The sequence below is a fragment of the Simochromis diagramma genome, unplaced genomic scaffold, assembly GCF_900408965.1.
Source record: "Simochromis diagramma unplaced genomic scaffold, fSimDia1.1 OVJJ01000165.1, whole genome shotgun sequence".
NCBI lineage: Eukaryota > Metazoa > Chordata > Actinopteri > Cichliformes > Cichlidae > Simochromis > Simochromis diagramma.
Genome location: NW_024387467.1, coordinates 1,369,867 through 1,441,955, shown reverse-complemented (window position 1 = coordinate 1,441,955; position 72,089 = coordinate 1,369,867). Strand labels below are relative to the sequence as shown.

The following is a 72,089-nucleotide window of genomic DNA, read 5'->3' as shown; positions in this document are numbered from 1 at the left end:
TATGTATCCGAGCAGTAATCGCTGCATAATTGTAGTATTTCTTCAAGATTTGAAGGTACAATATCAGGATGCAGCCCTTGTGAGCCAAAGTAGATCTTTGGATCTTTACTTTGGAATTCTAAGAATATAACATTTCAGTTTCTGGAGAAGTTCCTGAAGAACATCACAGAAAGCTGGTTTCGTTGGACAGACCTGGCCTCGGGAGGCTGGATTAAAATAGGAGGCTTGAGGCAGAGATGAGGAGCAGTCCAACACTGATGAACACAAAACAAAACAGTGTAGCCCAGTGGTGAGACACGGTTCAAGCAGGAGCCTGATGATTATTTGGCAGCCTTTTGTCTGGGATTATAGATTAATGAACTAAAAACACAGCTTATCTGATCATCTGTATTAACATTAAATCAATGCTGTAAAAATGACAACTATGTAATAAAATATTTCCACACTTGCCTCACAGCTTATACTCTGAAACTGATGCTTACTTGGTGTTTGCTGCCTGGAACCTTTAAAAAGTACCCAGGATGCTTGGGGACTCTTTCGGTCCGAACACGCTTTAGAGGAAACACAGGTGGGTCACCACAGGCCTCCTGCTCGAACATTTCTGATTATCCAAAATGAAACTTTGTCAAAGCTTCAAAATATAGAACTATTGCTCTGAAATGTTAGCTTTATAAATCAAATATTTAAAACTGGTCCCCTGACCCAGTTCTAGGCCTTTGCTTCACACACTGAAGTCTGATGTTTGGCCATGAATATCTCAAAAACTCTTTAAAGATGAAAGCCTGAAATTTTCACTTGCCTTTCTTACCATCAGAATTGATCCAGATCTGTAATTTGGGACCTACATGTCAAAAATATCTGAGTATTAGCTATTAAAAAGGGGCAATTTCTGAATGGTACATACTTGTATTTCACAATAAGGCAAAAATAAAGCAGTTCGGGAAGAGACAACCAGGAACTGGTTCTAACTGCCTGCTTTAATAGCCCAGACTTTGAACCATGAAGGCTTCTTAGTTTCAGTTTTGTAGAACATTTGTTTGATTGTTGTTCAGAAGTGAGTTAGTCGCACGTCTTCACTGACACTGCTGTTTGTACTGAGCATATCGGACGGCCCACCACTCTTCACCATTTAACTCTCAGATTTGGTGAAACTATAACAGAATTTAGTTTTCTTGAATATTTCAGACATTTATTGGATGTGAAGTAAATCTTAAACTTCTGTGGAGCTTTGTGAATTTGTTTGAAGTTAATTGAAGACAGGGAAATGTGAGGCCTTTTGATATTTGTTCATTTGCCCACCACATCTGGTTGGCTTGGTGAGCTTAGCACAAACTTAGTTTAGCACAGATTTAGCTGTCAGAGCATTTTGACGTGTATCTCAGAGCAGAGAGAACTAAAATAGACACTTTGTGTTTTTTCCTGAAGCGTGAGGAGAGGAGGAGAACAGATTAACTGCTGGAGCAGAAACAATGTGACCAAAGTGTTTTTCAGCTGTTGCACCACTGCCTACATTTGCAGTGTAAACTGCAGAAGCTTCACGTTGCACCTAACCATGGTTATGATGCCACTGATCCCTTCTCCCAGCACTTTCTTTCATTTCTTGGTCTGGATGCCGTGAACACCTTAGATGTCTCGGTGGTTCTGCTTCCAAACCCTGACAGGAGACTGAATTTATCATACGTCTGTGATAATTTAATTAAAAATCTGATGACATGAGACATCTGCAAAACAATACCAAATACTGTCAAACTAATCAAAATAATACTGTTCCTGGGCTCCAGGGAAGTCCAGGGGAAAAGCACGCGTTCCAGACAACGATCCAGCGACGAACAGCAGTCACCTCCTGGCTTAAATGCTGATCTTCTTAATGAGACCCAGGTGTCTCATCTCCCGAGGGCGTGGGCCGAGTGCGTGGGCCGAGGGCGTGGGCCCACAGTGAGCTCCGCCCCGGCGAGAGAGAAGAGGAGAGGGAGAGGAAGATAGAGAGAGAAACAGATAGAGCGTGCCGTGACACTTTGGATGCCAAGGACTGCTGTGTGGCACATTTTGTACATTTGTCAAAAGTATTTGACACTGTAGATCATAACCTGTTATATCACAGACCTTTCCCTACAGACCAAGCTATTCACTGGTTTTCAAATAATCTTTCTGATCGTAAGCAGTTGTTACACTCATGATTGTTCTTCTTAGTCAAACACTTGTTGTAATGACTAACTACTCCTGACATGTTGGAGATGTTTGCTCTTTATACAGTAAAGTTACAGCGGGATACAAATAACATCAGGCTGATCCTGCCGCGATTTGTTCCCCCGGTTCAAATCACGGACAAACAGGATCCCACAGCTGTTTATGTTTTTGAACCCATTTTGCATTTTTTGAAAAATGTATTGACAGCAATGTTGAATATTATTACACAGGAAAAAACAACTACACGTAAAATAATGACACGGTGACGCCTCTGCCTTTGTAAATGGAGGGACAGTAACTGCGTGTAAACCTGCAGACAGTCAGATTAACAGCATTTCGTCTCTATCTGCCATTCTGCAGTTCATCTCCTGTAAACAATAACGTGGCCACAGCGTGACGTGAATAAAGGCACATACCTTTGACGTTGCGTGATGAACTCTGTATTCCTCGTCCACACGTAAACACAAAAAAGTAGTTTTAAAAATCTCAGTTTTCGGTGATTCGAAACGCCGTTTACGTGGACGAAACAGCTGCGTGTTCAAAAATACCCGTGTAGGTGCGGACGCAGCGTAAAAGAGTTAGTGGTTTATTTTATTACTGCCTGTCATTTATTGCAGATTACTTGTATTTACTTAATTGTTTACTAGATGTTTGAGGTGTGAAATAAACCACAATGGAGTTTGAAAACATGAAAACATATCGGTGGTTGGAGGATGGGGGTTTTTTTTGTTTGTTTTTTTTGTTTTGTTGTTTTGTTTTGTTTTTAGTTTTTTGTGGGGAGGGGGGGTTTAGGTGGTGGGGGGCGTGAATATTTTTCTTGTGAAACAAAGGGGGGCCTAGCAAAAAAAGTTTGGGAACCAGTTATTTATATGAACACTCCTGTTAGTCTCCAAAAGTTGATTCTGTAGCGTTTTGTGGGAGAAACGTTTCGTCATCATCAGGTGACGTCTTCAGTCTCAGCTGACTGCAGGTTTCAATCTTATAAACAGGACATTTGCATAATGACTGAAACCAGCCCACTGAAGGAACAATGGGCTGGGAGGTCAGTTCCTTCATCATAATTATGCAAATTCTCATGACCATTGATCAACAACCACTGATCAATGTCCATGAGTCCCATTGACAGAGAGTTGGGGATTGGCTGCAATCACAGCATTGTAAGATGGAGACAGATGTACCCTTAGGCCCCTCCTCCATTCAGAGATGGTCTTTCCCTTTTCACGTAAATGGCCTCTTTGACTCCGCCCTCAAACCTGGGTTCCTCCCTGTCCAGGATGTTACATCCTCATCATTGAAAGAGTGTCCACTGGCCTGTAGGTGTGAACAGACTGCAGAGTCCTGGCCTGACGAGGTAGCTCTTCTGTGTTGGTCCATCCTCTCAGCCAGAGGTTGTTTGGTTTCCCCGATGTATAAATCCTGCCAATCTTAACAGCGCACACTATGTAACTCTGTTTGTGTCGGGGACCCGATCCTTGGGCTGAACCAGTTTTTGGCGCAGCGTGTTTTGGGGTTTAAAAGCCACAGAGACCCGGTGTTTAGAAAAAATGTGTCTCAACTGTTCTGATACTCCTGACATGTACGGGATCACTACAGGTTTTCACTTAGGCAGCGGTTGTCCTTCTCTCCTGGATCGGCTGGAGCTTTCTTTGGGCACCTTTCCAGCTTTGACAAAAGTCCAGCTGGGATAACCACATTTACTCAGGGCCTTCTTGTCAGTGGTTGTTGATCAATGGTCATGAGAATTTGCATAATTAAGATTAAGGACCTGACCTCCCAGCCCATTGTTCCTTCAGTGGGCTGGTTTCAGTCATTATGCAAATGTCCTGTTTATAAGATTGAAACCTGCAGTCAGCTGAGACTGAAGACGTCACCTGATGATGACGAAACGTTTCTCCCACAAAACGCTACGTCCAGATGAACAGAATCAACTTTTTGGAGATTTACTTTCCTGGATGATTGAGAATGCATCAAGACTCCTGTTAGTCCTTTACAGATGCTGGACGCTGTTTATCACGAAGCACTGAGATTCATTCATATAAAGCGCCTTGAGGTGACTTTTGTTGTGATTTTATAAATAAAATTGAATTGAATTGAATTGAATTGAATTCATCACAGGACTTAAAACTCTTTTCCACCATTATACTTTACACTCTGTGTCCACATGCAGACTATTGCATTGGTATATTTTCATTTATAAATCAGCCACTGGTTTACTCCCAGTGTATCTAACTTCCTATATGTCACCTAAACAGAGTAACTACAGCCTCTGCTCACAAGGTTTCATTACATCCACTGGTCCAGTGGATGTAATGCACTCCACCCTTTTCCAGCTGAGGACTGTTATGGAATAAATATATATTCTTAGTGCTTATTTTCTGTTTATATTTTATATTGTTTTATAGAGGCCAGTGTAGTAAAACGCCACTTTGAGTTATAAGGTGTGTGAAAGGTCACAGAGTACTGTCTAAGACAGGAAACTCTGCACACTTTGTGCAGGCTTGCAGAGAACAGGAAGTGAAACTAGGTAGAGTGCAGCGCAGGACATGTGTGACGTATAACAGAACTATATTATACCCATTCGGCTTGTAATGCTTTAGACCTGTTGATGCTAGCGTCTGCAGCTCTCCTTTTCTGGAAAGGATAAAGATGATTTTTGAGCTTTGACCACACTGACTCTGGTTTTTTCTCGGTCAGTAAAAGAATATAAAAGAACCGGATTTGATAGGACCATGGCCTCAGATTTGGAGGTGCTGATTCTCATTCCCACTGCTTCATACTCGGCGAGCTGGAGCCCATCAGCTGATGAAGCCAACAGGACCACATAATCTGTGAAAAGCAGAGATGAGATCCTGAGACCACCAAAGTGAAAGCCCTCCGCCACTTGGCTGTGGCTAGAAATCCTGTCCATAAAAATTATGAACAGAATCGGTGACAAAGGGCAGCCCTGGCGGAGCCCATCACCCACCAGGAAATGAGTCCGACTTATTGCCGGCTATGCGAACCAAGCTCTTGCAACGGTCGTATAAGGACTGAATGGCCCGTAGCAATGGGCCAGACATCCCATACTCCCGGAGCACCCCCCACAGGATCCCCTGAGGGACACGGTTGAATGCCTTCTCCAAGTCCACAAAGCACATGTAGACTGGTTGGGCAAACTCCCATGCACCCTCAAGTATCCTTGAGAGGATAAAGAGCTGGTCCAGTGTTCCACGACCAGGACGAAAACCACATTGTTCCTCCTGTATCCGAGGTTCGACTAACGGACGAACTCTCCTTTCCAGCACCCAGGCATAGACTTTCCCAGGGAGGCTGAAGAGTGTGATTCCCCTTTAGTTGGAACACACCCTCCGGTCCCCTTTCTTAAAGATGGGAACCACCACCCCGGTCTGCCAGTCCAGGGGTACTGCCCCTGATCTCCACGCAACGTGTAGAGACGCGTCAACCAAGACAGCCCTACAACATCCAGAGCTTTCAGGAACTCGGGGCCTTGTCCACCCCAGAGGCTCTGCCACCAAGGAGTTGTTTAACTGCCTCAGTGACCTCGCCTCCGGAGACTGGTGGGTCATCCCCTTCGTCATCAGCAGTGTTGGGGAGTAACGGAATACATGTACCGCCGCTACGTATTTAAAATACAAAATATGAGTAACTGTATTCCGTTACAGTTACCGTTTAAAAAGGTGGTATTCAGAATACAGTTACTTTGTTGAAATAAATGGATTACACTGCGGTACTTTCCTGTTTCATTTTGTCGCGGGTCAGGACTGTTTGGGTTTTGTTTGACAGCTACGTTCGTTACGGTTGCCATGGTTACAGGGCGACGCTCTCTCTCTCTCTGCGACTGTGTGTTTCCTGGGTGAGAGAGCGCCTTTTCGTTGTTGTTGTTGTTGTGCTAAGCTAACAGGCAGAATGCTACAAGCATAGCTCTAAAGAATGTAGCATCATGGGCAGTGTAGTCCGTGCTGCAGGGAGAATGGACTGCCATACATGTTATGGGTCTGTGAGCGCGAGGAGGGAGAAAAAGGGGAGTGGAAAGGTACGAGTTGTCATCGAGGAAAAACGGGAGCTGGAAGCATGTAAATATAATAATAACCACTGCAGCCAAGAAGAGAGCCTGACGAGCCCAGTTGTAAGTAAGCTATTAAGACTCGACTGTACACAGTGTTCGTGTTTTCCTCCGAAAACAATACTCTCTGCAGGAGGGGGAGATACAGGAGAGGTGGAGGAAGATCTCAGCCTGGGCGTCTATTGTCTCATGTAGTCTGGAAGATGAGTGGATGATGGGGTGGGTGCAGTTTTCTCTGTGGTGGGGTTGGGTGGACTGTCCTGGGCTCTGTGGGGCCGGGCGGCGCTGCTGTACTGGGCCCTGGTCCGGATGGGCCTGGGCCCCCTTTCCCTGGCGGGTCGCGGAGTATGGGAGTGCCTACTGGGGTCAGCGGGGGAGCTGGCCCCAGGGAGGGGTCACCTGCCCCTCCCTTCCTTCCCTCCCCATCTCCAGCTGCCTCCCTCTTCCCGCTCCACCACAACCACCCACACATGCAGGGCCTTGGAATAGGGGTATGTCACCAGGGTGCAGAGGAGGCTACCCCCCCTCTGTCCCCTTCTGGCTGCCTCTGCCTCAATTTTATCCGACAACTTAGACATTCACATTACTCACACTCTCATTACACATACATATAGGATCTTGGGGGTGGGCACGATACACGAACTCCAAAAGACCATCAGGGTGTACACCTCACCCCTGGCGTCGTTGCCCACCTCTCAATTTTAAATACACGTAGACATTGAGGGCTAGCAGGAGGGACTATGCGCTTACCTGCTGCTCTCTGGCAGGTAGCTCCATGCCCTCCTGGGTTTTAATTGCACCTTAGAACACACATGCATCAACACTACAATGAGCGGGTGGAGGGAGGTTTGGAGTCTTCTCTCACCCCCGTTCTCTGCGACCTGCTGGAGCGGGGGGGCTAGGGGGAGGAGTTGGCCGTCCGACTGCAGTCTGGAGTGTGGGGCCTCCCTGCTGCTGCGGAGTCGGGGCGGTCTGCCTCTCCCCACCGCAGGGAAAAGGGTAACACCACCTGGGTCTGGGTGCAGTTCCCCCCTCCAGGGGCAAGGGTACCTAGACCCGGTTCGTAGAGTACGCTTGGGGAGTGTGATCGTGTGTACAGCGTCTCTTTATGTCTGTCTCCACGTTGGGTGAGTGTGGAGTAAGTGCATATGAGAGCATGAGGGTGGGAATGGATGTTTGTGTCTGTGTGTGCCTGTATGTCTGTGTCCATATGTCAGGTTGGGTATCAGGCGCCACCTCTCTGGGGACATCTCAGGCCCTCCAAGGTATGGAGGCCTATCTCCCCCCACCACCACTTCCCCTGCCAGTGGCGGACTCCGTCAGACATCGGTGCGTTGGTGGTTCTTTGTGTCTGGGGGTGGGCGTCCGGGTACACACCGGCTCACTCCTTGGCGGCCGCTTATCGGGGCCTGGAGCCTGGGGCTCGCTCGGGCCACTTCGGAGGTGGGGTGCCCCCGGCCTCTCGGCCTGGGGCTCGGTCACTCAGGCACAGCTGGCTGCCGGCGGAGCTCACGGGCGCGTCACTGCAACTCCCCCTGGCTTCTGCTCCGCGGCTGCTGAGTGAGCCCTGATCTGGGACTCTCCTCAGCTCTTACTGGGACAGTGGTGCGGCTGCCCCTCTGTTGGTCTTCCTTGGTCTCTTGTGTTCTGGGGGCCTCTGGATGTCTGGAGTTTTGATCTCCTCCATACCTGCTTCATACCCTGGAGGACGGGGCTGTGGCTCCCCCCACACCCTCTAGCAGATCGTTACATGGAGAAACCTTTGGAATGCAAACATGCTGATCCACACAGGTATGCACACAGGTGTACACACGGGTATTCACAGACGCGGACTACAGCTTTCTTGGCTGCTGCCTCAAAGCACATTGTGCGCTGTCTATCTTGCGTGCTGCACAATATCGTTTATTATTTAGTATCTACTGATATCTACTGCTAGCTAGTTTATTGTGATGGTGCTGTTTTTTTTATTATGTTGCTCTTTGTTGTTTGCTTTCTCTTCTGTTTTTTTTCCCCATACAGGTGACCCAGGTGTTTTGTTTTTTTTGTTGGTTTTTTTTTTCTTTCTTCCCCCCTTCTCACCGTCTCTTCTCCCCTTTGGTTTTCTTTCTCTCCCTCTCTTTCTTTCATTCTCTCTCCCTGTCCTATCCCCCAGTCATGTCTGTCCCGTTTGTAGCAACTGAAAATAAAATAAATTCATAATTATAATAAAGGTCAATCAAATGGACCAATATGGCAAGGCCATGATGATCCACTTGGTAAAATAAATCCGCTTGGCATCTTCCTTGGCCTTAAGACAACAATTCTGATGGCTAAAGATCCAAACGGGACACACACAAAAAAAAAAAGAAGTCCAATAACAAAACACAGCTTGGGTTCAGATCCGGGAGGCCGTTCCTCCCAATCACGCCCTTCCAGGTCTCTATGTCATTGCCCACGTGAGCGTTGAAGTCTCCCAGTAGGACAACAGAGTCCCCAGGAGGAGCACCCTCCAGTGCCCCACTCAGGGACTCCAAGAAGGCCGAGTACTCTGAACTGCCACTCGGCGCATAAGCACAGACAACAGTCAGGACCCATTCCCTGACCCGAAGGCGAAGGGAACAAACCCTCCACTGGGAGAAACCCCAACATACCAGCAGCAAGCCGAGGGGATACCAAGATACCCACCCCAGCCCGCCGCCTCTCACCAGGGGCAACTCCAGATTGAGACAGAGTCCAGCTCCTCTCCAGGAGACTGGTTCCAGAGCCCAGGCCATGCGTTGAGATGAGCCCGACTATATCTAGCCGGTATCTCTCAACCTCACGCACTAGTTTAGGCTCCTTCCCCACCAGAGAGGTGACATTCCATGTCCCAATTGCCAGTCTTGGTAGCCAGGGATCGGTCCGCCAGGGCCTCTGCTTCTGGCCGCCGCCTGACTCACATTGCACCCGACCCCTACGGTGCCTCCTGTGGGTGGTGGGCATGCAGGGAGATGGGCTCCTGTCCCTTTTTTGGGCTGTGCCCAGCCGGGCCCCATGGACTAAGGCCTGGCCACCAAGAAAAAATAGATTCCACGTAAAAAAACAAAAAACAAAAATAGGACTCTAGGGTGGATGGTGGTTATTCAAACAAACAAAAAACAAAGCCAAAGTGAAAACTAGTTGACCCACTAAAGCCTATCTCTGGAGAACAGGCAGAATAGTTGTTGCTGTGGTAACAACTAATGTGGATCAACACAAAGAATAAAGAAAGAATAAAAGCCTAACTGCTCTGTTGAGCAAAAGGAAATAAATGAAATCCTGCGCTCACTCGCCTTTTTGTTCAAAACTAAAATTACAGACACTTGATCATGCATGTAGGTGTCAGTCACTAGCTCCTGGCTCTACCACTCAGTGTTAGCAGGCAAGGAGCTAGCAGCACTCTGCAGCCCAGATCCTATAAATGTGTCAGCAGCCAATCGTCTTTCCAACCTTTTGGAAGAGTGAAGACTGAAGAAATACCAGCCTTCCTTTTTGGTAAATGGTAAATGGACTGGTTCTTATATGGCTGAGCACTCAAAGCACTTTACACAACTTGCCTCGTTCATCCATTCACACAAACACTTTTTTCAAAGTGTCTGGTCTAATTCATGACCTACAGCTTTGAAATAAGATTCTGGACTCATCCGCTCACTGTGTGAAGAACAACAAAAGGCACCGGTCTTCCTCCAACCGGTCTTCCTCCAACACCACAGTGTTTGGGATTTTCACATAGCAGTCTAAATCAGCCTTAGAAGACTTAATCTGGTGTTGGGTCTACATGCAGAGGTGTCTGCTCTCTTTCTCAGTGCTGGATAATTGTGTTGATCCCACAGGACCTGATCTGTGTTGGATCAAACATGTAACACTCAGAATCAGGAAACGTGCTGAACAGCATTTCTTCAAGTCCCCGTCATATGGATCTTGACAGGATTACAGGAAGCAACTACTTTTTTTCAGTAGTGTATTATTCAAAAGCACATTTGGTTTCCCTCCTCGTCACATGTTCTCAACACTTTCTCAGCTATTTTTCACAGTCCATCTGCTCAACACTTAGTGTGGAGGAAACAGCTCATGATGGAATTTATTGTATTTAACTAAGAGCTTTGTTAGATGTTTGTATTTCTACTTTTCTACTTCAGTTTCTAATTCTGTACTTCTACTTATTCATTCAAGTGTTTGAAACTGGATTAAAGAAATGAAATACTGCAGTGGTGTCGATATCCACTACTTAAACAATGTGACTGTATATAAGGATCAGTTAATCCAGGGTTGCTGTGGTTCAAACTGATGGCCAAAGGCTGCAAAGCTAAAGCTATGCACAGTTCTCTGTCATTGTTGTTCAAGCTCTGCACAAAAGCAGATGCCCTACCCCAACACTATCACCTGGGCTACATGCAAATAATAATGAGTTTGTCCTCCGGTCACTCAGTTCAGGTTTTCCAGAGCACTGATATATTGATTGGGGTTGAATGCAGACTGACAGAGGTCAGCGTTCATTCACGGTGCATTGCTTTAATCCAACAGCGGCACTGCCAGTACATTTTGATGATCATGGCTGGGCCACGAATTGCTGCATAAGTGCAGGTCTGAGATGGCAAAAAGAACCTGCAGGAGAGGGAAAATATAGAAAAAATTAAATAGAAATTAATTTTGAAAAGATGCACTTTACTGATACAACCATGAAATCAAACCATTCTGCACCTCCCAACTGATCAACAATAACAAGCCTAATTCGGCTTTTTTATTTTCATCGATTGATAAATGATTTATTTAACTGAACTGGTTTCAGCAGATAAGTATAATGAATTTGCATTTTTCTACCAAAACAAAGCTTCCAATATTAGATGTTATATCCTAGTAATTTATCGAGCACTGCCTCACATCCTGATGAAATCACAATTCTCGCCTGTCATTTCTAAAGTCTTGGATCTCTTTGCTTCACCTCATTCACACCAAAGTATTCAAATCTGTATCTCACTGTCTCGCAAACCATTTAGAAAATATTTAGAAAACAGCTCTCTACAGTCTGGCCTTTTGTAATGACACGACCGGTGAAGAAAAATAACTTGGATTCATTAAGACTCACAGTCCTTATGATAAGTTTCAATCAGGGTTCAGAACCAATCAGAGCACAGAAAAAGCTCTTACTAACGTCATGACCTGAGGATCATCATGGGGTCAAAACTAATGATGCCATTAACTGTTGGATGTCTCAGAAATTTTAGGACGGCAAAGAAACAAGACACAAACAAACACAGTTCATCATACATTTCTCCCTTCCTTCCCTCCCCATCTCCAGCTGCCTCCCTCTTCCCGCTCCACCACAACCACCCACACATGCAGGGCCTTGGAGTAGGGGTATGTCACCAGGGTGCAGAGGAGGCTACCCCCCCCCCCCCCCCGGTCCCCTTCTGGCTGCCTCTGCCTCAATTTTATCCCACAACTTAGACATTCACATTACTCACACTCTCATTACACATACATATAGGATCTTGGGGGTGGGCACGATACACGGAGTCCAAATTACCATCAGGGTGTACAACCTCACCCCTGGCGTTGTTGCCCACCTCTCAATGTTAAATACACGTAGACATTGAGGGCTAGCAGGAGGGGCTATGCGCTTACCTGCTGCTCTCTGGCAGGTAGCTCCATGCCCTCCTGGGTTTTAAATGCACCTTAGAACACACATGCATCAACACTACAATGAGCGGGTGGAGGGAGGTTTGGAGTCTTCACACACCCCCGTTCTCTGCGACCTGCTGGAGCGGGGGGGCTAGGAGGAGGAGTTGGCCGTCCGACTGCGGTCTGGAGTGTGGGGCCTCCCTGCTGCTGCGGAGTCGGGGCGGTCTGCCTCCCCCCACCGCAGGGAAAAGGGTAACACCACCTGGGTCTGGGTGCAGTTCCCCCCTCCAGGGGCAAGGGTACCTAGACCCGGTTTGTAGAGTACGCTTGGGGAGTGTGATCGTGTGTACAGCGTCTCTTTATGTCTGTCTCCACGTTGGTTGAGTGTGGAGTAAGTGCATATGAGAGCATGAGGGTGGGGATGGATGTTTGTATCTGTGTGTGCCTGTATGTCTGTGTCTATATGTCAGGTTGGGTATCAGGCGCCACCTCTCTGGGGACATCTCAGGCCCTCCAAGGTTTGGAGGCCTATCTCCCCCTACCACCACTTCCCCTGCCAGTGGTGGACTCCCTCAGACATCGGTGCGTTGGTTGTTCTTTGTGTCTGGGGGTGGGCGTCCAGGTACACACCGGCTCACTCCTTGGCGGCCGCTTATCGGGGCCTGGAGCCTGGGGCTCGCTCGGGCCACTTCGGAGGTGGGGTGCCCCCGGCCTCTCGGCCTGGGGCTCGGTCACTCAGGCACGGCTGGCTGCCGGCGGAGCTCACGGGCGCGTCACTACAACCCCCCCTGGCTTCTGCTCCGCGGCTGCTGAGTGAGCCCTCATCTGGGACTCTCCTCAGCTCTTTCTGGGACAGTGGCGCGGCTGCCCCTCTGTTGGTCTTCCTTGGTCTCTTGTGTTCTGGGGGCCTCTGGATGTCTGGAGTTTTGATCTCCTCCATACCTGCTTCATGCCCTGGAGGACGGGGCTGTGGCCCCCCCACACCCTCTAGCAGATCATTACATGAAGGAACCTTTTAAAAACAAGCGCGTCCATGCTCACAGGTGTACACACGGGTGATCACACCCACAAACTACACCCTTTTTGGCTCCTACCTCAAAGCACACTGTGTTATGTTGATCTTACGTGCTGCACAATAATGTTTAATATTTAGTATTTACTGTCATATTCCCATATATCATTGTGATGTTGTTTATTCTGTTACTCTTGTTCTCTTCTGCTTGTTTTCTTTTTTCTTTCTCAGCAGGTGATCCAGGTGATCGATAGATGCATTTTTTTTCTTTTTTTTTCTGCTCATTCTGTTGGTTTTTGTCTTTTGCCCTTCTCCCCCGTCCCTCTTCTCAGCTCTTTCTCTTTCTTTCTCCCCTTCTTTCCCCCAGTCAAGTCTGTCCCGTATTCAGCAAGTGAAAATAAAATAAACAATAAAAGGTGAATCAAATGGACCATTACGGCAAGGCTGGGATGGTCAATTTGGTACAGTAAATCCGTTGGGCATCTTTCTTTGCTTTTAGACAACAATTCTGATGCAAAAGAGCCAAACGGGACAGGCAAAAAAAAAAAAAAATACATTTCTCTGAAAATGGCTGATCTCAGGAGCCTTGGCACGATTAGTGACCCATCTCAAATTGACTCTGAGAAATTGATCTGTACATTCGTATCAAGTAGGTGAGCTTATTGCCACGCTCCATTGCAAGGGTCTCCAAATCATTAGTAGGACACAATACCACAACCAGAATCTTTACAGGTACATTTGACCACACTGAAGCACTGAATGTAATACAGAATAACCCTGAAAATTCTTCTTTTAGTTAGCAAAGCTCTCAGTGGTTTGGCCCCCAGTACACCTCGGACATGCTCGCTGTCTACAACCCAGTCAGACCCCTCAGCTCATCAGGTTCAGATCTGTTCCCAGAACCGGATCTCAGTCAGCGGAGGCTGCTTTCACTTATTGTGCTGCTGTTCTTTAGAACAAGCTGCCTGCTGACCTGACATCAGTTACATCTGCATTCACACAGGCCTGCACTCAGTAGGTGTTATTGCCTTGTTTTGTTTTGTCACACATTGCTGTTTTCATTGGCTTCAGACAAACTTTTTTCTGTGTTAAACACATTGAGTTTTCATGTAATGAAATGTTCAATATGAACAAAATCTGCTCTGATAGCTGTCTTTAGTCTGTGGGGTTTCTGGGTCCGCTGGTTCTTGTTCTCCTCTTCACAGACTCTCTGTGGGGTCCAGGTCAGGCGAGTTGACTAGACAGTCAAGCAAAGCATTCGGTACCAGTCGTGGCGCTGTGGGGAGGCTCTACGTAGGTCCTGCTGGAAAAGGAAATCAGCGTCTTCACAAAGCTAGTGAGCAGATAGAAGCATGAAGAGGCAGACACCAGCATAGACACCAGCAGAGGGTCACTCCTCCTCCACACTCTAGATTTCTAAATGAAAAGTAAAATTTACTTTGATTTGAAAAGAGGACTTTGGACCAGCTCCTTTTCTCCATAAACTCAACCTCAATCTAGAGGATTAGTTCCTGCTTAGGTCAAACGCTCCCTTAGACAGCGAGGTTGAAGGAACCTGAAGCTGCTCTTCAGATGTCCCGTGTGTTATGGAGGGGGTGGGACTCATTGTCCATGATTACCAGCAGTCTTGTCCACGTTCTGTCACTGATCGCCTCCTCCGGGGTTTCGAGCTCTGTGCCAACAACAGACTGGGCCTTCCTGATGAGTTTGTCTGCGTCCTTTGCTTTGATGACTGCATAACAAAATCAGAGATAATGAGACAGGGGAGGAAAGCTTACACAAGGCACGAGGACTATCAAAATAAGACAGGAAACATGACAAACAAAGAGACAGAAACCCAAACTCAAGACACACAAACTTGATGCAATAAGCACATGTTCAAGTTCAAGGAGACTGGAGGGAAACGCTAAAGGGAACCTTAAGCAACCTAAAGTCATCTAACATATTACGAGGTAACAACAATACGGGAATCAGAAAAAGTCATAAGCAGAAGGAAGCAAAGCTACACCAACAGAAACTATAGATAAAAACAATAATGAGTTAACAAGATTCAAAACAGAACTCGTAGTCTTTGTGTGATCAGTACAACTAAAATCAAAACTGATACCAGTCTCTTTCCATTTATTGAAGGGAAAGTCAGAGGCTCACCCCAACAAACACAGAGTAACACAGCTTGTATAGTTGTTGCAGTGATGCACCAACTGACAAACCTGCTGCAAAAACACATCATTAATTTGTGATTAAATCTGTCCAGTGTGCTGTGAGCGCTTCTTATCCCACGAAAACTGAGTATTTTTCAGAATATTAGAAGGGAGAGGAGTTCCTGATGGATTCCTTCACATTTCCCGATGTGATGTGACACATCTGATTAGGGTTATTATTATAACATTATTATAACAGGTTATTACATTCACAGTAAATGTTTCTTTAAAACCTTTAATAAGAAGCGTTGAGAACTATCTACATGCTGGCAATGTGACTGCTGTCCTAGAAATGTACATGTGTACTTTATAAGGACTGTTGTAAGCTCAGTGAATCAAATGTAATTATTCTCTTAATAAATGACAGTTTTTATGTCATATTATGAGGTAACGCAGTGATTGTTTATCCCCTCGCCTGCCTCTGAGGTCTCTCTCTGGGATCAGTCATAAGGCTCCAGTTTTGCTTATTTCGTGTTTTGTATAACTGCATAACAGACGCTGGAACAGATAAACAGATAAACAGGATGGCAGAGGACGTCAGTAGGCAGCGCACACGCCGTCAAATTATATTTCTATTTCAAGGTCTTCCCACTCATTAAGAGCCAAGGATTCATTATCAAATCTCTTTGTGTTGCTGTGTCCTTGTGCGCAGTTCAGTAAATACAGACATGGTGTTAGCACCAAAGCAGCGCCGCCTGTCATATCATCAGTAAAAGCACGGTGTGTGGAGGGCTGAACTATTGCTTTCCCACATTACGAGCTAGAGCTAGATATTATCATTAATTATGGTTGTCTACACCATCATAAAACACTAAATGAACTGAATGAAAAGACGGAATAAATGTCTCCAACAGATGTGTGCAATCAAAAGGACGCATTTCTAACAGACATATAAGCATAAAACATTTCTGATGCTCCCCACACAGCAGGTTATCATCTCATTCCAGTTCCTTTAAAAACACGCTCCACACGGTCCATTTCAGGGCAAAAATAACGTGTTGCCTTTCATGTTTAACACATCAAAAGTTTCAATTTATTCTTCCTGAACAAGTTCTGTTAACCAAAGCCAATCTCTGTGTTTGAGAGGGAGGGGGGGCTCTTCTGAACTCTCACACTGTGCAAGAGATGTTGTGCAAATTCAAAAACGCCCACTGCCATCTCCACTCTCTCATGCACAATCACTTACGGTTGCTTCAAGTGAAATACACATTTTCTGTGTAAAGTTTCCACAAACAATATGAAACGCACAAAGTGCACTATGTGTATCACATTGTTTAATGAAGTCTAACTGCTACAACTTCATTCAGTGATACAGTGAAACATTTTAATGTCCCACAGTACAAATTTGGTGTCATGGAGATTGTCTAATCTGATCCACACAATAATCCAAAAAATAATCCACAATGACTCCTAAAATAAGGACTAAGATTATGTTTTCAAGGACAATCTCTTTGTTTGACAGGAAGGAAAGAAACCTTAAGAGGCTAAGACGGGGAGGTGGGGCGAAAAAGAGGAAATCAGTGAAAAGAACGGAGAATGTTTAAGCATCCAAACAGGATTACAAGATACATACAAATGACAACGAGACTGACAAACAGAAATGAGAATGCTGATCTCATACTTCTGCTACCTTTAAGGATAAGCAGACAGAAAGCAATGAACATCTTCCATAACGCTTTGTTGGGAACCGTAGCAGCAAACAAGAAAAACAGTGAAAAACAACCACAGAGCAGATCAGGTGTTACGACGCCCTGAAGTCACAAAGCAAACTGCAGGAAAGAGAGAACAGAGGAGACATAACGCAGCATGTAACTGACCTGCTGACGTCAAAGTCATCATAGGCGATCATTCCAGTCCTAATCTGTTTTGGAGAAACTGACATTTTTGGAAAGAAATACAAACAATATTACATATTCTGATAGAATTGATTAGAGGCGGGACTAGGGTCGTGGTCGTCACTTCATGTGACTTAATGTGTGTCACTGACCTCCTACATCAGGTGATGCCACAACTACTGGTCCCAATAGGAAGGTTTCCTGTTATTTTATGGTTTGAATGACCTTTCTACTAGTGCATTTAGGCTCAAAGGAGGTCAGGGTCATAAAAATGGTCAAATATAGTATAAAGAAAGCAATGAACTACACTTGTGTAAGTGTTAACATTAGATAATGGAAACATGAACACAAAGCCAGCTGCACAAAGAAACTGTAAAGTGATCGCCACAGTGATTCTGCTTTAAAAACATCAACAGGTGCAAACTGAGGCTGCAGCCTGACTGCTTATAATAATAATAATAATGATAACGGATTGCATTTATATAGCGCTTTATATTATCACTGCTCAAAGGTCACTTTGGGTTCCTGGCTAGCTTAGCGTTAGCATGCTATCTGTGCAGCTGCTTGCAGAGAGAAGCATATTGCAGTTGTTTCTGTCTTAGATGCCATATAATAATAATAATAATGGATTGGATTTATATAGCGCTTTTCGGGGCCCCCAAAGCGCTTTACAATTCCACTATTCATTCACTCTCACACACTGGTGGAGGCAGCTACAGGCGTAGCCACAGCTGCCCTGGGGCAGACTGACAGAAGCGAGGCTGCCATATCGCGCCATCGGCCCCTTTGGCCAACACCAGTAGGTGGTAGGTGAAGTGTCTTCCCCAAGGACACAACGACCAGGACTGTCCGATCCGGGGCTCGAACCACCAACCTTCCGATTACAAGACGAAACTCCCAACTCTGGAGCCACGATCGCCCATATTCACGCTGTAGACTGCACCTCGATTTCCTCCCTTGCCACTTGAACTGAAATCAGCTGATTGGAGCTCAAGTGGAGTCGATAAACGTGATGGCAAGCTGACAAGTCCAAGGAACTGAGCTGTTAGGAATCAGTTCGCTACAGATCATTAGTTAAGGTTAAAGGAATAATTGCCTCAACAAAACTCTGACTCTTTGTTAACCTGCCTACAGCGCTGAAGAAAGACCTGTGATTGTTCTTAGTGTCTTCAATCACTGATCAATAGTAAGCTAGCTAGCTTTTATAGAACGTTTTTATAGCCTCTGTCCTCGATTCTGTTCTATTCTGTTCTATTCTATTCTATTCTATTCTAGAGAGAAAAAAAGTCATTTTCCAGACTAAATAAAGATCTTCTAAATTAGTGAGATGGCATTTCCGTCCAAGCTTATAGGTTATGTGCTTTAAGGTGCACACGTGAGTGTTATGGGAGTCAAGTACTTCGATTTGATGCTTTCTTTTTCAGAGGAGCCTCAGTATCCAGAGTCATACAGTGTGAGGATGTTACACAATTACTAAGATAACTGACTGTACACAGTAGCTGCTCTGGGCTGTGTTGCACATGGTATTGATGAAATTAGCAGTGGAGGAATTATGTCCTTAAATGTAGTTACAGCACTTTCCAAAGACATCTGCTGTAGTGAAAAGTATTCAGCACTGTTGTGTGATCCATTGTTGTAGAGTAGGCCAGTTTATAAGTGCTCAGGCCAATAAGAATCAAATTTTATTCCCAAAAACATTTTCTGTCAACGGGAATCCAAGTCAGTTTACAACAGCTGAATGGTTGGAATTAATTAACGATGGAAGAAAATAAATCACTAATTTCCCACTGGGTGAGCCACTGTGTCACCCCTGAAACTGTAGCTGTGCACACGCCACATAAGCTGCTAGCTGAACTAAGAAACAATGTCCAGAGCTGACGATAAATGCATTTAATTTAATTCATTTATTATTTATTTATTTTACACATTAACAGGTTTCAGGTTGTATTGACAAAACATATATGCATGTGTAACCAGGCATGTTTTTAACGAGCATCATAAGACACTTCAGTGCTTTTCATGAATATGTTTAACACGTTTTTGTTTTTAAACACATTTGATTCATGTCTGTTATCTTTTACCTGGCAGTTAGTTTTATCATGTAAAATTGTAGCAAACTAGGTAAAAAAAAAATCGCATGTCAGATCATTTCTGTGTCCTTTCTGCATTATAGTTGTACACAGTGTCCACTGTTGTTTGTTGTTCTGCATGTGGCTGCTCCAATCACTCAGATTAAAGTACATGTACATAGATTAACGATAAACATGTATATGGATCGAAAGGAGCCCATTGAGGTGTTTCGGGCATCTGACCAGGATGCCTCCTGGGCGCCTCCCGGGCGAGGTGTTTCGGGCATGTCCCATTGGGAGGAGGCCCCGGGACAGACCCAGGACACACTGGAGAGATTATATCTCTCGGCTGGCCTGGGAACGCCTCAGTGTTCCCCCGGATAAGCTGGAGGAGGTGGCTGGGGAGAGCGAGGTCTGGGCTTCTCTGCTTGGGCTGCTGCCCCCGTGACCCAGCCCCGGATAAGCGGAAGAAAATGGATGGATTAACACAACAGCAAATACATACATGTGTACCAGGTTCTCCAAAGGGTGACATGATGGTGACGAGTTGCATCTTTTTTATTGTTTATGGTCTGAACTATGATAAATATTCTTCATAGCCTTAAACTTAAACCAACCTCCTGTGTTCAGGCTTTGTCTCTGCGGCTCTGTTCACTGTGGTAAACGTAAAGGAAACATGCTCCTATCCAAACAGACTCAGTGTCTGTATGCAGCCATCTGTAGCACAACTTCATCATGGAAATAAACTCTATTTGAGGTTTGTTAACATACAGCAGCTCATACTGGCAATGAGACGTTTTACACTTCAAGAACAATAGAACCACATCTGGAGTACAACCGTCATGGTTTAGTTTCTGTCCACATGAATAAGTCTTGGTTACACTTCTCATGGCTAAATACTGAATCAGGAGTACAGGAAACAAGAAACCTGTACATGGGTGCAGCACGCTGTATTTGACACGTATCTGTAGTTAAAACCATCTTTGCACAGAGAGGTGAACAAATGTGCGCACACACATGCAACACAGATGTAACAGTCCAGGCACAAATATACCACAACCAATAAATAGAGACACAAAGTATATACAGCATTTGAAGAGAGAGTGGGAGGAGCTACATGTCATTTATAAAACAACAAATCTTTTTAGAAAATAAGTTGCAAGAGCTCTTAATGGCACCACTCAGTGACACTGACATTAATTTCTATCATTACATGCAACTGTATCAAAACTGTTGATCAGACCTTAGTACACATCAGTAAACTAATCCTGAACTCAAATCCTTAAGATCCAGTTTTTAGGATCCAGTTTACTATCAGTGCTCGTTCGTGGTGTTAATATATCTTTTGCATCTCTGATGTCGTTGTAGACTAAATCCATTTCATGCTTTTATTGTATTTATTTTTTACATATAACTGTAGCAAACAGAAGTAAAAAGAACTGAAAACACAAAGAGAGCTTTTTGTTTATCTTCCTGTTGGTGAAAGTTGTGTCCGTACTTTTACTGAAATATGTTGTATACATGCTTACTTGAGGGTCAAGTTCGGTAAAGCTTCGGTCCATTATGGGATACTGCAGGGAGGGATTCATATGTCTGTCAGCTGTCACTTGTTGTCTTGTTGTAATTGACAAGCTGCCATTTGTCAGTTAGCATCGCTGCTCTGTGGCTTCTTCTTTATTGCTTTGGGAGCTTGGGTCATGAGGCCGTCTGGTCTCAGTGTCTGTCAGTGATTGGCTGCTCAGGATGCTTCCTCAGCCTTGATCCTGAATGCAAGCATATATATTTTAATGTTAACATAAAGTTTTGGTTCTGGTTTCAAAAAAGGACACGTAACTTATAATAGTACCACGCTGCCAATACAGAACAAGGTGTTTCTCCCCTGCAGCGAAGACTCCCAAAGACTAGTCTGCTCATAGAAAATACAGTTTCAGGCGTTCGTGGATACAAATATTTAACTTGTAAGGCAAATTAAAGCGAGCTTTTTCTAGTCTTGTGCAGGCTGCTGATCAACATCAAAGTGAGGGTCGAGTTTATAACAGTGGTGAGTTATTACTGTCCTGTATGAGCACAGGAAGTGTCAGACAGCTAGCTTGGCTCAGGCTAACTATTAACTGAAGCTCCACTGTTGTGCTCTGTGACTGGATGCTGCTACTGTGTGATAATCGCCCAGTAAAGCTTAAACCCCGATGGCAGCCACACTCATTATATCTCTGTTTCTGTTATATTCATTTTAAGACACCTTCCTGCAGCTTTGGGCATTTTTATTCAAACTCCAGAGCCTAACAGTAGGAGTGAGGCAAACACCTACAGCTGGTGACTACAGAGAATGAAAATACAGCATAATGAGGGTGTGTCTGGCACTTTAGCCATGACGTTATTCAATCAGGCTTTGCTACTTCCCAGTGACAACATATACACATGGATGGACTTCCAGATATATCAGGAACCTTGGCTTTGCTTTTATTTTCAACACCATTTTTTTATTTCAAGTATTTTTGCCTTTTTACATTTGTCTTCACTTACTGACCACGTAGGACACTTAAAAGGAAATATGTTGTGCATCACCAGTCAAGCTAAAAGTATGGTGTGACTTTTTTGGCCAATATCAGACATTTGCACTGTGTGATGCAGGCTCAGAATACACTGATTTTAAAATGTAATTGTGCTTTTACCAAAATGTCCAAACAAAAGATTTTTCTATAAGTGTTTTCCTTTTGATTGCTTTAACCTCTTACTGTGCAGTAAGGTGCTTTGGTATCCAGGGGTCTGGAAGGTTCTCCTGGTTGTAGGACCTTCACCCTCCGTTGTGATGGCCTGTACCTCCAGCCTGTACAAACTAGCAGGGCGTAGGCCTGACACCACTAGAACATTACCATCCTGAAAGAGAGGAGACAACAAGTCAAGGAAACGTACGAGACAAAGTGTGAAACACTCATGTTGTGTGAAAGTGCAGGACGACTGAACCAGGTTTCAGCTCAGGGCCCCTGAGATTTGCCCACAGAAGAAAATAATTTTGAACTTGCATTTAAACTAGAAAAGAGAAAGCCAAGTATTTCACTGTACTATCACAAAACTAAGACACAAAGAAATCGATATCAGCAGATGGTGATTTTTGTTGCTTTTTTACATTTAATGTGATCAATTTCTCATTTCACGTGTGAAAGCAGCTCCCAGCCTGGCAGATCCCCAAAGAAGGCATCCTCTAGAACCAGTGTAACTGGTTCGTTACAAAGGTCAGAGACCAGTAATAGAACTGGTAGACAGACAAGCGGAGATAAGTAGCCCATGGCCTCAATGCGGTGGCTGAGGATGCCAAAGAGTGGAGCAGATGAGCTCAGAAAATTAGGAATTGGAGGAGAAGAGATCAAAGGAAATTCTGGACAATGTAAGAACCTGATAGATGAATGAGGGGAAACCTCAGTCAGGTAGTGATGTGGCTCGACTCTGAACTGTAGCTCAAATGATAGATGGCAGAAGCTGCCAATCTAGTGCTGGAGAAGTGAGCTGCTGCATTTTGGGAAAGAATGTTAGGGAAGAGAGAACCTGGCATCCCGGTGCAAAAAACGTTCTGCTGCATTAGTACGTAAGGGATAGACACAGGGAACCTGGCGTCGTACAGAAAGGAATCGCTGCTGATTAGCATCTGAAGGCCGGATGCAGGGAGACTGGCCAGTTCTACAGAAAATTACTTCTGCATTTTGCGAATGAAAACTTGTTTTTTGGAAACGATAGAAAGATGCACAGAGCTGATCTCCAGAAGGCAGAAGGGTTTCCTGCAGAGAAGCTTGTTGCTGCATTCTGCGACTGAGGGATAGAGAAAGAATCTGGCATCCCAGTTCACTGCTGAAGGGTTCACTGCTGCTTTGTATATGAAGGATCAATGCGGAAAAGCCAGCATCCCAGTGGTAGAAAGAATTGCTGCTGCATTTGCGGGATAGAGAGAAGGGAAACTGGCAAACCAGTGCCCCCTCTTTTTTTTTTTGCAAATGATAGATAGATGCAGAGAACTGGTGGTAGTAAAGCCTACTGGTTTTTGTGAATGACAGATAGAGAAGAACCTGGCATCCCAGTGACAAACTTGCTTCTTTACTTGCTCCAGAAGGAGGCATAGAAAACATCAAAGCTGGCATCCCTTGTCTAACACAGACAAATGGAGGCAGGCGCACAGAACTGAGCTTGCCCCTGCTACCTGGCACTGATGGGTGGGAGGAGCTACAAGATACACAGTAGCTTTTGCTGTTGGAGGTACAGTTTTGCTTCTGCATGGAAGAAGACTTTGGACAGACATTTAGATGTGTGAGGTTACAAAAGTTAGCTTCGAATGCTGGTGGTAGAAGCAGCTGAACCCAGGCTACGGTCCGGTTTGAATCCTTAATGGAAGGATATTTGGGAGACCTTTCAGAAGCGCTGGAATGGCATGGCTTCTGAGTCGGGCGGCTTTTCGACTAACTTGCCCGGTCTGTGGGCCTGTTTCAGAGCAACATGAGTGGAGCTGTGAGCTTTGCTGGTGGGTGATCTTGTTGAATTTCACGGAGGTGGCGAGTGGCCAGAGTTACTTCATAACTGAGGGTATTCGGCATTCGCCATGACGTTGAGAGTGTTTGGGTTTCTTGGATTGCCTGGAGGCAAACCGATGAAGCAGAGCTCTGTAGTTCTTCGTCTGACGTGGTGACGGACAAGAGGGCGACTGTAAGCAAATGGAAGGGTGACTGAGGGGCTTTTTTTGCCTTTTCCTGTTTCAGTTCCAGCAGTGATGAGTTCCCTTCACTGTGCCTTTTCTCTATTACTGGTTTAATAGTGAGTAAAGACAGATGTCGTTATGCATCTCTCACAGACTTTAGAAAAGCTGGTGACGACCTTTAGGCCCAGTATGAGTTGAGTCACTTTTACAGGTTAAAAACTTAGATGCTCATCGTGGTTCTTTATTTGTACATTTGTACATATAACCAGCAGTCGAGGCAGACTGGAACTCTCTCATCTGGAGCATCTCTCAGTCATCCTCAGGGCTTTGATGTTTTGCAATAAGGTGGATTTTGCCATACCAAGCAATACATGTATTTTAAAAACATCACTTTTCAGATTTAATTTTCCACATTGTATAGTTTAGTAAAGTCACTTCACTGACCGGCGGTAGGATCTGGGACTGGGAGATCAGGGTGCGAGGCAGCTTGACATTGTAGTTGCGGTTAGTTGAGATGACTTCTGCCCAGGTAACCTGGTAACCAGTTAGCTGCTGGTGGGATGAAGTCATAGATATATCCCAGCTAAAGATAGCTGTCACATTGCCACCCAGGACCTCAAAAGATGCGATCAGGTTGGTTGGTTTCACCAGGACTTTCTGAAGATTCATAGCTGAAAAATACACAACCGGACAGTCAAATGAAGTCAGATACTGGAAAGGTTTTCCTCTCCATGAGGAAGCAAGTGGCATAAACTTCCAATCACTCACCAGAAGAAGTATAAAAACAGACAGACTGGAACATGATCATGCCTCAGGCAGTTTTGAATATTTGTGCATATGATTCATGTTTACATCATTGTGCTGTGTATTTATACTGCTTTTGAAATGTGAAGGGTTAAAATGGGAAAAACAATCTGGACCAGCTTTCTGGCACCTTCAGGAAATGAGTAGTTAAATCTGATAGATAAATACACAATACTACTGAGTTAAGTTAGCATGTTGTGCTCCAGCCGACGACATCCTGATATTTGCTCAGTAATAAGAAAAAGTGTCGATGTTGTGCTACCTCAGAAGCTACTGAAAAAAGCATACATGCATTTACATTTTAAGGTCATTTGAAGCACATCTTTTCAAACAGCTCAACAAATACCATCAAACAAAAGATTTTAATATGTGTACTTTGTTACTGCATCATTGTAACTAACGTAAAAGTGCTAAAAGAGAGGACATGAGAGGAAGTTAAGATTTTATTTTGAAAGGTAAGGATTGCTCAACAAGTGAGATTTGATAATCTGGAAAAGTTCAATTCAATTTATATTATATAATTACATCTATATGTACTGTTGCATTATGTTTTTGTTAATTATCTTTCAAAACTAACTGAAGCGCACAAATCTTTGTGTTATTCGAGGATTGCGTGAAAAACGGGGCAGTTTAATACAGGCTACACTGACTGGTTTGCAGTGTTGCTATTTACAGTTTCATTTGCTGCACTATTTCGCACCATGTTATCATCATAATTCTTTTCTCAGCGTTGCACTACTACACCCAGTCTTAAAGTTGTCTCACTTCCCATTTCCAAGTTTAACCCCGATCATGGGTGTAAAGTTTCAAATTCCTCAAACGATGTACGGAAGGGGAGGGGAGGGGCTGGTTGCATCGAGAGATTTGATTGGTCAGTTCAGCGTCAGTAATGTTTTTATACATATGTGTGCTGTGAGTCAGAATTGTTTTGTGTCTAAAGAAAAAAAAGGCTTGATTAGAAGCTAACAGAGTTGACCTCGCTGACTCTTGCTGCACTTAGAAAGTGTTGAGGTGTGCAGACACTGATAAGTAAAATGAAATAAACAAGCCATTATGCGTTTGCCTCACCGGTTTCTCTGGGACAGTTGACAGGTGTTGGACTCTTGGCCTGGATGGTGGTGCAGGGAGGCGTATGAAAGCTGGTGCTTTCTGCCAGAGGATGACTCGTCTTGCTGACTGGCTGCAGAAGGACTTTATACTTACAGGAGAAGAGTAAGCCCTGCAGGCTGATAAAGCTCTCCTAGATTAGACAGACATGGTGTGAGCATGGCTGACTGGAGACTGATTCCCAATTTCAGATTACTGCAACTCTCATTTCACAGCAGGCAAGGCAAAGACTAAAATCACCTGTTCACGATGCATACGTTGTCTCGTCTTATCAATAACAAGATTAATAAAAGCAGTCCTTTTTATCTGTACCACCCATGTGATGCCTTTCAACTCTGTTTTATTTTGGCTATGGAAATGAAATAATTTCACCTCCATGATCAGAATGATACCCATTTATTTGAATAGGGTTACCTTTGTACTGGTCTCCTCCACAGGGCTGGTCTGGTTGTGTCCGCAGTATTCAGGTCCCCACTGGATTCTGTAGAATTCAACCAAAGGATCTGCACACAACGAGACATTAAGAGAAGAAGCAATGTTTATGTTGAGTCTTGCACTTTGTTCATTAGCTGTATTATACTGTTATGTCCACGCAACCTTTAATAATAATAATAATAATAATAATAATAATGGATTGCATTTATATAGCGCTTTTCAAGGCACCCAAAGCGCTTTACAATGCCACTATTCAGTCACTCTCTTTAAAGTGTTTTTCTTCTTTGAACCTGCTTTTTGAAACCTAGTTATGTGATGACACAGATCAGAATGTTTTGCTCTGTCGCTTTTTCCCTCACGCTTCCTTTGAGTGCTTTTATGGAGGTTGTTAGGGTGAGAGTTTATCCACCGTAAGGATCCACCAGCTGTTATTCACTATAATACCTGACAAGGTGACGAGATTTAAATACGCATTCATGAGATCCAATATGGTGTCTCACTCCCATTTCTGCTTTATCAGATTACATATTCACTTTTTATTTCATGACCTATAACCCTGTTTTCAGGTCCATGGTGGAGATCTAGGATTTTACTGCAGAGATTTAGGTTTTTGATTCCAACCTTGCAGAAACATTAAATCACCAGCCCTGTTGTGATTGGGGCCATTTGTGGTGTCTTCTTGTCATGTGATGACACTTGTCTCCAGTCACCAAGCACTCGCTCGGTGAACGTGTGTGCTTCCAACCACAGCCCTAAAACTTCAAATACATGAATTTATATTCACTCAAATCTCTGCAGCTTCCACTGTGCTGGATGATTCTGTCACCACCTGTCACCAGTCCTCCCAATCCTTTCTGCTATTTCGTTCTTCATCCTTGTTTTTAGGGTAGAGGTTTTAGCAGTGCTGCGCTGTGTCTTCCTTTTTTCCAGATACCTGAGCCATTATTTTTAAATGTCAGCTAACTAGTGAGCTTACTGCCCCATGTACACTAATAAACCTTTACTAAACTGCTGAACTTTTAATCATTACATCTTATTTCTGACCTGTATGTGGGTTAAAGCCCAACAACAGCTTAGCGTATTCCTGCGTTTCCATATCCTGCACAGCCTTCGGGCTGCAGAGAAATAGAGCTGTTTCTAGAAGCGAGAGGCAGGAGCTCACAGTTTGCATCATTGAAAGACGGATTGTCAGTCACATCAGGGAAAGATTACGGGAGCGACTAAATCCCTCACTCCACAGGACATTTTTGCACAGTCCACTGTTTGGCAGGTCAACATAACTCTTTCTTCCCCTGTGTTAACTGTGAGTGTGGTACAGAGCATTTATTTAGTTTTTAACTTTGAGTCTGTGTTCATAAAATTGTGTTTTTGCTCTGTATACTTTATTTTTGTGCTTGTTTTCTTGTCTTTTATGCAGTTTGGCACTGACTGCAGTGATGCAGTCGTTTCCTAGAGACATTTAGCAGCTCTAACCTAAGCTCATGTTTCAAGATTCGCTTCAGCCTCTTGCTGATGTTGTGAAACTGGTGGTTAACATTGTGTCTCATGGCAGCAGACCAGCCTCCTTCCATAACATGAATTACTCATCATATTTACACCTTCTGCACAGAAAATACGTTTCTTTTTCAGAATGACGTGTATTGCAATTTTTGCTGAGTAAACCTTGGCACATTTATCTCTGCACGCTGTTTCAAACGCGGTATTTGTCTTTTAACAGCAGTTGTTTGAACGTTTGCAGAGCAGCTGCAGGATAACTCAGATGTTACGTGTGATATGATTTGTACATACCCACGCTTCTCTGCCAGTAAACATGAACCCTGAGCTGTCCGTCCTGGTAGAACGGTGTCCCCACATCCAGGACGTCACCTGCAGGGCTTCTGGGAGCACTCGTGCCTTCAATACAGACAAAATACAATTAAACATGAACTGCATCACATACAGTGATATCCAAACACATGCCATGACACAGCCGCAGGTACAAAAACCTTTGGTATCAATCATTGGAGGTAATTATTTTCTGTATGACTTGTATGTCTCAAGCTGCTGTGGAGGAATTTGGGCCCCCTCTTGATGCTGGTGGGCCTTTGTCTGTGAACAGCTCTTCTAAGGTCCCATCACAGTATTTCATGTGGAGGTTCATGTGGAGGTCGGGACTTTGGGCCACAGCTTTCTGTTATAGATTTTGTCCTGTTGAAGAGTTGCTGTTTTGCAGTCGGTGCACTAGCATGAACTCAATACTAAATATGCTAACTGAGGCCTTTGCAGTCTGACTCTGGGTGAATTTGCTCGGGCTCCTGGGATCGGTAACCATCTTGAATCTTTCCACACATGAATAATATTTTTTCCTGTGGTGAACTTCAAATTTCGTTATAACCCTTCCCAGACTGATGGACAGCAATGATTACATCACTGCTGATGTCGTTCCTCCTCAGTGTGTTAGTACACACCTGAATGCTGCAGACTTTGACTCTCATCTACTGATAACCTCTTAATAAAGTGCATCTGACTGGGAGAAGCTGGACACTACTTACTTTTCCTCTTAATTCGGATGGAAGCAGTAAGGCTGCACAACAGCATAACCCTGTAAAACCTTTGTTTTTCACATGACTACCTTTATGTTACCTAATCTCAGTGAATACAGAGCATCACTGTGGAAAGCTGATAGGTCGATTTCATTCAGGGTTTTTTAGAAGATAAAGTTGAAATGAATATTAACTTATCATCAACTAGATGTACAGTAAAACCCAAAGTAAACAGAAACTGACTGAGGGCCTCTATTGCACATCAGAACGTGTAGGTTTGATGACAGTTTCTTCGTTACTATTAACTATGACTTTATTTTCCCATCCTCGTGGATTATGCTGTATCTGCATGCAACAGTTATTCCCACCCGTGTCACACGTGGGGCTGTGCACGTGCTGATGCATCTCCAGTCTCTGTTTTCAGCCTGTTGCTTGTGATTTTAATGCTTCACTTTCAAGTTTTTATCATTTCATCACTGCAAGACTTAGAATAAAAAAGCAGTTTCTCCTTTACATTAAAGACAAATCTGTACATTTAATTTTGCCAATTTGATATATACATTTGGAGGCGGGGCTTATCACAATGTGCTTTTGTGAATGAACTCTGGTTTCCAAGCTTGTGAAGGTTTTTCCAAGAACAGAAATCCTTCAGCTTGTGAAAATGCTGAAAAACATACATACTTTGCATTTTAATGTCACGTACAGAAAACGTTGATGTGCTGGTGAACTTTTTCCCCTTGAACGTTCACACGCCGCTTTCTGCTCTGCACAAAAGCACAGACGCTGACAGCGACTTCAATCCTTCTTTCATGAGGCACTCACTCTCACGCTCATTTCTGTAATTGTCAAGAACATTTCTATTTTTTCTTTGTATAATGTCAACCACCTCTTTGAAAGGAACGCCTTGACATTTTGAATTTCAAAGCTAAGAGTTTTCAGCCCCGTCACACTGATAAGTTTGTAGGTGTGGAATGTTAAGGTTGCATCTGGAGTGAAGCTCTGAGATACAGGAGATCAAAGACTGAACATCCCAGCAGGAGAAAACCTTTGAAATATTAAACCCCAACGTGCTTTTTTTAAAAATAAAAAATGTCACCATAAGAGTGTAAAAGCAAAGCTAACGATTATACAAACGGAGGAAGCTTTCAGTGCGAGCCTAAACATCTGAACACGCTTTTACACTTTAGGGAAATTTTAAGCCGACATGAAGACGTTTTCTTTTCTTCACGACAAAATTTCGAGCTCGAGCTGAAAAAGCCGAAGCCTCGGTGTCGTGTGCATGTTTCCGTACTTTGCTGCGTGGTGAAGTGGAGGACAGCGCGCGGTCCTTTGAACTGAGTTTGTCCCCAGTAAGACACAGCCTGAACCTCCACACTGTAGCTCCTGTTGGTCCTCATGCTGTCCAGCTCCACCTGGCTCTGTGCACACAGACACACACAGACACACAATTAGGCACACACCACACCACTGACTCCATGTTATATTCAAGTTGGTCATATTTGCTTCCAGTTGTGATCACAGATGTAAACATGCTACACACACTCCACTCCACGAGGCTTTCGGAGAACATTACATACATTATATCTTTCTTGGGTCTTAAAGAGAAGTCGTGTTTTTGACGTGCTCCATCTGCAGCTGTGGCATTCTCACCTTTCTGACCATCTTCCTCCTCTTGGTCAGGGATGAGGCGGAAGAATGTCCAACTGCAGTCCAGCTCCAACTGACCTTGTAGTGGTGGATGGGAACATCCAGGTCAGGAGGCATGCTCCACTCAATCCTGGCTCCCACTGTGCTCCCAGGACCAAAGCTCATATTTGCTACTCTCAGCTCAGTGGGAGCAGGAGGATTGGAGGGATCTGAGGGGCACATGTTGGATGTTATTAATATCTGTTTGCATGCAGAAACAATGACCTTTAGTGCACTGACATGTGCTTAGTTTTTAACCCATCCTGCAAAGTTCACAAAAGGCCGATTCATTCACACGTTACTCTCAAAAGAACCAAAAGATCGATTCCGGAAGACATCTGCCGTATTTACAGGTAGTACTGTGTGGCAGGCTGTGGTTTGTGGCTTGGCTGCAAGGGAGGAGCAGTGGGTTCAGGGCATGGTGTCAGGGGGGGCTGACCGCCATCATCTGATCATGTATTTGAGTATATCAGCAGGACCAGAGCAGCGGTCTGTGCGGCGTGAAGCGGAGGAGGGCAGCTGGAAGGCTGCTGCAGAAACAGATTACGGATAAAAACGAACACTCGGCGTGTAACGCTGTGTGCGTGGGTCCTTTATTATCACACACTACCATTGCATTCATTAATAGTGAGGACTGCTGCCTACCATTAGCATGAACTGGCTGGATGCTGGTATTTATATCCGGTGCTTCCTCAGCCTGATCACGATCAGTGATCAGTCAGATGGTAAAACTGTTCTAATAATACATTCCAGCACATGAGGGCACCACCTACACTGCGTCCCTCAGCACCTCAGCACCGTGCAGCAACAGTGGGAGAACGCCATGAACACGTCTGAACTGATTAAGGTTCACATCTTTGTGACTTGCCGAGGCGGCTCCTCTGAGACTGTGGCAGCTACAGAAACCACACAGAGCAAAACAATGACTCCTCCGAGGACTCTCTCCATAAACTCTGCATATATACCACAGTACAACCATTTGCTAAACAGTCTGTTTTCCCTTGCATAGCTTCTAACTGTGCCAGTGTTAATATTAAGAACTTTTGGCTTCTTGACTTTAAGTTCATTAAAAACATCTCTCTTCTCTATCTCTTCTACTTCGGGTAGTAGAGGCAGGGGTGGGCCTGGTGCTGTGCTCTGTCACTTTGTATTTTCTAAGCTGTTGAAATATATTTTGCTTTCAGCTGATGTCACTGTAGCTGGTCGGTCTGAACTCCTCTTCTGTCACCACCTCTGCCTGTTTGAACGTTGCTGCATCACCTACTTTCTTCACTGGCCTACAGCCACTCTGAGGATCACCACATCAGCACGGCTACATCAGCACAGTCACTCTCTGTTGCCAGACTTTGCTGTTGTGTGTCTGCAGCTGGCAGCTTGTCCAAAGTCTGACTGTCACCTGGCTCCAGCCCCCTGACGGTGACTCATTGTGGTTAATGCTGCTGTTTGGCGAATGGGAGGAGCGGACTCTAGGAACACACACATACACGCAGACATGCAATGTGTGTCTGACCTCTGCTTGAGTGGAAGTGTCTGCTGGGCGTGGTGAAACCTCTGGTCCCGTGAAGGTTAACGGCTGCCACTCTAAACTGGTACCAGCGACCGGGCCGGATGTCTGACAGCCTCGCTCTCTGCTCCGTCGTCTGTTTGGGAGAAAACAGCGTGTTTGGTCAGTGTTTAGGTTTCTGTCTTGGCGATGACGATTTTTAACGTCTAAGAAAATAAGTTGATAGATTTTTAAGCATGTCACAATTCATTGTTGAGTTAAGAGGAATTTACCAAAATGTCTTATGACCCGTAAAACGTTTGCAGAATTTTTGAACATTCAGTGATGAATTTTAGCAGATACAGATGCAGATGCAGGCTTGTCTTTCAGATTTCCACCTCGGACACTTAACCTCACATTAATGCACAGCTGCTAGAAACTGCAGATGAAGTTATTAAACTACAAGCAAGATAATAATCTCATGTCTAACAAAGTTAAAAGTCTGAAAATTTGAAATAAATGTGATAAAATGTGTTGTTGCTGTGCCCGCCGTACATGTGGAAACTGTAACATCTACTTTTACCAGCAGCACTTTATGAAGTTCATGCCGAGCAGAGCTGAGTTCAGCTTATTATTCGCCTCCACAACAGTCCCAGTGCATCATGTGACGCCTGTGTTGCAGTGCTGCCGCCATCAACAAAGCAAAAACAGAAACAGCAGAGCTGTTCTGTCAGCACTTGGAGACCCAGCACCTTACAAAGAGACTTTATTTGGGCTTTTTTTCCTTTAATTTGTCACATCTCAGTAACAGTAACAGGCAGTTAACTAACCTGTGCAGCCACCTGCCACGACGTGGCCGTGTCCTCGCTCGGCTGGATGCCAAAGTTCCATCTCCTCTGCAGAACGTAGACGACAGGCTCGGCCGAGATGTTGAAGCGCGATGACCAGTGCACCTCCAGCTGGCCAGAAGACACTTCTTCAAAGGCTAGCTCCTTCCTTGGCTTCAGAGGAGCACCTGGACAGACAAAACATCCACCAAAGGTGAAACAGAGTACAGAGACTCTTATGAGCACAGTGCTGTCCATCATCTGCTGTAGCTCCGCAGTGGGGGCATCGAGCTGTTAGTCAGCACCCACCAATGCTGCAGGGATTTGCAGATTTACTCAGAGAGAATTTCCACTTCATTTGTTTGAGTAAAGGCCCAGGGGGGCATTTTTTAGGTTATCAGGACTGATAACATTAGAGTGCGTATGCCTGCATGGGTTCTCTCTGGATACTCGGGCTTCCTCTCATCTATGTCATCAAGTGTGACTCATTTGTGACCAGTCCAGGCTGTAGCCTCTCACCCTGTGACAGCCGGGATGAGCTCTAGCTGAACTGGATAAGTGGGAGAAATGGACGCATGGAGCTTCTTTATTATTTCCTACAGTCAAATCGTCAAACACATTTATAGTCAGGGCTGCACATAAGTGGTCCGCAGGTGCGAATGTCAAAATAAAAGACGCGCAGCAGATAAGAAGTTGCAGCGCACGTTTGCGCACATATAAAAAGCATGTTTCTGTCCACTAGAGTGGGATTTTCACAGCACATTCTGCACCACATTTCTGTGCGTTCATCATTTGTTTGAAGCCAGCTCACCTCCTGCAACCACTTGTCCGAGAATACACGCTTCTTTTGTGGTTCGGACTCCTCCTGACATTTCTTCGGAGGTGGAGGAACACCTGCTTAAAGGAGCTTCTTCGACATCTTTAAGAGTTCTAAACAAATGTCTGTCCTCCTCCACAAAATCTAATGCACGCAAACGCACGTTGCAACTTCTTATCTGGTGCGCGTCTTTTATTTTGACAGCGAATGCGCACCTGCTTATGTGCAGCCCTGGTTGTAGTGATGTGCCAGTGATTCTGGCTCAACATACCCTTGTAGATGTCACTGGGAGTCTGGCAGGTGTGGCCACAGCTGTTAGAGCAGCATTTCTTCTGAGCAGAGCATTCTTTGTCGTGGTCACAGCTTTCCACACAGGCAGCAGCAAAACCACTGGCTCTCTGTGGAGGTGGACAGCTGCCCTGCTTCACCATCAGCACAGAGTGCAGGAACTCACAGCTGGTCACACACTCCCAGTGCTTTCTGGGAAACACCCGCTGGATGAAAGTAGTTGGCACAGGTTAACTACTGTTACAGCTACTTCCTGCTCTTTGCTTAGAACATGGTGTAATTCTCACACTTGACATACGACAGTGAAACAATGAATAAACTGTGAAATATGATAATGTCAGGTTCGCATCAATAAGTAGCATCTAGACAAGAAGATTAAGAAAAGCGAGACAAAAAGAACAGCACTGAATATGAATAATATTTCCAGGAACAGACGGATTCTCCAGGTCTTTACTGGGACTGAGAGTTTAACAGACTCTCCACCTTTATTTCAAACTGTGATTGCACAAACAACCCTCGGCTGTTTTTGTACTGTACTCAGAAAGCATACAGTACGACTGACTCTATGCTGCACCATACCTCACATAACTCTCTGCAGTTGCCTTTCCCCTTCATCTCCCAGGAGTCTCTGCAGGGCTCCAGGCACTGTGGAAGTCAAAGCAGTGTGAGCACGTTTAAGGTTTATGGTCAGAGATGAAGAAATACATTTGGAGGTTATACACAGTGAAGTGTTCATGTTTTATTGCTGAACACAAGAGTGTGAGACAGTTTAATGTCTCTGTGAAACTGCAGGTAACCACAGATTACAGCCTGTCACATCTCGCTTTAGTTAAGTATAAATAATTGTAAAAATTATACAAACAAATGCAACGACGCACAAAAAACATGTACAGGGATCCACAAGCAGGCAGGTGTGTGTGTGTGTGTGTGTGTGTGTGTGTGTGTGTGTGTGTGTGTGTGTGTGTGTGTGTGCATTCAACTGATTGTACCCATAATATTAACTTCAATAAAATGAAGAATAATTGGTGCTTTTTTCATGAATGTTATTAATTCATAATGATGCTGTTGTTTCCAGGGGAAGTGGACATGAAAGTGTGGTTGCACGGTGAGGACATCAGTGCCTCCTTCTGTCTCGTCCTTTTTAAATATGATCATATTTCTCTGTCATGTCTGTAAGCAAACACACAAGGTGACACAACACTGTGTAGGTGCACACCTGTGTGAGGGGATTTATGTTACACTCAGGGGGTTTCTGGAGCGTGTCAAGAGTTAACAGTGTAGTCCTCTGCACCACAAAGCCCAATCCTGCACCAGTAAGCAGAGGCAGCCCAGGGGAGCAAGTGTGCACTGGTTCTAATTTCATGCTGTAGTGAGAAGCAGTGGGGAAAAGTGAGAAGCACGACAGCCTCACGAGGGCATAGCAAGTCATCTGAAAGTTGGAGGAGTGCTCCAAATGCTCAGCAGACAAGGCACACGCTGCACAGGAAGTGACGCTTCACTAACTCACAACACTTTTGTCTGACCTGGAAAAACTTTTGTTGCACTGTAAATTCAGACAAAACACAAAGTTACTGTACTCAAATCTTCCAAATATGGTATCTACTGCCATACTTACTCTGGCATTACGTTGATCTCCAGTAACACTGCTGGGAATCAGGATGTGTACATCCATCCACATATAAACAAACATCTCAAACTGATTTCTTCCTTTTGTGCAACATCTCTAAAATTAGAAATGTCTCAGAGTGAAAACGAGCTCATGCATTTGTTTATAGAAAGAGCGAGCATGTCTGCTGTACTGTTACATCCAGAATCACATTTAAAATCGTTCTCCACAAATACTTCGGGCCCATCTTACACTCATAGTCTCTCATTGTGTCTCAGACTGTGGGCTTGCTTGTGTTTCACTGGATATTAGATGAATCTATCACTCATACCCTCCTAATCCAAGCTGTAGATCTTTAATGTCAATAATATGTTTGCAACAAGCAAGTCGTAAAAGATCTACCCCTGAATGATTTTTCTCGCCATGCTGAAGCCTGGTGTCGCTCTGATTTGGTAGGACAGAGCACCCTGAGCAAAGATCCTGCTCAGCTGGCCTCAGGCTGCTTCCCAGTTCTCATGTGCACAAACTAAACTCAGTCTAACGTTGTATTAAATAGACATAAAGCTGCAAGACAAGGTTCCATTAATTGTTTCTGCATTATTTCATACAATAACATGAGCTGTGCATAACCATGAGCATCATCCTGGTCTCCCGCTCAGACAAATGGTTCGATCCACTTTGCAACACTGGGAGATGCAGTTGCTTCAAGTAATGACACCGTTTCCTTTGATTCAGGTACGCAGCACAATAGACCGCCGCAGAGGAAGAAGAAATGAAACGACACAAATTGGGCTTTAAACATCTTTCTTGGTTAAGCTCATAGTCCAGGCTGCGGCTCAGGAGACACAGCGGGGTCATTTACCAACCAAACGTCAGTGGCTCGATCCTCAGAGTGTAACTGAGGCTTACAGTCACACACGTTTACTTCTGTGTATTTTCTGTAAAGCTTACAGATTTGTCATCGCTGCTTACAGGGGGGACAATAAGCTTTTGGGTTAATATGAAGCCACAAACGCCCTCCGATGAAAACAAGCCACACGTGCCGGGTTGTAGACGTGCTGAATGAAGCAGGTGTCGGTGCTCTTAGTGCTCCACGAGGAAGAGTTCAGCAGCACAAGCAAGATGAAGAATACGTTAAAGATTGTACACGAGTCCACAAGACAGGAGAAGCAGCATGTTGTGTGTGAGCGTCGGAGCTGCTGCAGAGCCAAACAACAACACCGATGACAGACTCGCTTTGTGCCTGATGTTCCAACTAGTTTGGGTCATTTGCAACCTGACGGAAATATCTGTGCACAGAACAACAACGAGCGACAACAAATTCCAGCCACTCAGTCGGCGGCTTTGTTTGCTCTTCCAATATCACAGATCAACCCTTAATGATTATGTACAACTCTGAGTTTGCTGCCCCAGCGTGAGAGGCAGTTACACCCTGGTCAGGTCGCCCTGCAGGGCCGACAAGGGAGAGCTGCACAATTATGTGACATGATGTGCTGTTTTAGAGCCCCGTGCTGAGGCAACCACATCTTTTAATCAACAAAAGGGTTGTGAAAGTTAAAAAAGGGCAAAACTCACAGTCAGTGATGTGCACTAAGATAAGGGAGATACGGGGAAGAAGAAGTTGCTGCAAAGTAGAGCGTGGCCCACGCTGTGCTGCTCCACAGTGGAGTGTCTGATTGCCCTGTTCCAGGCCTGTCATCTCCCATCTCCTGTCCACGCTCTCCACAACAGGACGCTTCCACTAACGCACACTGACATTCCCACTCTCGTGTCATTCCCTTTGTAGCTCAGCATCACTGAGTTTTCTGCCCCATTTCAAGCTTAAATCATTTTTGTTTCACTACTCTGAAGATAAAGCAGCCCATGAAATGTATCTCTTACCTGAGTCACGCTGTTCTTATTTACCTACGACGCACAGCAGTGTGTGTGTCATTACACTATTATTATTGTAGTGCAGTAACTCTGTTTATGTGGTCATGTTGTGTGTCTTGGTTTAATGTTGGGGTTAAAGTGAGGCCAGGTGCAGGTTTGGGCTGGTTGGTGTTGGGGTGAGTTTCAGCTATGGTCCACATGTCAGCATAATGCCTTCTAAACTAATGGAGACATTATTGTGCTGTTGGGTTATTTTGGCAGTGGATGTTCCTTATTCCTCCATGACCAAACGGAGATAATGGAGCAGCATCTTCTCTGCTGACCGTGTAAAATGCCGTTCCTTTGGTTCCTGACACGGTTTGATTCTCTGCCCAGACGAACCCCACAGAGACCAAACAGGCCCCGTGTTTGTGTCTTGTTTCCTGTTTGACATTGTCTCTGAAAATGTTCCAGATTTTTGAACATCCACAGGCGAACTTTAACTTTTCCTAGCAAGGTGCTTTGTTTGCTTGAAAATATGAGTTGAAGGAATGAAAGAAAAGGTTTTCTGGCTCTTAATCAAACATCACATCAAGGCTGTTGTGTATTGAAGGACACTAATTACTGCTGAGAGGAAGAAGGTCATTACACTGCGCTCGATGCCAGTTTGTGTATGTTTCGCTCAGGACACTGGTGTCAGCACGTGATTATGATGCTCGCTCATTGTTCCAGTGCCACAGTGCCATCTTAAGCCTTTTTTAAGAGCTGAATCGAACTAGACTGTGTGGGAGTGTCTTGTTAATCAACTCTGGCATTTGCAAATGGCTGTATGCCTGCAGGAAATAGTGACAGAAGGATTAACAAGCTCTCATTACCACCAGAGCCCATGAGGATGACATGAGGCCAAAGTGATAGGCTGTCTCACAGCAACAAGGATCAGCAAGCTTATCATCAGACCTCTCTAAGATTAAGAGCTGGGTATGTTGGAACTGGGACTGTCATGTTAGCCACACTCACAAGTCTGACATGAGTAATATTTTATAACACGGAGGAATATTAAATCTCTAAAGTTGTCACTACGAAGATGTTTTATCTTTTACTGTGGTTCATATTTAAAGTGCTGTTTGTCTGTAAGTATAAAACTGTCTAGATGCAGGCTCATAATGCAGGTGTGGAAATCTGTGAGGCCCACATCCAGCCTCTGTGTTATTACTGCTGAGGTTCGATGGCATCCGTGATGTCAGACAGCTGACAGGTGAATGTGGGCAGACATGAGTGGAGGATTTCGTACTTTAATAAAGATCTGCATCGTCATTTGAGTTTCAGACGTTCGTTGTAGTTCTTAAATCAGTCTGATATTTTAAATGTGCATGTTTGTTATAAATGTAAGTAGGTATTACATATTTAAGCTGTTAATCAGCCTATCACAGCGGCCCCCAACCTTCTTTGTGCCAGGGACCGGTTTAACGTCAGACGATATTTTCACGGCTTTAAGGTGTCGCAGATAAATACGACAAAATTAAAGACACGACCGCGACAGAAACTGGTATTTTGTAAATATAATAATAGACGTGAATTCACTGTGTAACTGTGTAACGTTGTTAGCAGCGTCCTCCTGAAATGCACCGACAACATTGAGAGTAACATCCTCCTCTCTGCCCCTTAGTGCTCTCTGGTCGCTATGGTAACTCTTAAATATTTCTTTCAAAATAAGACGCACGACTACAACACGGGGAAAGACCCAGGAAACCGAGTTAACGATGAAAACCCTGAAAATCATAAATTTCACAGCCGAAAGTGTGAAAAGCCTCAACTCTCTCTCCACATCCAGCCTCTGTGTTATTACTGCTGAGGTTAGATGGCGTCCGTGATGTCAGACAGCTGACAGGTCAACTCTCGCAGCGCGGTAACGACTGTACCTGCTGATTCCAGGTCTTTCTGCAGCTCAAGTTGGCTCTGGGACAACTCTTCTGATAACTTTTTTCACTCCACTGTCTGAAATCTTGTGTATATAGTGACATGATGTTGTTTCCACTTTCAGATTATGGCCCAATAGTGCTCACTGGAACCTTCAGTAGTTCTTCTGTAACCAGTCCCACCAGGATGTTTTGCAACAACAAGGCCACTAAGGTCGTGAGAGATCTAACTGGTACCAGTAAGTCATTTGGTACTGAAACATGGTACGTTTGGCCCGGGGGCTCGGGGACCGCTGGCCAACATCATTAAGCCTTCCCCTGATAATTGTGCATACAGTTCAATTCAGATTAATTTACACAGCACAAAATCACAACTACAATCACCTCAAGGTGCTTTATATTGTAAGACTGAACAATAATACAGAGAAAGCCCAGCGATCAGATGACCCCTGAGAGCAAGCATGTGGACACAGTGGGAATCATTAGAATCAGTTTTTATGATCCATAAAGCCTGGTGGCATAAATCAATCAATGAAACTACAGGCTTATATTAAAGACATAACGCTGTGGACGACCTCCAATTTCCTTCTAAACTCAGACAAAAAAAGTTTTTATATTTACGACTAAAAATCTCAGAAAGATGGTGTCTGACCGGATTCTTGGGGCATTACCTTCATTAACATATTTCCAGGCTGGACGCCTGTAATTCATTATTATCAGGAAGTCCTAAAAACTCCCTGAAAATCCTTCAGCTAATCCAAAATGCTGCAGCAAGAGTCCTGACAGGGACTAGAAAGAGAGAGCAGATTTCTCCTGTTTTGGCTTCCTGTTAAATCCAGGATTCAAAATCCTGCTCCTCACATACAAGGTCTTAAATAATCAGGCCCCATCTTATCTTAATGACCTTGTAGTACCATATCACCCTATTAGAGCACGTCGCTCTCGCTCTGCAGGCCTACTTGTTGTTCCTAGAGTATTTAAAAGTAGAATGGGAGGCAGAGCCTTCAGTTTTCAGGCCCCTCTTCTGTGGAACCAGCTTCCAGTTTGGATTCAGGAGACAGACACTATCTCTACTTTCAAGATCAGGCTTCAAACTTTCCTTTTTGCTGAAGCATATAGTTAGGGCTGGACCAGGTGGAGTTGAACCATCTGTTATACAATTATAAGCTCAGACTATTGCAGTGCTTTGTGTGATGAGCGGCTCTTCTTCTTCATTCATCTCTTTTCACCCCCACATGTTTATAGACCACTGCATCGTGTCATGTTTGTCTTCTCTGTTCCTTGTTGTGTCCTGTTACATTAAAATTAAAAAAATATTTATGCCCAAAATGGTGACGTTAAGTAAATTCATTACATGTACATTTTCCATGTAATTTGGGTATAAATGTTACATTTAATGGAATCTGATATACAGTCAGTTCATACAAAGGATGTTTTCATTAATGTTTAATTATTTAGATAAATAACCATTTTATTTTCTATAAGTTACATCCTTATCAAAATGATTGCTTGATGTTGCGTGTTAGAGTATCTCACATTGATAAGCTCTGATTTGGGTTTATTTTGCAGCAATGGGACATGGGCACCTTGCACAGGACGATGATCTCAGCAGCAAATCTACAACACAAAGGCTGAAAAAGAAAAGACTCAAAGTGCTGCAGTGGCCCATCACAGAGCAGAACGCCGCCTGGCTGAAAGGACAGAGAAAAGCCCACAAACGTCAATGAACTGACGTAACACTAAAAAGCAGCTGGCCAACATTCCCCACATCAGTGTCAGATACTAATAAGTCATATAGAAAAGGATTGTTTCTAATTATTGCTGCTAAAGATGGTTGTTCACGCTGCTGAATCATGGATAAGCTACTTTGTTTTTCACATGAGTGGATTTAAAAACACCAGGACTACCTGAGCATCATTTCACAAACAATGTTCAGATTATCAAAAAGACAGCCATCCATCTTTTACTGTCTGCCTCTTTCATGACTCCTGATGTATTAACAGGGAAACTGCTTTGACATATAGGATGTCACAGAATAAAGAGCCACAACTGGTGATGAATGGCAGACTTAAGAAATGGGTAATAACCACTATAATCCTCCAGCACGTCTCAGTACATACAGATGTACACCTGTGCACAGAGCACGCTGTCAGGTTGCATGTGGCCTGATTTATTGCTGCAAAAGCAAGGAGCATAAAACTACACACACACGAGGAGAGCGAGAAAGAGTGATTTATTACTCTGAAAGGCTCCAGCAGTCCCACATGACTTCCTATTTTTACACTCACAGCTAACTGAAACTCTTCAGTTCTTGTCCGTGATGTAAACGTGTATATGAGCACCGTGTGTGCCAATAATTCTATCATTTACATTTTAATCTGCATCTTTTCATTCATGCTGCAAAACAAGGGGGAATTTACATGATATACATTTATAGATTTTTTTCCAGGCAATTCCAGGATTTTTAAAAATGTACTAAGGGAGAGCAAGTCAGAGGGGCCCGTGGGAAATAAGAAAATCTATTGGAAATAAATATAGAGTTGAGAAACGAGGGAAGTTGTTTTGGATTCAAAACTGCATGTTAATGGAAATACTTGCATCCTTACAAAAGTACAAAAATACTTCAATAAAGTGCTTCAGATTGAATGAGGAGCACGTTCACGTTACATGCATTCATGCATTCATGCATTCATGCATTCATGAGCGCATCACTTTATAAACTTCTGTCTTATACTGTATGAAAATAGCACAATGTAAAACACTTCAGACTACAAGCCACATTTAAATCATTTAGTGCACTTCATCCATCGTGCATCCACACTTACAACAATTAACTTAAACTGCATGTAGTGGGGAAACCCACACAGGGAGGACATGTAGTGTGGCCCAGTTAACCAGGAGATTTATCCAGGAGGTGAGAGTGCAAACCGCTGCAGGACTGCACCGGTGTTCTTATTTTCTATGGACAATCAGAACACTTCATGCAAATGAGGTTCAGGAACAACCCACTGTCTCAGGTTTGTGTGACGAATGGAAAATCAGAAGGACGTAGTTTTAAAAATGTCTCCTACCTTTGCACACTGTTTATGATTATGACACCAGCCCAAGGATCCGTTATTCTGAAGACGAGACTAAAAGGAGGAAGACAAGGACACAAGCATAAACAAACGGGTCTGTCTGAGTTAAGCACCAATGAATCCAGTTTAAAGCTGAGTGATGTCACTTTCAGAGGAACGTGAGAAACCAACAGGTGTCTAACTTTGCAGACTGTTAAAGTATGGAATAGGAACATCTAGTGCCAACTCTGTTCATTTAAATAAAGCATGCAGACCTCATAGCTCAGACACTTTATGCACGACGATCTTTTCCACCAATATTCAAACTTCCAAACATGTTGCTGTTGTCGGAGCAGCTTCTGTCTTTGGGATCAGACAGCAAAGACTGGTTGCAGGCCTGTTACTCTGATGTTTTTAATCCTTTAAGAGGCTGGTGCTGAACAAGCTAAAAGAACATCACACCATCCGTCCTGCCTAATGTGGATTCATTTCCCAGCAGGAACATAACAGACAGTTTTCTCTTATCACAGAACAATCCAGTGCAACCGAATACAACCTCCAAAGAAACCTTATGACCTGGTTGTAAAACACAAACATCCAAAGTGCTCAGTTGGAGACAAGACAGGATGCCACTGACCAGTAGTGGTGGCTAGATCCATTTTTTGAATGAACGCTGACAGTCTCCTGCTCTTCTGGAGTTAAACCTGCTGACTTGGCTGGTGAATAAAATGACAGTAAGAAGAAATGTTTGTTTCTTTTTAATCTATGAGCAGCTGGGGGATTGTTCACTGTTCTCCTTTTTTCTTCTTTTTTTCCATTTCAAAGCCGTTGAAAATGTTGGCAGCAAACAGTGAGATTGAAATATCGAACAGTGATTGTCTAACAGCGCTGTTTGCTCCGTCTGTAGATAAATGGAATATGAACGATCGAGAGCGGAGACAAACTGTCTTCTGTTTGGTTTTATTGAAGCCGAGGTCATTATGTCAATCAACAGTTTTAGTTATTTTGTTATTGGCTGTTTAAAACTGAGCTCGCATCAATTTTACTGAAAAGACTCCGTCTACAGAATCACAGGAATCAGATAATGAAAAAGTATTCATTGACTTTTTCCATGCAATCTTTGCCCATTCTTCTTTGCAAAATAGCTCCAGTTTAGTCATCTGTGAATCCCAATTTTCAAGCCTCGCCACAGAACAACAGGATCTAGGTGTGGACTTTAATTCTAGCACTGTCTGCACCACTGCAGTGTAGCTCTGGCTGTTACCAGTTTAAGCTGGCCAGTGAGCCTCACATGTGGGTGGCTGTAGCTCAGGCAGTAGTGCAGGTCATCTACTTATTGGAAGGTTGGTGGTTCGATTCCCAGCTTCCCCTAGTCTACATGCCAAATATCCATGAGCAAGATACTGACCCCAAATTGTTCTCTGATGTGTGTGAATGTTAGTTAGAAAATGTGCTTGTGTCAATGGGTGAATGCACAAGTTGTGTAGTGCTCAGAAGAGCAGAGAAGCGTTATATAAGAACCAGTCCGTTTACCATTACAGTGCACTGGGAGCTACTGCATCAGGTCGATAACTGGAAACATCACCAGCGTTAACAAATGAATCATTTCTAAATTTTGTGAAAGTAGAAATCATAACGGAGGTGCTGGATTAGACAGTGGTGAAACATAAAACATATACTATGGCCCTACAGGACAAGTCGTGCTTCTAACTGTGACTTTCACAGGAGCTTTGTGAGGAATGGAGCCCAAGAATAATTAGTGTGAAAAACCTGAGGATGGACGTTAACTACAGTCTAAATCTAAAACAGGGTAAAAGAATAGCCCTAAAATAAAGTGACACGCAGATTCACAAAGTCAATGTGAGCATGTTTCACACTTCAATAGTTAATGAACTGACGTGAGTGCTGTGGGAATACTGGCTACTGCAAAACTAGGAATGGCAAATGATGTATCAGTGATACATGTCTGAGGGGCAGCTTTGGAGAGCTGGAACTGAAGCAGGGACACAGTACAGTACAGTAGCAGTAGTCTGCTTCTTGGCATGTTTGACGAGCACCACAGCACACATTACAGGCTGGACCGTCATTCTGTGCAGTTTCATTGGACTAAGTGAGGCACACTCGAAAGCCTGAACCAAAGAGTCAGACTGCAAGTGTGTGCACGTGTTAGTGTGTGTGTGCACGTGTCAGTGTGTATGCGTGTGTGTGTGCGTGCACGTGTTAGTGTGTGTGTGTGCGTGTGCGTGCACGTGTCAGTGTGTGTGTGCGTGCATGTGTGTGTGTGTGTGTGTGTGTGCACGTGTCAGTGTGTGTGTGTGTGTGTGTGTGTGTGTGTGCGTGCACGTGTCAGTGTGTGTGCGTGCACGTGTCAGTGTGTGTGTGTGTGCATGTGCATGCACGTGTTAGTGTGTATGCGTGTGTGTGTGTGAGTGCATGTGTGTGTGTGTGTGTGAGAGTGTGTGTGCGTGTGTGTGTGTGCGTGCACATGTCAGTGTGTATGCGTGTGTGTGTGTGTGTGTCAGTGTGTGTGTGTGTGTGTGTGCGTGCACGTGTCAGTGTGTATGCGTGTGTGTGTGTGTGTGTGAGTGTGTGTGTGTGTGTGTGTGTGCGTGCACGTGTCAGTGTGTATGCGTGTGTGTGTGTGTGTGTGAGAGAGAGAATGGCAGAAGAAGAATCCGTTTGAATCCCTGTAATGAGCCGTATGGTCTATTCTGGCCTTTCAGTTGAACAGTGAACATCAAGCATGACTGAACTTATTTTTATCATGTTGTCAACTCCATGATGTCACTGTTTTAGATCGTTTCAGACTCTTAGAATTTTATGATATTTAGATGTCATTTCTAAAGTAAAGTTTTTTTCATTTTTCTTGTTGAGCCAGTGTCTCTGGAGTATACTCACCATCATCCTGAGACCTTGTTTTGTAGTGTAAACTGGACTTTCCATTACCTTGTGCACTGGTTTCCCTCAGCTTTCCCTAAAGTGCCCATATCTGACTGCATATGTTTCATTTTATAGCAGTATATATAATAAGAAATATATTTACTTATATTAAAAGTTATTTTATTAACGTAATGTAACTTTACATAAATATTATTGCACAGATCTATTGTTTGAAACTCTTTTTCAGAACTCATGTAAGGGTCATAGACATTTTCTTTCAAACCAATAAAAAAAGCATTTGCTGATTAAAAAAAGTTAAATAAGTGAAATTTAAGGACTGGTTATGTATAAACAGCAGTTGTCAAAGGTGTCCTGACCTGCAGAATCGAGAGCGCCGCTACACTGTGCAAGCTGAGGCATCGCGACCCACACCTGGCCCTGGAAACGGTCTCCGACCAGGACTCATCAGCATCGGCGCGCTGCCTCCTGGCACAGACACCTGAGCTGCAGAGGAAAATAATCCACAGGCTGGTCCTGACAGCGCTGTTTGTGGTCAGCATCTCCGTTCCGAGGTGGGATGCTGAAACAAAAGATGCGGAGTAATGTGATGGAAGCCCAGCTTTACTAGCTATTATATAGCCAAGGGTGGAGCTATGAGATCTAGGCGTACACAGCTCGGGTCATGAGGCTGAGGGATGCTCATGAGCCGGTGTTTTCATTCCAGTCGGTCAATGTGCGCACAGCCAGGAGTATTGGCTCAACAATTCAATACTTTATTGTCCCACAAGGGGGGATTAGTTTAGCAGCAAGGGCAACGTTAAGAACAAACAAAACAATGATAAAAAGCCACGAGACAGTTATTTACTTATCATTAGATGTAGCCAGAATAATATGACGCTCACAAAAACGCACGGAGACGAACAATGACGAATAAATGAGCAGTGACGTCATAATTGATCATGACTAGTTCAATGGCTGATTTGCAGTAAGGTACAGTAGTCAGGCAAATTGAAGGCTAGCTATGAATGTATTAATGAATGACCACATTCTTCACACTCTTTATTACCGGTTCCTATTTTACCCTCTCACGGCTGCAGCCTTCCAGCTCCCAGCCGAACACACACCAACAACAACAACAGTCACGGCCCACTTCAGTCCTTTAAAGAGGCTTGTTGAGCCGATGCAGCTCCGGTGCGTCCGCCCCCGCGCTCCCGCAGCCGCGGCACCGACCACGCCCTGCCACAGAACTAAAATACAAACTTAAATTTGCTTTCATGAGCACCGGTCGTGATAAATGTCGAGCTCGAACATCTAATTACACCATCGTGGTTTGTGTGTCTGATACCAGCGTCATTGATGTTCGTTGTTTCTGTATTTTATTGATCTGCTTCTGAATCACGGGCTGCACTCCTGTGAAGACTTCCTGTTTTACGAGTCAGGGGGATTTTACGTCTATTTTCAGACTTTTGTGGAGCTGAACTTAAAAGGTTTTGCATATGTGGCGCTGTTAATTCAGGTTTGGATGTGCACATTTGTAAAATAGTTTTACATGCAGTCAGCTTTGTATTTTTGTGTGGACTGGAGTATGCATTTGTGAGCCCTTTAAAGTTACGCACAAATCACTGTACACGATTGTAAATCTTACTTTATCATAAGCAATTGTGACCTTTATGGAGGCAAATTTCTGTCCATATATAAACAATGACCAGCTAACCTAACCCCATTAATGTCTGTGGGAGGAAGCCAGGGTACTCGGAGAGAACCCCACGCAGAAACGGCCCAGGCTGGATTTGAACTCAGGGCCCTCTTGCTTTGCTGACCACCACACCATCCTATTATGAATTTTTTTCATGTAAATCGGGCCTTTATTTCACAGGATTTTAGTCAATGAAATATTTTACTGTTACTCTAGCTTGTGTTTCCTTGGTGTGTTTTCTGAGTGAATGAAAAAGGAGTCTACCTACTCTGTGCTTGTATGTGCTGCTTGATGCCAGCACAGGTTGCTACTCCATTAATGGAAAGGAAACATTTATGTTCCTGAATCTGTGATTTTACACTGGAGACATTTTTTCCGAGGATGAGAGCTTTTTCCTCAACATGACCAGGGCATAGCAGGGAATGTACTTGTCAGGGAATTCTAGCTGGTATGTTTAGTGGTAGCTGCAAACACCATTTTTATAGACTCCTCTATTAAAGTAACCACAAGCATATCTCTCATAAGTAAGCGGTTCACTGCTGGTTTCCTTGCCCAAGGAAAGGAGAAAAATGACGTTTTGGAAATTCTGAAGAGATCCTCCTTGGATTGTCAGTTCCCTCATGCCTGGCGTAAGGGCCCCCCTTGCACTGCTAGAGCATCCTGCAGTGTTAATAGGCGCTTTTTTCTCCGCTGCACTAGATTTCCAAACAGTCACTCATGCCTCCCCGCTCCCTCTCAGGTTTTATAGTACTGTCTTTGACCTAATGAGCCTTTACAGCTGAGATTTTTTACCTCTCAGAGGTTCAAAACGAGAGGCAGAGCAGGTTCATTACGCCTCTACATATACATTCAAACACAAGGCGATGAAATGCTCCGAGTGTTTTAATTAACAGTGGCTCCTCAGTGTACTCACTGGAGAAAATGACATGAAGCCTACAAGCAATCCTCTGAATTGTTTTCCGATTTGTTTTGCATCTGCCAGGGATAGTCCTAAAATAGGCTGTTAATGAAGTGAGTGTCTCCAAAGAAGTGGTGAGCTGCTGATGCTGTGGTGGCCCACCCACCCACTACAGGATGGAGAAAATCCCTCTGAGCCCCCCGGTGAGGGGTTTGGCTTACTCACAAATAAAAACAACATACTATGACAGCGTAATAGACTCACTATGTGTGTGTTGTGTCTGCCAGTGTTCTGGGGCTATTTTCCCTCTTTTCCCAAACTGTCCTATACACTTCGACTGGGAAGAACAACAGCATGAAAGCAGACTTTTGATAGAGCCTGTGATCCAGTGCATATGGACAGAGCCTTATCAGTTCTATTCCCCCACACGAAAGCCATTCTTTTGGCCTTAATGCTGGTGGAGTCTTGGAGAACAAAAAGAACTACGTGCTTTGACCTTTACTCACAAAGTTCATCATTCATGGGAGATTTAGAAGTAATGCAATACTGAGTCTTCATCAAATTATTACAATTTCATTGTGAAACATTGCAAACATTCCCAGACAATAACGAGAGGTTTTTGATGCGTTTTAGCACGCCCTTACCTGCGATCACTCTAAGCACCGTGAAACTGGGGATTCCAATCAGAGGTTAATGTTGAATTTGGCAGGTGGGTGAACGAGGAGGTTTGTCTTTAAATAACTTCCAAATTGATTTGTTTCTGTTTGTTTCTTTGTGAACAATCTGTGCTGCTGCTGCTCTGCGACTCATTCTTCTTTGGGAATATAACAAACTGTATTCTACAGTATACCAGCAAATGCTACATGAGCTGTCGTGCTATGATTGATGCTTTCCACCTGCTAGAATAACAGCAACAGCTCCCACCTGCCTATTCACAACGTGTCTGCCTGCTCTCCACCTGCTGATGGTCTGCAACTCTCCTGCCTACTCAGTTCCTCCTTCTTGCTCTCCTCGCCCACCATAACAAGTAAGACAGAGTCAGACACTTACACAACTCACCACTACAACACTTACCTGTTGGATCTCGCTAAATGCTGCTCTCTTCTGTGGCAGAGCTCCTGTGATCCAATTCTCATTGAGGCTCTCCTTTATTCCCAGTTCCCTGCTTGATAACCGTTTCTCCTTCTCTGATGAACCCTACTGCAAACTCAGGCCTGAGTCTGCTCTTTGAGTCCTGCCTAATTCAATCCCTGGCTGTTTATACTACATAACAGTAACAACTAAATATAAGCATACGTGCATGAGTGTTGCTAGTAGGATTCAAACATGTCATAACTCACTGGATGTCCACTTTTGTGATGTTGAACGAGTTTTCACTTCAGCTCACTTCTGGACAAATTGCAGTAAATCTCTTGCATCCTGCCTCTCATTAAACACAACTAACATCCCTTGATGGTTCTTGATCTTGCATCCAACTATCTTTTCTATGGAGGTCCCTGATTCTTAATCTATAACCAAGTGGGAATAGTAAGTGGAGCTGTGTTAATGTTGGTCCCATTAGTCCCAATCCCCATCTTCTGCTCAGTGAATGTATCTTCTGACAGGCACAGCTACGCATTTTTGGAGTTTGATTGCAGCCTCTGATCTCCAGCAGTAATAGTAGCCTCCTTCTGTTGATATTAGAGCAGCTAAATGGTTCAGTTCAATTCAATTTTATTCATATAGTGCCAAATCACAACAACAATTACCTCAAGGTGCTTTATACTGCAATGTAAAAATAGTAGAATAATACAAAGAAATCAGAACAACCCGTAAAAATCAGATGACACTCTCTGAAAGAGCACTTTGGCGACAGTGGGAAGGAAAAACTCCCTTTCAACAGGAAGAAACCTCCGACAGAACAAAGGTCAGGGAGGGGCGGGGCCATCTGCTGCGACCGGTTGGGGTGAGAGAAGGAAGACAGGTCGTGCATCATAGAAATCTGCAAGCAGTCTACCTAACAAGCCTAATCTTGGGGCAGAGTACAAAAAGCTCAGTTTTATCTGAAGTTACAGGAAGGGATTTATATTTGCCTCGGCCCTTATGTCTGTCTAATACATCCCTGCAGTTTAACTAATTGGTGCGTGTCATCTGGAGGCATGGATACATAAAGCTTGGTATCCTTTGCATAGCAATGAAAATGTATGATATGTTTTCTAATAATACTACCAGCACGTGTAATGTAAAAAATAATATTGGTCCTGGCACAGACCTCTGTGGAACTCCATAATTACCTTTAGTGTGTGAATATAATTCACTATTTACATGAACAAACTGGAAACTGTTGATTCTGACTGATATGACTCAAACCACTGCAGCACAGTACCTTTAATCCCTATGACAATAGGTGTTCACTCGTACTCTACCAAAAGCCCCTCCAGGGACAAATAATGATCAAGACTCCAGACTCAGATCAGCAAATTCCTCCACAGGTTAATGAACAGACTCCTTACTGCTTCACATTAAGGGGTTTGTGGGTTTGAACCTGCTGACCGACTGGAGCCGTGGAGTTTGCATGTTCTGTGTGTGTGCCTCCAAAGACATATACGTTGGGGTTATAGGTGATTCTAAATTGGCCATGGTGTTGTTGGTAAATGGACTGGTTCTTAAATGGTGGTTTTCTACCCTGTCTGAGCACTCAAAGCGCTTTATACAACGTGCCTCATTCACCAGCACCCATTCATACAAGCACTGTGCCTTCCGAGGCTTTGGAACAGCTTACCACTCACTCTTCACACTAACAGCTTGAACCTCATCAGTTTGGACAAATGATGTTATTTTTGCTTAACTAAAAAGATTGCGCACTTCTTCCACCACTCACATTTTGGGGAAAAAACTGCAGCCGAACAACAAAGCAAAGCAAAAAAGTACTTAAGCTGAAGAAGTTTGGAAAGCTTATCCAATAACCCAAAGCTGTTTCCTCATGTGGAACCATCGCAACGTACTCTTGTAATTGTTCAGTATATAAACTTCCATCATGACTGTTGCTAGAGAGAACAACATTCCCTGCCCATTACACACTCAGGAAACTTGTAGACCTCCTTCTTTATGAGGTGTACCCCCATTGAGTGGGGTTTCCCTTCAGTAACAAGTGCCTGGAAGCAGTGTGGAGCTCTCCTCACAGCTGCAAGGAGCCTGAAGGACCCCACACTGGAAAATGAGATTCCACCAGGACACATACAGAGAGGAAGACACACGCACACTGTTGTAAATCTAAAACAGACTTACAGTATGGTATTTTTTTATTCTATTTATTTATTCGCTTCTGCATTTGGGAAAACCTTGAAAAAAAAGCAGATACCCTCTGACCCTCTGGTACGATATGATATGAGTGTTGGTGAAGATTTACTGTCAACTAAAGAACCTCATTTTTAATGGCTGACATTTTGGAACATAGTGACAGGATGTTTAGGTTGTAAACAAAGCAACCAATTCATTGAACTTATCTAAATGGATTTAGATTAAACACTGAAAAAACAACTGAGATGACACTAATAATTTATAATCACTCGTTTTTTGTTTTTCCTCCAAACAACTTCTCTGACTGTATCACTTTGTGGTTTTTCCAGCAAGTGAGCCCACAGTGGGCAGGTGTAGGTGAGATGTGGGGCTGTGTGGGCTGGGCAAACCCACATTAATCCCATGGATGTCCCAAGTGGTCGTTATTTGGGATTTCTGATAAGAGCTGGCTTGTCCACAGAAGATCGCTGTGTGGTCCATGTAAGCTACATTTGAAATGTGTTGTTTTTTTCTCATAGACACTGTCAACAGAACCCAAGCCAACCTGAAATGGTAGCTTCAGTGAACACATGGTTGAACAATGCTTGAGGCCAGTATTGGGGAAGCAGCAAAATACCTTTGCAAAATTTGACTTTTTATTTCATGTTCAAGAAAACCTTGTGGGATTACCAGAATTTCTCAGCATCTTATGATTTGTAACAGGAAACAGCTGTTAATAGTAAAGAGTGTTCAATGGTCACTTTTTCAAGCCTGCTCTATAACGTTATTACTCCTTCTTGTTGAATAAACACATGACCAGTACGTTATTTCTTAAGTCTGATAGTGTTTGTCTACAATGGGGGGGCTTCAAAGCTGCTTGGAGATGAAGAGTGGCTACCACATTACAAGGAACATCAGACCAAGTGGGAAACACATTGTTAGAGTTGTAGAGTTCGCAAGAAATAGCAAATTGAGAGAATCCTGAACATATCAGCTGCTACTGTTGTGAAAGGAAGTGAAGGTCAGTGATTAGTTGATGCCAACCAGGTATCTGAATGCAAACAGTATCAGTTCCTCCAGGAATCCATGTGCACAAGATATATGGATGAGAGGGCGTGAGAGAGAAAGCAGTAGGCTCCGACCGAAGCCACGAGTAGACGGTAAAAACAAGGTAAAACAGCACACAATCCATCCAGCTGGTCCTTATTAACCCTGAGGCGTCTGCAGCCCAGATGGCTTATTATTCTGCACTTCCTCCAGTTCTACCTCAGAGGCAGATAGACTAGGCCCTGCATACAAACTTAGATTCATTTCAATGTTATTTATATGCTGCAGTATCAAATCACAACAACAGTCACCTAATGGAGCTGTATATTGTAAAAGGCACCCTACAACAATACAGAAAGAACCTCAATCATCAGCACTTGGTAACAGTGGGCAGGAAAAACAGAATGAAACCTCCAGCAGAATCACGCAGACATCTGCCATGATGGGTGTGGGTGAGGGGGGGGGAGACAGGCCAAAAGACACACTGTGGAAGAGATCCAGAGATTAATAATAACTAATGATTAGATGCAGAGTGGTGTATAAACACAGAGAGAACAAGTGAGCGAAGAAGATGCTCAGTGCATCATGGGAAGCCCCCTGGCAGCCTAGGCCAATAGACTATGTGCACGTTAGCATGTGCTACTTCCGGTGCGGAAACTCCTGTGGGGAGCTTTGTTTCCGGTGTCCTATTCGCGCCTGGTTTACGGTCCAAAACAAGTTAAGCAAATGCATGAATCAAGCAGCGATTTACATTTCTATAGATGTCTCGGGCATTTACCCAATATATCTGTAAATGATGTTCATCGACTTGTCGATATTTTCCCCGCACCTCAGAGCAAAAGAGAAAATGGATTCAAATGTTATATTTCTCAGCTGTCCCTCGTTTATCGCGGGTGTTATGTTCTAAAAATAACCAGCGAGAGGTGAAATCAAGGAGCCAATTGTATTTTTTGACGGTGCAAAACGTTTGGTGGACATCGTGGACATACAGCACTGCACTTCAGAGTCACACTGCTAGAGATCGATGCAGCGATTCTGTACTGTACAGGAGAGACGGAGGAGATCGTCTGCAGCGATCAGGACGCAGGACACAATGTGACGTAAAAAAAAGCATGCTTGCACTAAAAAATCTGCGAAACAGCGAGGTGAAAGGTGAACCGCGTTATAGCGAGGGACCGCTGTAATTTTGAAGGTAAGTCACAACATACCCTTTCTTTCCGTTTCCGTTTTTGAGTTTTGGACATGATTTTGGAGTATATCTTTGCAGTAGCGACTGACCGCAAAGTAAAGCTACCGGAAATGTACAACCCCACATCCGGTCTCAAACCAGGAAGTTAGCATTTTCTCGTACACAGGGTCAATTAACCCTTTAAGACCTACCATAGAACCAAGTCCACCACAGCTTTTCTTTATATTTTTAGATGCTGTAGTGCCATTTTGGGAGTATTTCAAGTTTCTATACATCAATACAATCGTTATATCCCCAATTTTAATAATATGCATGCATTAAGTCCATAGTAACTACATAAATTGCAAAAAAAATTGAAAATCATCTTTGGTTTTTTTACACATATTTCTAGTTAGAGAAATTTCAGAGGTAAAAAAGTTGCACAAAATAATTTCCAACCACATAAATTTATTTTGAGTGTCTTCATAGTTTTATTTTTGAGATACACCAATTTTTATATACTGCAGGAAAAACAAAAGTAAATATTATAATGCATATTTGCAAAAAAAACCCAAAAAGCAGCATGTGCATCTAAATAAGCTATATATCTTTGTAATTGCCCTATAGGAAAAAAACGTCCAGTTTTGGTCAGGTAATGGCGGACATCAGATAGATTGTGCTGACGTTTAGTAGGAAGTGTTATGAACAGCTGATCAGATCAGAAAGCGTGTTTCTGGAATATAATATGTTTATTGCTGCAGATGCTTTTTACACAGGGTTAAAGTGCAACTAAGGGAGGGTTCAGGGTCACCACTGCGATCCCTATAATCTTTATCAAAAAGAAAAGTTTTAAGCCTTGCTTTGTCCACTAACCTTTTGGCCTCGTCCTAAAAGAGAGCTGCTCTCTCTTCCTCCCGTTCCAGATTGCCACACCTGATTGCTACAGCTGAGCAGCATCAAGATCATCTGTGGAACAGCATATAGAGCTCCAGCAACAAATGCTTTGCTCTTTCTTTTGGCGCTTGGAAGTGTGTGCCTGCCTGCTATCGCTGTTTTGCTTTGGTTACTGGAAGCCAAAGGTGGGAAATATGTGAGACCTAGTTTGTGTTGCTATGTAGTCATGGTATTTTGAAGTTGTAGGGGTTCGCTGCCATTTCTTTTTTATGTAAACAGTTTCTTTAGACCCTACAATAATACATGCAGAGAGAAACCCAACAATCATACGACCCCTCAAGAGCTTGGTGACATTGGGAAGGAAAACCTCCCTTTTAACAGGAAGAAAGTGGCTGTTTATAAAGACATATCTGTGGGATATTATGAATTATTTTTTTCTCTAATGGTAAAAATTCTATTACTAGTTGAGTTTAAAGGAATGCTTAGTTCAACACAACTCTGACTCTTTTTTTTGGACTGACCTGACGGATCCAACGTATAGTGACTGTCATGGTTCTGAGTCTTGGATCCAGATCAGTTTGTTTTGTATGTTGCCGATGACATTTTCCACTAGTTAATCTTGAGTTTATTCTTTCCATGTTCCTGAGTTCCCTTTGTTTCTTGTCCTTTAGGTTGCACTTGTGTTGCCTGTGTCTCTTATGTCATCTGTGATTATGTCTCTTTCCTTCCGTGTCTTCCTCTTTCTCTCTCCCTCCATGTTCCTCTATGTTTCTCTGTGTTCCTCACCCTCTCGCTCCAAGCCTTAGTCATGTCTGTGTCTCCCTTACTGGTACCCATGTTCTCCTCCCTGTGGTTCATCCTTTGTCTCCTCAGTCTGTCATACACTGTCTTTCCTCTGTTCAGTTGTCAAGCGTACATGTCCTTGTCTGGGTTTCAGCCACTTCCTGTTTTATTTTGACAGTCCCTTGTCTCATGTGTATTGTGTTCACCAGCTCGATAGCAGACGGGAGGTCAAGGAGCCCGGCGAGAACAGCAGACTCCCGCACATCGTTTTCAAACCCCCCACGGTCTTTCACTACTCAGGTTAAACATGACGTATAAGCCACTTAGATAACTTCGAAATGTTAATGTTTGGTTAATTTCAGTGTTTATTTGTTCTGAGTAAATCGGTTTGGCTGAGATTAGCTGACTCTGGATTAAATCTAACATTAAAAATATTTTAATTCAGGAAACATTTTCACCGGGAACAAAAACAGCATCTTAATACGTGGAGATTCTGAAGGCTGCTTCAAAAATGATCAGATTATATTTTAAATATTTTTTTCAGTTCTCTTCCAAACCCCAGCAGCTGTCTGTCATTTTTGAGTGTCCACCAGTGGCGGAGCGTGGGGGTGGCTTACTGGGCTTAAGCCCGGGTTGTTTTGTCAGAAGCCCGGGGTCTTTTGGAGTGTAATTTTTTCATAGTTAGATGTCTGGCTGACAACTGTATAAAACAAAAAGTACACACAATATTCGAAGCACATAGTGCACACTGTGGGAATTTACGACTGTGCGTGAATCCCCCCTGATATTGGTATGATCCGAGCTCAGGCACTAAGCGACTGAGCGAGGGGGCGGGGCAGCTGCTGCCTGTGAGTGCGCTGTTGGAGAAACGGAGCCAGCCATACTAAGGAGAGCTTAAGTTTGACCAGGTACCAAAGCAAATCATTCGTACTGTACAAATAATGTAAATATGACGGTGCATCACGAAAGATTGATATCAAACTGATCACTTGACCAATATTACGTTACTTGCTCTTCAAGTGAATCAACAAAAGGTGAAATGAAAAGCCGAACAAATGCTATTTTTTTTAGAGAGTCTTAGCTTACTTGTGTTTATTTCATATTTTCAGTTCTTACCCTCCCCGACTAAATCTGTTTCAGTTATGTACTGAAATATAAGAATGGACATTAGAGGGTTCTTTCAAAGAAAAAACTCAGGTAAATGTTATTTTATATATTATGCTTTGTATGTTGTTCAGTATATTTCTATGCAAAACAAGAGGGATTTCAGTACACAGCAGGATATTCACATTTGTAACCAGATATTAATACACTTTAGGGAGAAACATAACATTTTTACTGTACAACATCAATTTAGAGTAAACTTTTGTTTTAGATAAATATTGAAATATCTTTTGAATTAGTTAAATGTCAGAATAAAGAGAGACAGAGCTTCTATTTTTATCACTTTCATCAAATGTAGGAGCACATATACACTAAGTTTATTGTTAATTAATAAGAAAACTCCAGACGATTCCAGTCTGAGCTGAAGAAGCTTCTGATTGGTTCGTAGAGTCCATGTGAGTAAACTGGTGGCACAGCTGTGGATGCATATAAGGCAAAACACAGAGCCTGTTTCTGTGACATGGGAACATCAAGAGATATCAACAAAACAGCAGGAACAGAACTGTGGAGCTCCATAAGTGTGGCTCAGTTTGAATACAGTTTGGTGCCATTTGCAATTAAGAAATACAGAAAATTTCTCTCTTTACTCTTAAAGTTAACAAATATAAATTAAACATTTAGTCTAATTTGAGGTTTTACCTTAAATAAGTGTTTGTGTTTTTATCTGAAGAGCATGTAAATATCTGGTTTCAACTGTATATTTGATGATGTTGGTGTTTGGTTTGATTGTCAGCACAAAGAGGGAGAGAGAGGGGGAGAGAGGGAGATGGAGAGGAGAATGAGGACAGAAGAGAAATGGAACAAGAACCAGGTGAGACACACATGTTAGTCAAATGGTTGTTTGCCAAAACATCAGAACATGTTTCTAGTACCTAGTGTATCTTTTTAGGTTTGTTATTTTTCAAATTCTATATTTATTAAGTTATGCAAACTTATTTGCACAACAAGGCTAATTAGTTATATAAACTTTTCTGAATCTAAATAGAGTACTTTGGTAAAAATAATATGGCACAAACTTGTGACTCACAAAGACAAATACAGAGGGATCATTAATTAGTAATGATTCTCTTTCTGATCATTCAGAGAGGTCAGGGGAAATCAGGAAAGCAAGAGAAAACCAAAACACAACAGCATCACAGCAGGAAGCAGCAGGTGGATCGTTAAGGACAGCTGAAGGAGGTTTACTGGAAGGAGCAGCAGGAGATGATTTAGCAGCTCTAGAAAGTGATCCAAGACAATGTCCTCCCACAATATCCGCTGAGCCAGTTTGGAGGCCAGCAGAGGGCGTTCAATAAGAGTTGGTTTGAACAGTTTACATGGCTGGAGTATTCTGTTGTGAGGAACTTGGCTTTCTGTTTTTCATGTCGCATTTTTGGGAAGCAGAATACTTTAAAAAAAGATGGCCTCAGTCATTCAGGGTTCTGCAATGGAAGAGGGCTTTAAATGCCTTTAGGGAGCACGAAAAGAGTTCCAGCCATTCGTCTTCTATGATCTGCTGGCACAGCTTTAAGACCACAAAAAACCAAGGTGACGTTGTTGAGCAACTTAGATCAGCAAGCGCAGCAGAGATTTCAGGAATCCACCAGTCATAATCAAGGCAACTTCCTTGAGTGCATGAAGCTGCTGAAAACATTTGATCCATTTTTGAAAAATTACAGTCCTGTCTCACATGCTACCTATCTGTCTCATTTTTCACACAATGAGACGATAACCAGTATTTCACATGAAATAACTGGAAATATAGTTAAAGAGATGAAGGAAGCTAAGATGTACTCTGTTATGGCTGATGAGGCTAGAGATGGGCACACGGAGCAGCTTGCAGTGTGTGTACGTTTTGTGTCATGTAAAGGCCATGTCAAAAAATGTTTTCTTGGTCTACGGAAACTAGAAAGGTTTGATGCACAGTGCATTACAGACACTATTGAGGAGCTGTTGCAGTATCACACGCTCAGTGTCTTACTTTGTGTTGCTCAATCCTATGATGGGGCATCTGTCATGAGTGGTGCTGTGGGTGGTGTGCAGGCCCGTTTCAGACAGAGACACCGTGAAGCAGTATATGTGCACTGCACATGAGTTCAACCTTGTCCTTTGCCATACATGCAAGGCTATTCCAGCTGCTTCTGACTTCTTTGGACTTTTGGAAAATGTCTACACATTTTTTAACACCTCCCTGGTAAACCACACAAAGTTTAAGGAACTGCAAAAGGACCTTGGACTGTTTGCATCTGAGCTTGTTCAGCTCTCTAACACAAGATGGGCCTGCCAAGTAAATTCCATCAAAGCCCTTCTCAACAACATTTCTGCAGTTTTAGCAACTCTCGAAGCCACAAACACTCCTATTGCTAAAGGGATCTTGTCCAAGCTGTCAAAACCCAAGACTGTGTACATGTTAATCATGTTCTCTGCTGCTTGGCATCACTGAAGGCCTGCACCGCTACTTGCAGGGAGAAAGGCTAGACATGGGCAAAGCTGTGGAGTACAAGATGTCGGTAGTTGATACACTAAGTAAACTGCGCACAGAGGCTGCTGATGATGAAATATTTGAGAAGGTCAGGGACATTTGTGGAAGCTACAACATCCAGATTCTTCAGGGGGCACGACACAAACAGAAAAGACTTGAAGGATTTGTACTTGAGTCCAGCTGTGGTGCAACACCAAATCTCACAAGCTCAGCAGAGTTTAGGTACGAGATATTCTTTCCTTGTTTGGACCGAATGTTGCAGGAGCTAGCAGACAGATTTTCTGGGGCAGGACAGAAAATAATGGAGGGCATTCAGGCATGCAATCCATCCTCCCCAACATTCCTTTCCGAAGATGCCTTAAAACCCATTGCGGCACACTACCATGTGACGATAAAGCCTGAAGAACTTATTGTGGCAAAAAACTTCATGAAAAGAAAAATGGAAAAAGAGGACATTTGCGACATCACAACTGCCTTCCACTTGCTTGACGAGGACATGTTCCCAACTCTGAAGGTCATCTTTAGAATTGCACTAACCATTCCTGTCAGTAGCTGCAGCTGTGAGCGCTCTTTTAGTCCCTTGCGTCGTCTCCACATGTGGCTAAGGAGAACCATGGGACAAGAGAGGCTGAATGATTTGGCCATATTATCTATTGAAAAGTACTTGGATAATGTTGACCCTGAAAATGTCATTGATAGGTTTGCAAAACTCAAGCCTCCAAGATACAATCTCATGTTACCACAATAAAGAGGTGTTGTCAGTGTAGTGCAGATCTGTGATGATTTTCAGTGCTACTGTCATCTAGTTTTGATTTTGGTTCTTTGTTGGTTAAGTCCTAAAGTAGTCCTGATTTTGAACTGTTATTTTGTTTTCATTCCGGATCAGTTCTGGGTGTGGTTGAAATGGGTTTAGTCCCCGTATCTTGAAACAGCCCTAATTTCGTTTGCTGTTTAAGTAAAAAACAGTTTTTAAGCTGCATATGTGATATTTTTTTTCTCATATTATTTTTTCTTTTCTTTTTTAAAGCTTACAACACAGCCTAATAAATCTTCAACTTCACAGCAGGTTTTTTTTTGTCATTTCCAACCCCCCGCGCGCGTATTACCCTATGCCCCGGGTGTATACAATGTCTGGCTCCGCCTCTGGTGTCCACTAAAATAAAAATAAAAGCGTTCTAACATCTCACCTGTTTAGATTGATGTATAAGTCACTTAGATAACTTCTAAATCGTGTTTGGTTTGTTTCAGTGTTTCTTTGTTCTTGAGTAAATCGGTTTGGCTGAGATTAAAGTTAAGCTTCATAACATATAAATCACAGTTAAGAGGGGATTGCAGTAAAAACTCCGGACCTGTGACATCATCAAGTACACTGATGTTCCAACTGTACAAATCACGAGTCCGGACTCGGCAAGTCCAGACTTGCCCAGAATGCGTGTAAGGAGTCGCGTACTTGAGAATTGAGAAAGGGGCCTAGTATTTTCAGGTTTCTTAGTATTTTCCCAGTTTAGGTTGTTGTTGCATTTTGTTTTTTGTATCCTCGTGTTCAGACCGTATTACCTCGTCTTTTGTTTCCAAGCTTCTGCTTCCCTGTGTTGTCTGCATGTGGGTCCACACCTCGCCATACACGATCTGCACCCGCAGATCTTAACAAGTGTAGCGAGTGAAAGCCACCGAGTAACCGCTAAGGGCCTCTATACTACTTGTGCAAACTTTCAGGCCCAAAGCTCTCACAGGAACGAGCCCAGAATAAACGGGACAAGAGGGTCAATATCAGTCAGATATGTTAAAATTTATTATTTTAAAAGAACACAAAGGGTTTGCAAAAGGCCTAAAACATCAAAATGGGAAAGGTCACTAACGACCACAAGATAGTGTTATTGGTGCAACCTGCCAGCAATGCAACTATCACCTGAGGGCTTGCTCTCCCTTGGCGGTCCCAGATGCTCGTTGCTTTAAAAGAACCAAATCCACCCCAGATAAATACGAGCCCAACAGAACACTTATCGCATGCACTAAGTGCTAGTTCAGGCAATAATCGGTGGCACTAAAAATCACTCTTACAGTGGGGCAAAAAAGTATTTAGTCAGCCACCGATTGTGCAAGTTCCCCCACCTAAAATGATGACAGAGGTCAGTAATTTGCACCAGAGGTACACTTCAACTGTGAGAGACAGAATGTGAAAAAAAAATCCATGAATCCACATGGTAGGATTTGTAAAGAATTTATTCGTAAATCAGGGTGGAAAATAAGTATTTGGTCAATAACAAAAATACAACTCAATACTTTGTAACATAACCTTTGTTGGCAATAACAGAGGTCAAACGTTTACTATAGGTCTTTACCAGGTTTGCACACACAGTAGCTGGTATTTTGGCCCATTCCTCCATGCAGATCTTCTCGAGAGCAGTGATGTTTTGGGGCTGTCGCCGAGCAACACGGACTTTCAACTCCCGCCACAGATTTCCTATGGGGTTGAGGTCTGGAGACTGGCTAGGCCACTCCAGGACTTCCAAATGCTTCTTACGGAGCCACTCCTTTGTTGCCCGGGCGGTGTGTTTTGGATCATTGTCATGTTGGAAGACCCAGCCTCGTTTCATCTTCAAAGTTCTCACTGATGGAAGGAGGTTTTGGCTCAAAATCTCACGATACATGGCCCCATTCATTCTGTCCTTAACACGGATCAGTCGTCCTGTCCCCTTGGCAGAAAAACAGCCCCATAGCATGATGTTTCCACCCCCATGCTTCACAGTAGGTATGGTGTTCTTGGGATGCAACTCAGTATTCTTCTTCCTCCAAACACGACGAGTTGAGTTTATACCAAAAAGTTCTACTTTGGTTTCATCTGACCACATGACATTCTCCCAATCCTCTGCTGTATCATCCATGTGCTCTCTGGCAAACTTCAGACGGGCCTGGACATGCACTGGCTTCAGCAGCGGAACACGTCTGGCACTGCGGGATTTGATTCCCTGCCGTTGTAGTGTGTTACTGATGGTGACCTTTGTTACTTTGGTCCCAGCTCTCTGCAGGTCATTCACCAGGTCCCCCCGTGTGGTTCTGGGATCTTTGCTCACCGTTCTCATGATCATTTTGACCCCACGGGATGAGATCTTGCGTGGAGCCCCAGATCGAGGGAGATTATCAGTGGTCTTGTATGTCTTCCATTTTCTGATGATTGCTCCCACAGTTGATTTTTTCACACCAAGCTGCTTGCCTATTGTAGATTCACTCTTCCCAGTCTGGTGCAGGTCTACAATACTTTTCCTGGTGTCCTTCGAAAGCTCTTTGGTCTTGGCCATGGCGGAGTTTGGAGTCTGACTGTTTGAGGCTGTGGACAGGTGTCTTTTATACAGATGATGAGTTCAAACAGGTGCTGTCCCCCACAGGTAACGAGTGGGGGACAGAAAAGCTTCTTACAGAAGACGTTACAGGTCTGTGAGAGCCAGAGATTTTCCTTGTTTGAGGTGACCAAATACTTATTTTCCACCCTAATTTACGAATACATTCTTTACAAATCCTACCATGTGGATTCATGGATTTTTTTTTCACATTCTGTCTCTCACAGTTGAAGTGTACCTCTGGTGCAAATTACTGACCTTTGTCATCATTTTAGGTGGGGGAACTTGCACAATCGGTGGCTGACTAAATACTTTTTTGCCCCACTGTAATAAAAAACTTATTCACTGCAAATCCACACGGAGCACCTCTAAAAATCCTAATTCCCCTAAGGTAAGAGCCCCACTCAGGGATTGCACATTGCCCGACTAATATTGCACCAGCCCAGTAGAAATAAAAACAAACCCGGCATAAAAAAACAGTTTTAAAAGGTGACCCTACCAAAACCAAAAACACAACAACAAGGAGAAGGAGGAAAAAACAGTGACAAATTCACATGTGCAGCCTGCCCTCCAGCAGACAACTGTGTTTGCTGCACACCTGGCTTATCTTGGCTTATCTTCTAAAAATCACTACTCGAACCTCTGCTGTAGAGGTTTAAAACAACAGTTTGTGTAGCAGACAATTAAAACTTCTCAGGCTCTTCACCTACTCACACAACCATTGTTCACAGCCGCTTGTCAGTGGAAATGATGAGCACCTGCTGCTAATTCCTCTTTTATACCCTCCATTGGGTCCCCTGGGTCCTAAAGCCTTCCCCATTACACAAGTGAGGGTACCCTGGGAATGCCTAGCAGAGACCTAGTCTCTGAAGGACATTGGGGACCTCATTAATCCCACTTACAAGGTCTTTATTGTCAGTACAACAATATACACAGTATACAGTGTACCGAAATGTCGTTTCACTCCAAGCCCCGCCCGTGGTGCATTTAAAAGAATATAAAAAATATATCTCCAAGAGATGTAAAACTTGAAATTACAAATAAATAATAACTCGCTAGATTTTGTGGAGCTCTGGTGGAAGTGCATCCAAAGTCTCGGGGCAGAACAACAGGTGGAACAGACAGACGGGAAGCTGAAGAAGAGCGAAGTGTACGAGGGGGTGAGTATGTGTGGAGAAGATCGGATAAATATGGAGGAGCGAGGTTATGAAGCGCTTTGAAAGTGAGAAGCAGGATCTGACACAGAGTGAACTGGAAGCCAATGTTTAAGAACAGGTGTTACATGTTCAGTGGATCTAGTTCTGGATACAGTACGAGCAGCTGTATTTTTATTTTTTTCCTGTCCCATTTGGTTCTTTAGCCGTCAGAATCGTTGTCTGAAGACCAACAAGGAGACCCAATGGATTTACTTTGCCAAATGGATCATCATGGCCTTGCTTATTGGTCCATTTGATCAACCTTTGTTGTTATTATTTATTTTATTTTATTTTCAGTTGTTACAGATGGGACAGACATGAGTGAGGGATAGGAAAGGGAGAAAGAAAGATGAAGGAAAAGAAAAACAGAAGGGAAGAGGGACAGTGAGAAAGGAAACTTAAAAAGAGAAAGAAGAGAAAAAAATCTCCTGGATCAGCTGTTGAGAGAAAAAGAAGAGAAAACAAGCAAAAACAACAGAGCAACATACTAAACACAACACCATCACGTTAATCTAGCTAAGTGTAAACAGCAGTAAATACTAAATACTGAATGTTGTTGTGCAGCACGCAGGACCAACAGCGCACAATGTGCTTGGAAATAGCACCAATAGAGGTGAACAGTGAACACCCGTGTGCACACCTGTGTGGATCAGCGCACTTGTATTCAAAAGGTTTCCACATGTAATGGTCTGATAGAGGGTGTAGAGAGCCATAGCCCCGTCCCCCAGGGCATGAAGCAGGCATGGAGGAGATCCAGGCTCCAGACATCCAGAGGCCCCAGAGTGCGAGAGCCCAAGGAGGACCACCGGAGGGGCATCCGTGCCACCCTCCTGGGAAGAGCTGAGGAGAGCCCCAGACGAGGGGTCACCCAGTAGCCACGGAGCAGCAGCCAGAGGGGGCTGCAGTGGCGTGCCCGCCGGCTCTGCCGGCAGCCAGCTGTGCCAGAGTGAACTGAGCCGCAGGAGGCCCGAGGGCCCCCTTTGCCCCGGAAGAGGCCTGACCGAGCAACAGGCACCAGGCCCCGCCAAGTAGTCACCGGGAGTGAGCTGGTACATACCTGAGCGCCCAGCCCCGAACACCAAGAACCACCAACGCACCTGGGAGTTCCCAGAGAGGTGGAGTGTAAGACCTGACATATAGACACAGACAAACAGGCACACACAGACACAAACATGCATTCCCACCCTCATGCACACATATACAAATACTCAGCACTCACCCAACATAGGGATAGACACACATGGACACTGTACACACAATCACACTCCCCAAACATACTCTATACCCCGGGTCCAGGTACCCTCGCCCCCAGAGGGGGAAACGGCACCTAGACCCAGGAGATGTTACCCTTTCCCCCGGGGAGGCAAGCAGGCGGAGTGGTCAGGTTGAGATCGGCGAAATCCTTTGGACGCTGCCAGGTCTCCAACAGATATATGAAGTCAAGTTTATGATCATTAAGAAGATCATAGACAAGAGGTCCCTTGCTGGAGAGGGATCGGACATTAAGCAATCCGACGGAGATGGGATAGTCGCCGCTAGCTTTGCAAGCCGACCTGGCAGGGCTAGCAAGCACACTGCGGTCAGCAGTCCATCAACCAGTCTTCTTAGCAGAGAAGCGATGAGATGACCACAGGGATGGTATCGGGTTCCAGCTGTTGATCCTGTAATTCCATCTGGATCGGGTGCAGCAGTAAAGCCAGCAGAAGGGTCGGGAGGTGCTGGAAGCGTCGATAGAGTCGTTCTGGTACCGTGTACCCCAGAGTGGAGGAGACAGGCCGGGCTGCAGAACAAACCCAGCGGGAAGAGTCTGGAAGAACAGGACCTTAGCAGTCATGTTGTTACAATGTCCAGAATCCAGCTGATGCTAACAGCTGACAGTAAATATGTCCAAAAACACGCCAGTCAAACAGGTAAGGCAGAGAAGCACTTTACCTAGGACGACAATGTAGGTTCAGGGAATAAAACAAACTTGTGTAGCTATACTAAGCAATAAGTATGGAAAGTATAGAGAGAGCAGCGGCAGCCAAAACACGCCAGTGTCCACGGGGGGAGTGGATGTGTGCACGGACATGTGCAAGGTGCAAAATGTGCAAATATAGTATAATACAGATGTGACTGAGGTGTGCAAACAAGCCTATTGTTCCCAGGTCCAGTTTGTAGTGCATTTGTGGAAGATTGTGTTGCTTTGAGTCTTTTGGTGAGTAATGTTGGTGTTTGTAAAGGTGCATGTGTCACGGGGTGGAAATGGACACGTTTTTATCTCGCATGAGTTGCTGTGTTTTATTAAACAGCCCTGGCCGAGGAGAACACACAATAAAAAACAATAAAACATAAACACACTAAAAGTCCAGTGGCGTCAGCCACGGCGATCAAGTCCAGGAAAATCAGAGCGGGCAAGGAAAGCCCGGCGGCGTCCCCGGCCGCCCTGTCAGTCTCTCCGCCCCGGAGTACTGAAAAAGAGACGGGCAGCGACACTCACTGTTCTTTCCAGTGGCTCAGGTTATTGCAGCACAATATGTCACGGGACTTACCACACTATTACATATGTGTATAGAGTTGGGAGATGGGTGTCCTCACTATCTGCTGCAGAGACGTCTTTTCAGCGAGGGTGCAGTTCCCGTACCAGAGTGTGATGTAGCAGCAGAGGACGCTGTCAGTGGTTCCCTGGTAAAACGATGTGGGAGGAGGGAGACTGGCCTTCTTCAGTTTCCTAAGAAAGTGAAGACGTTGTTGGGCTTTCTTCATGATGGTGGTGGTGTTCAGGTTGCAGGAGAGGTCATCTCATCTGGAGTACGAGTTATGTGGCCTGTGATTAAAAACCATTTAGTCCTTATACAACCGTTGGAGGAGCCTGGTTCGCATTGCTAGCAATAAGTTGGACTTGTGTCCGGTGGATGTTGTCATTGATTTTGTACATAATTTTTATGAACAGAATTTCTAGACGTAGACAAGTGGCAGAAGGCTTCAACTGTGGTTCTTTTGCCTTCATTGGGTGATTGCTTCCAGCTCGCACTGGAGCGGTTTGCAGAAGGAGAATCAGCACCTCCAAGTCTGAGGCCTTGGTCCTCAGCCGGACAAGGGTGGTGTCTCGCTGGTCCAGGAACGCCTTGGTGTTCCCCCAGATAAACTAGAGGAGGTGGCTGGGGAGAGGGAGGTCTGGGCTTCTCTGCGTAGGCTGCTGCCCCTGCGACCCGGCCCCGGATAAGAAGAAGAAATGGATGGATCAGAGAGAAAAAGGTTTCAGGGAATATTGCTAAATGTTCAGAGAGAATGCTGCAACTCTCCTTCCTGGGCCAGTAAATCAATATATTGATCACTTAGTAAATGGTTTAGTAACATGGAGTTAGAACGGAGAGACATAACATCACATAATCAACATTTAATTTAACAGTTTCACTCTTTGGTGCAGTGAGTCAGGTTATATTGTTATATATTTATATATTTTGATTAAATTGCTTTTTGATGTTTGTTTTTTGCTGGTCTGAGTTCATTTCTAGAAATAAGAGCTGCTCCATCCACAGTGGGATGGATGCTGTCTCTCATAAAGACCATTTTTTCCCCAGAAAGTTTCCCAGTTATCTTTAAAGCCCACGTTGTGTTTTTGGACACCACAGGTCCCTGAGTAACCTCACAGGCCTGGCAGTCATCAGCCCCAAGGGTCTGTTACTTCAAAGGGCTGGAGTGGAAGAGCTATTCATACTAATGTAGATAATACTCAGGTTTTTACCTTTGCTGTTTCACAGTAAGTTAAAAAAGGGAATGTCCACAATATACTTTTTAATGCAGGAGATTTAAAAAAGTAATTTAGCAGTAGTAAGGCAAAAACAGGATCAAATATGAATAAAAACGGAGTCAAATCATCTGAATTATACTCGCCATGTTTTTCGGAGTATAAGGCACACTTAAAATCCTTTACTTTAATAATAATAAAGTAATAATAATAATAATAATGGATTGGATTTATATAGCGCTTTTCAAGGCACCCAAAGCGCTTTACAATACCACTATTCAGTCACTCTCACATTCACACACTGGTGGAGGCAGCTACAGGTGTAGCCACAGCTGCCCTGCAAACTGACAGAGGCGGGGCTGCCACCATCACCAGTTACGCCTTATGTATGAATTCTGGTTGTGCTTACTGACCTCGAACTGATTTTATGTGGAACACGGCGCGCAGAAATCTGTCAAAAATGTTTTAGTAGCACTTTGGTAGCTATGAAGCTGCACCGCATGATGGATTGTCGGAGCATTACGGCTACTGTAGTCAGGACCAGCACCTGTTAAGAGATGCTTACGAAGCGGATTTCAAACTCTATCAGTCACACAGTCGAACATGGGAATAGAGCAGCTGGAGAGAATTCAACATTGATGAATCAGTGGTACAGAAGTGGAGGAAGCAAGAAGATGACCTGCACCAAGCAAAGAAGATCAAACAGAGTTTCGGAGGGACCAAAGCGAGATAGCCACAGTTAGAGGACAACATTAAACAGTGGGTTATTGAACAGAGAACACCAGGTAGAAGCGTCACTACAGTCTGTATTTGACTCAAGGCAACAGCGGTAGCACGTGACATGAAGATCAGTCACTTTCGAGGAGGTCCTTCTTGGGCGTAACAAGAACTACCCTCTCCCAGCAACTGCCAAAGGATTACGAAGAAAAGCTGGTCATTTTCTTCACCTACTGCAAGAATAAGATCACTGAAAAGAATATGTGGCCAGAACACATCACCAACATCAACAGTAATTTGCCTTATAGTGCGAAAAATACGGTATCTAGTGACCTTGTTCTGATCTTTGTGAGCAGAAAGAGGACGAGCACACCGGGATCCAAAGGTGCACTTATCAAGTGTGCTGAGCTGATTGGAAATCCAAACCTCTCTTATTCATCATATTGATTAAACTTGATTATACGTTGATCAGAAGCTGTAACATGTGTATGTACACAATATCTACATATTAAAACATTTTCATTACTCAAACTGCATTTCTCATTTAACATGTTAATCATACTTGCAGCTTCATTTATATCTCTAATTAAAAATATATATACACTATTAGCAAAAGCACATACAGAGAAGCTCTGTTCTAGCACTCTGTATCATTGTAAAGATAAAAGGCTGGATGTTAAGACGTTTTACCGTCTCTCAGATGTAATGAGAGGAAATCGCACCTTTCTCATCAGAGTAAAACTTGAAGAACACTTGACTGTTGCTGCTGATTGGAGCTTTCTGAACTGTTGTGCAAGATTCACTGTGAATAAATGCATTGTCGTTCACATGACGCCATGCGTTGGGTCTCTTTGACATTCAGATGAACACACGAAGGTTACACTATGAATATAGATTAAACCACTGAAAACACATGTGTGCATGGAAACAGGAACAGGCAGTGATACAATACCACTGTGATCTAAAAGCAAGCCACCACCAGGAACGGTAACCTGTCAATCAAATGCAGCTGTGAGACAAATATTGTGATACACAAATTAAGTCTTAGTAGGAATAAAATAAAACGTGTTTATTATGTAAATCTTGTTACGGGGAACAACAAACAGATAAAGCAGTTGCATACAAAGTTATTTATTACGTATTATTGACCAGAATGGGTAAAAGCCAAGGAAAAGCCCGGGTTGTGGCTGAGCTAATGGCTGAGAGCCGGACGAGGGGGAGGATGAACTGGCTGGGGGCATTGATGGGACAGTCTTAGCTTACTAAATATGTCACTATTTTATTACAAAAAGAAGAAAAGGGAGAGAGGACAGAGTCATGCTGCCACCTTTAAAGTCTACACAACAGCTTGAAAACTAAACCACCCTGCTGCACTCTTTACCTTCCCTCACCAGCTTTTAAAAATCATGGCTACCCAATGGCGAGTCCACTGAAGGATTACTCCAAGAGCGCTGAACAAGTATTCATAGGAATGATGTGACGTAGTGTGATGTGTGGGCCCGTTGTGCATTCCTCTGTCAGGTGAGCAGCATCTGAGACAGAATGAGACGTCCGATCATAAAAGGTTTGGTTTTATGGGGTTGCTTTCATTCAGTTCAACAACCCTCTGACTCACTGTGTCGCTGACCTGCAGCTCTCAGAGCTTTCTTCTTATTCTTTCATCCAAATATGACTTAAGTGCTTGTTCATAGTGAATCTGCATAACTGATGGTTTATAAATACAATTAGATTGTTTTTAAAAGAATAATTGAGCAACATTATTTGTTGTTTGTTTATGCTTTTCTCTTGCAGTCGTGTCAGAGGCGAGCATGAGCCAGTTTGTCTATATGGTCACTAAGAGTTTGAGGATGTTGAGCTAAAAAACAATGTTTTGTAACACAACAGTGTTAAAGTAGATTCTTAGTAAAGTGCAGTTACCTGTTGACTTCAATGTTAATTTGGCTGGTATAAAATATGTTGTGGTGCTGCTGAACTGTAATGTAGCTGACAGCTGCTTCACTGTCCTCAGTGTGATAAATCAGTGTCTATGTCCAGATCTGAAGGGTTTACAGAGTTGATGGACCCTTAGCCACCCGACACAGGCTGAACGAGTTAAAAACAGATACACAGATGTACTCAGAGTCTCAAGGGAGGAACTATTCCCAAAGGAGGATCCACTGCAGTGTGATTGGGATTTGCTGAATTATTAATTGAATTAACTGAGATCAGTGTATAGAGAGACACAGGCTTCAGATATTTGTCATTCATGTGATTCAGTCGACGTTTATGCTTTGCTGAGACTGTAATATTTCCAATATTGCACAGAACGCCCGCCTCACATCTAGCAGAGCTGCTTTTAGCAGTGAGGTTTTTTCCTCTATATTACATTTGGTTGGCACTGTATCAGATTTACAGACTGACTAATACAATAGCCTTTTGATGCTACATTACTCTTACAAGTGACAAGCCAAGCCATCAGCTCATAGGCAGGCAACCCACACGGAGGAGAGCACATTTATCTCTCCCTCAGCTGATCTTTGCCTGTGACTGAAAAATGTGTCGCATTTGCATATGTTCAGCTCAGTATGATCCATTATTAAACCTCAGGTGAAACGACCTGGCTTTAACAAGTGATAAACCCAACGCTTGTCATTTAAATTCATCATGTGAAGAAAAAAGACGTCAAACTCAGATATCAAAATGTCACTCAGCTTCACTGTTTGTCTTTTAATAAAGCTCTTACACACATATGAAAACACACATATATGCAGCAGCTGCTCGTTGTGTTGTATAGTGTGCCACTGCCATCTAGTGACGGAGTCAAAGCTCACTGGTATGTTTTTGTGTCAGGTCTGAATTAAATGACACGTGTACAGAGCTACACACACATACCATCACAGAGAAAGCAAACAGAAGTGCCCTTGATTGGAAGCAGTGTAAGAAGGATATGAAGCTAACAACCTCCAGTCTTGATTCAGGAATCAGCGATCATGTGGTCCTGAGATTAAAGGAAGAGGATCAGTTGCAAAGGTCGGTGCTGCAGCATTGGGCGATCGCACCAGGTGTTGTGACGTAGCTCTGACACAACGCCATGTTCATGCACTGACGGAACGAAGCGCCTAGAATAATGAAACAGAGTGTACGCTTAAAGTGAGCGTGTGAACATACTTACTGAGCAGGCATAAATTCACACATGATTTAGAGATTCATTCAATCTGCCTCAACACATTTCTTTTTTTGGTATCATTCCTTACCTCTATGCAGTATTTAAAACCCTCAAATACACATACAGCTGGGTGATCCTGGGTCTGTGCTGCAGATTTGAGTTCATTATGGTTTTGTGTTTTGCATTTAGCAGGTTTTCATATTCTAATTTCCTAATGCATCTGAGTCATTAGATCATTTGTTATTTCAAGTTCCTGGTTTTTGTTGTGTTACGTTTAGTTTCTGGTCTGTATCTTGTCATCACCGCCTCTTGTTGTAGTATGCTTTGATTCCCTGCTCATATTCCTGTCTGTCTGGTTTCCCTGTGTCTAGTTCACATATCTCAGTCTAGGTCTCAATGTTTTATTTTGATACACCAGCCTCATGCGTATGATGTTCAGTTTTGCTTTCCTTGTCTCATGTGTTCCCACGTTGCTGCAGATCTGCTCGTCTTTGCCACCATGGCCAGTCCACACCTCGCCTGTCTCTTTGCTGGCAGAATGAGGAACCTGCCCCCGCTGCACCCTCAGTTTCCTTTGGTTCCCTCATCAAGGAGGAACCGGCACTCCCAACACCGTCAGAGCCTACAGCTCCACCTGGGTTTGACCTCAGAGCAGCCAAACGCTCCTCCGGGTGAATTAGAAGAACCTTTTCTCTTGTGCTTTCTCTGAGCCAGAGAAAATTAAAACAGGGGCTTTAAATTTGACTGAGTTGTTTGTTCCTGAGTCTGTAGGTTTGTCTGTTTTAATGAATCATGTGATGTTCAGCGAGCAGGAGCTGAGTCTGTATTTTGTGCTTTCAGTGTCGACCAAAGCAGAAGTTTCTTGTTTGTTTCTGAGACTTTTGTTCCAAGCTTTTACAGTTTGAGGTCTGACCTCAGTGTGGCTAAGATGGCACAATCAAAGAAGTGAAAAAGTGTTTTCAACCTCAAAGCCAGCAAAAAGTAAGACTGAGGTTTTTGTTCCTGAGACTGTCGACATGGACAGAGTGTGTTCCAGAACCAGCTGAAAATAAAGGAGCAGATTTCTGTGCAATTAACGAAGCACTGTGTGTTTCTGAGACAACTATAAACAACATACTGCTCCTGAGCTGGTCGATAATGACAGATGCCAGCCTCTTATTGCTTTTCCCAGCCAGCCAGTATTGATAAGTGTGTGTTTTCTGCTTCTGAATCCTCGGCACTGCTAAGTGCAGTTTGCTTTGCGTCTGAGTCGACTATCTGAGGACTTAAACACAGATAAACCAAGCTGGTTTTCTCTAACACTGTCAGCATTTCTGAGCTCGATGATTCAGGGATGCTTGGTTATACTTGGTTATTCCTCTGTTATGATTCAGTGTTATGGATATTTGTGTTTCTTTGTCACACCAGACACACCATAGTTTGTGTCCTGTGTTATTGCTGCTATGTGAGTCCCAGGTGGAGGCTGACCATTGGTGGAGGACTGGCAGAGGCCGGCTATAAATGAGGACCCTTCTCAACCGATACGCTCCGCCTACTTCCTGTTCCCAACGAACTGTGCATGTGGCTGCGTGTGGATCTGTATTCTGGAAGCTTTTGCTGTGTTGTAAATAGTTTGTTGTACATAGATGGTAGCTGTAGGGGTGAGAAGC

The 72,089-nt window shown here is 43.7% G+C and overlaps 2 protein-coding genes across 2 annotated transcripts; one reads left to right on the top strand and one right to left on the bottom strand.

Moving 5' to 3' along the window:
- Window positions 1-19,382: 19,382 nt before the first annotated feature.
- LOC120723402 (anosmin-1-like) lies at window positions 19,383-45,734 on the bottom strand. The gene is made up of 14 exons (XM_040014834.1): window positions 45,323-45,734; window positions 42,081-42,140; window positions 34,216-34,281; window positions 33,620-33,842; window positions 32,535-32,719; window positions 31,732-31,861; window positions 30,186-30,391; window positions 29,827-29,953; window positions 27,802-27,906; window positions 25,993-26,081; window positions 25,540-25,711; window positions 24,112-24,338; window positions 21,722-21,863; window positions 19,383-20,749 (listed from the first exon to the last, which is right to left on the bottom strand). Exons 1-14 carry the CDS (start codon window positions 45,503-45,505, stop codon window positions 20,700-20,702), a joined length of 1,965 nt encoding a protein of 654 aa, XP_039870768.1. The 5' UTR covers window positions 45,506-45,734; the 3' UTR covers window positions 19,383-20,699.
- A 12,200-nt stretch (window positions 45,735-57,934) lies between these two features.
- LOC120723421 (zinc finger MYM-type protein 1-like) lies at window positions 57,935-59,200 on the top strand. The gene has a single exon (XM_040014851.1). It carries the CDS (start codon window positions 58,313-58,315, stop codon window positions 59,060-59,062), a length of 750 nt encoding a protein of 249 aa, XP_039870785.1. The 5' UTR covers window positions 57,935-58,312; the 3' UTR covers window positions 59,063-59,200.
- The last annotated feature ends 12,889 nt before the right edge of the window (window positions 59,201-72,089 follow it).

What these genes read in the sequence shown, in the direction of transcription:
- LOC120723402 (XM_040014834.1), bottom strand. Translation starts at nt 45,505, where the DNA reads ATGCTGACCACAAACAGCGCTGTCAGGACCAGCCTGTGGATTATTTTC. An exon ending in CCACTTCACCACGCAGCAAA is followed by an intron (nt 27,907 to 29,826) that starts GTACGGAAACAT and finishes TCTGTATTGAAG; the next exon opens with GCACGAGTGCTCCCAGAAGC. An exon ending in AGTCCCAGATCCTACCGCCG is followed by an intron (nt 21,864 to 24,111) that starts GTCAGTGAAGTG and finishes CCTCTCTTTCAG; the next exon opens with GATGGTAATGTTCTAGTGGT.
- LOC120723421 (XM_040014851.1), top strand. Translation starts at nt 58,313, where the DNA reads ATGGGCAAAGCTGTGGAGTACAAGATGTCGGTAGTTGATACACTAAGT.